Consider the following 70618-nt stretch of genomic DNA (forward strand, 5'->3'; position numbering starts at 1 on the left):
GCAATAATGAAAAAGATCCAATTTTGACTAAGTCAACATATTCTCTGAAGTAATATGCTAAACTGCACTTAAAAATACTTTTTAAGCTTAAAAACCAAATCAAAATAATGCAAAATAAAACTGGATTCAAGAGTCCACAAAAAGTGGGCAAACATCTAAGATCACTGTTCATTTTTAAGGACTGCATTCTCAAAATTTGGAATATGAGAGTACTCATTTAACGGTTGAAACGTTATTTGCATTGATACTAGCTCACAAGTTGTGCATCCCAGCATTTCAAAAGACTTTGGCAAAAATCGGTTTCCAGCAAAAAGATTTCCTGCTACTTTTCAGAGGGAGGGAGGTATTTCTTCATTATCGAATTTTAATAATCTCTTCATCAAAGAAAGCATATCAAATACAAATGAAGAAGTAAATAAAGAAAGAGTAACGCTGAACGTACTATTATTGCTATTGCTAAAATACAATATATTCCTGTATACAAAAATTAATTCCTTTTACACTGTGTCTATTTACAATTAATATTCGTGGCTATTTAAATGCCTTGCAATTGAATTCAAGTAACTAATGCTCCATGCCTTCTCTTTCTGCTAGTCGCTGAGCAACGAACGCAGCAATAACATCATCTTTATTATCGTCGTTCTTCTTTATCAAGGCGTGTTCCTGGGCGGCCAGAAAATATTGTTAATTATCTCAAAATGTCAGATGCTAGGTGAACTCAAATTCAAACCAAAGGCCCATTAGAAATAAAAACAGTAAAAAACTCATAGATGAATTCAGGAAATGTATTCAACGTTTTCAGTATCATCCTTCTCCATGTAGATTGATCATGTGATCATATTTGATTGAAAAAATCTTGGAAGAATGCCAATGAAACTTACCAGCAATTGCTCTGGATTGGGCCGATAATGAGGGGCTTTGCTGAGACTGATGATCAATAAGAGTTAACAGATTATAAACAAGCTTCTTTAAGAAATGTTTTAATATTTTTAAGCAATGTTTTGAAATGTTTAAAAATGTTTTGAAATGTTTAAAAATGTTTTGACATGTTTAGGAAGTGTTTTAAACATTCTTTCAAACAATGTTTTAACATGCTTTTACAAAATGTTTTAAACATGTTTTTACGAAATGTTTTTATACGCCTAAGAAATGCTTTACATGTTTAGGAATGTTTATATGTTTAGGAAGTGTTGTAAACATGCTTTCAAACAATGTTTTAACATGCTTTTACAAAATGTTTCAAGATTTTTTTACGAAATGTTTTTATACGTCTAAGAAATGCTTTACAATGTTTAAGAAAAGTTTCAATATATCCTATATTATATAGGATAATACCTTAATCTGAACCTGTAAGCGAAAGGATTAAGAGTTTCAAGAAGAAGAATTTTAGTGGCTTTAAACGTGTAGCGTAGATTTGTACAGATAAAAGCGATCTTACCATCGTGAAACAAAGTCCACAAAATCGTTTCCAAATTGCTCTTTTGAAAGTGGGATAGGCTCCTTAAAAACAAACGAAAACGTAAACTTGTTGACATGAAATAAACATGTTTTGATTAGGCACACGCTTAACCAAGCTGCGAACGAGGATTACTCAATGTTCTATTACAGAAAACTTTAAATAGCTAAATAAACAAACAATTAATGACCAATTTGCAAGAATAGCAATTTATTATGCGAGTCAGTTGTGTTGACATGTCTTGGTAATCAAAGAAACAGTTTGATTATTTCAAAAATAGAATTTGAAAATGCTTTCATAAGCAAGAAACCAAGCTGGTTTTCTGAGAACAGCATGAGAGTCTTGGCTGTATTTTCTTATAAAGACAAATACAGTACATACCTCATGCACAATGCATTGAAGCAAGTCGATAGGCTTGAAAAAGATAAACAGTCATTTTATCATCAAGATCATCAATAATTATTTCTGTTTTATGTAGATAAAAATTATACAAAAAACTCCACCAAAGTCTAAGACAAGACAAACTTCTTCAGTAGCATTCATAAAGCTCTGATTAAAACTTCTAGGAAAGAAATTTCCGGAATAATTAGCGCACCTCTTCTTTATAAAACAATTAGATGTCCCCCGTTTGTAATTTTTTGAAATTGTATGTCGCTGAACAAAAATAAACTCACAAGAACGCGCAAATCATCATCCTGTTTTCGTGTGTCCTATAAAAAAATATAAATTTTACATTCATAGTCTTTTCACCAGAATGCAGAAGGCAAAAAGTGGTTGGAACCCAAAAGAAATATAAAGTAGCTACAATGTGATCAATCAAATACGGTAAATATTCTCACCGATGCATACGGAAAGTGTCCAGTCGCCATCTAAAACGAAATTACGTACATCAGATACCAATTATTTTTAGAGATTTGACCGAGACATTACCATATGCTCTCGGAAAACATTGCAAGGTATGAGTAGCTTATGAATATGATTTGAATATAGCCGTACCAAATGCGTATGATGTTGCATGCACGGAAATTTCCTAAGGAGGAGCTTTTTTAAGACAGACCAACAAAATGAGGAAAAACAGCCCCCAAAAGTCACAAACAAAAGCAACTTTCGAGCCTACTTCATTAGGAGTTCACAAGAATAGTCAAGATGGTAGAAAATGCAAGAAACTAACCTCTGCAAACGAGATACCCAAACTCCAAATGTCAGAGTGAATTCCATACTCTTCTCCACTGATTCTCTCAGGCTGCAAAAATCGGGATTGGGAAGCAAAGTGAATTTTGGAGATCGATCATTTGTTAAAGGGATAAATGGTAGCCTTGACGAGAAAAAAGTCTATAAAAATTGGACTAATTGGATTATTGGACAAAGGTTTGGCAAAATGGGATGAAAAGATGGTTTAAGGGTGAATTAGAAAGATCCGAGGATGGAGAGAGCCAAAGGCTATTCGAGACTTGAGACAATCATCTAACTTAAAAGAGTAACCTCAGCTTTGAGGATCATAAAATCTTGAGAATGAGCTCAGTTTAAATGTAAGAATCGCATAAGAATTTAACAGCTGAAGACTGCCCAGTAAATAATCTGTAGATTCATCATAGATAAAGCGAAGTCAAATACAATGCTTGGTGCAATAACTTACCGCCATATAGGCATTGGTACCAACATAGGTTTTGGCAATTGAATTGACTAACTAAAAATAACGTAAAATTAAATTTAATACCATGTAGAATAAAAATTAAAGAGTTTAATTAAAAGAGTTTTATTTTTAAAAAAATTTTCCTGGTACAATTTACTTACATTGATCGTTATTAATGTTTTAACATGTTTTTACGAAATGTTTTTATACGTCTCAGATAATGCCATAATAAAAATTAAAGAGTTTAATTAAAGAGTTTAAATTATTAAGTATAGAATATAAAAGCTTTTGAGAAAAATTTAGTACAGTGAAAGATTAAAACAGGTCTTACTTGAATGCTAACACCAAAATCACAAAGTTTTACTTTTCCATCGGTATTCACAAGCATATTTGATGGTTTTACATCTAGTAAGGGTAAATAAAAAATGTTACTAAAATGTCATGAAAATCAATGTACTTTATATAAAGAGCATAAATAATTCAATGTAGGTCAATCAAACTGGTGAATATCTCGTGTTTAAAACTAAAACTAGTGTTTATTACAAAATGCGTAACTGATGCAGGAAACACATTGTCTACTTCGGTGATTAGGGTTTTGATTTTAGTTGGATATGATAAGCAGTAATACCGATCCGAAAAGGTTGTCGAACTTTCCACCACAATATAAAAAATCTATTTTACAATATAAGGCTATACTTTTCTTAGACCGTTTATATTGTCGTATAATTAAAGTTTACTTCTTTTATAATATACGAATAAAATTGAAATCAATTGAATATAATAGTAAAACTTAATGTCCTAGGAAATATCAATTTACAAATCACTGACTATAGCATCATTGTGCGACAGATAAAATAACATAAAACCGTTGTACGTACCCCTATGCATAACTTTTAGATTCCATAAATAGACTAAACCTTTGACAACCTGATAATGTGAAAAATACCGAAATAAAGGAATAACAATGTTTCTGTAAACATCTGGAGAAAGAGGTAAAGATCTGGACGGACATAAGTGACTATGCATGGAGCTTTCGTAAACAACAAAATCGGTTAAAAGAGACGGGTTTAGTGAATGGAAAAGACAAAGATAGCTGCATACCATAAGCCTGCAACAACACGACTACAGGTTTATAAGAAAGAAAAAGCTGACATGCTTTAGGTGGAATTTCATAACAACAATGAAACAAAAATGTTTATTGTTTGTGCCTCTGGTAAACATAAGATATACATAGAAATATTTTTATGATTAGTTGACCCAAACTTACTGATACAGATATTTTTGCTAAAACGGCTTCTGGTATAACACCATATGTGTCGAGGGATCCTCCTAAAAAGATGACAGCAATGAGCGATTTCAGTCATGGATGAGGATGGCAAACGGGTGAGTCTGATCCATACATGTTTGATAATTTATGGTGGAACAAAAATAGATCATTAGAAACTCTTGACAGAAGGTTCTTCATGACAATAATTAAAAAGAAGACAAAAACCAACGTACCGTTCATGTATTCTGTGCATATTGAGATCCTTTCAAGAAAAATTAAAAAATTACTAATATACAAAACGCTTTAAAACCGTATCTAGGTAAAGTTGGCATTCCTGGAAATGTATTTATTTAAACGATATTTCCAGTTACCATTCATTGGCTTGACATAAAATATCATACCATAACTAAAATGCTATTTCTCTTCGGCATACCTACAAAACTTGACAGGTATCATAAAATTGATCGAGAATAGTATCACAAAAATGCATAATTTCAAACTTAAAGGAGATCTAAGGGCCATTTACAAATATGTTACGAAAGCTCAAAATCAAACTTGAGCATTGTTTCCTAGAGTCTTTCCAAATTTAATACTTACTTGCTTTCAGTAAAGAATGCTCCATGAAAACCAATGACAAATGGTGAATTGCACTGAGGATTTAAATAAAAGTTTTCGTGGATTGACTGGGTATGTATTATAGCAAAATAACTGCATGGACCTGACTGAACGAATGGTTAAAGTAGAATGCAAGAAGTGCGGGGCTTTCTATGCAAATTTTGGCTGGAAAGGGGACTCAAAGGTTTCATTGAAATAGTTGATAGAGCAAAATATTAGCATATACGGAAAACCGGCATATATAAACCATGAATAAGAGCATAATTCTTCACTCTAGTTTTAATTCAGAAAAACTAATTGGAAACAGACTTCAGATGTAGCAAGAATTCACATTTTATCATCTCGTAAAATGTTCATTGTCAATGCTTAGTTATCTTATTGGTTTAATTTAAACTAATCTAGACTAGAGATGTCTCAAACTTAAGCATTGCCATAAAATTTTGTTTCGGAAAAAACAAATGGAGATCTTCTAACATACCCTTCTTAAAGCACAAAGACTGACCTTGAGAAACAATATACCTTAAAAATTCCCTAAACAGCTGAGCGCAAACATTATCCTAAACTGATAAATGTTAATAAAAACGTTAACAGAAGTTTAATTTTCTGTCTTTAGATAACCAATAAAGGGTTTCTTTAATCTACCCATGTAACATCAATTTGAAGATATTGATTTTCCATTTAAAACGAATGGCCTCCCCTAATCCTACATTGAAAATTAGATTTTGATAAGTAGTTTAAGTGTAACAAACCTGGAAAAGAATATCTAGCTCTGAGATGATCTGCCTTTGTACTTCAACAGATACATTAAGAGGGATGACCTGTGATAAAGTGTCTTTATTTTTCATTATAGCGTTTAGGATAATTTCAAGGTCTCTCATAAATACGACTTGAAATTTGATGGCAACATTTTCAATTCAATAGCAACTAGACATATTTTTCAGATCAAAGTGGAACACCTAAAAGTACACAGATCTCAAGAAACTCTAAAGAAATTAACCCAGAAGAGTAGTATAAAATTCCAATAAAAGGCAATGATTCTTTTGCTCTATACTCAATGAACTGCTATCTCATTGTTTAGAGAAATCTAGAAAAAAACTAAAAAACATTAGGCCTTAAATTTTGATTCTGCTATTATTAAATTTTCTTTTCAATTTTTAGATATAGCTCTACCTTGTAATGTTAAAAAAAAGATTGTCTAGTTTAGAATGTTATCCATCATTCTGAAAGTCTTACCACTAAAACAATATAAAGTGGCTACTACGGGTCGCCATGATTCATTTTCAATTAATGAAAGATAATTATTATGGAAGTTGCTGTGAAGTTCATCGTGGACGAAGGATGATTATAGCTATGAAAAGAGAGTTCTAAATTGTTACCTTAGTTGCTATTATTCGCTGTGTTGGGATATGAAGACATCTAAAAATACAGAAAAACAAGCATATAAACTTTAGCCTTAGTAAAAAAACAAGAATATCACTCTTACACTTTTCGCAGAAAACTTTCAAATCAATATACAGACTTTGTGCAAAGACCATGAGAGACAGAAGGTTGATATATTGGTCAGCAATTCAAGCCCATTAATCAACCATCAAGACAAACACAACTAGCCTCACTTGATTGGGATATACCCGTCCTTGTGAGACCTGCCAATGAGGGGGCATAGGGTGTTCCTAGCGCAAGAGTTCTGTTTGACCCAGTTACCTTTCAGTTTAATATTCTCTACAATCAATTTCTATACTCTAATTAATAAACTACAAACCTTATAAGAACATGATAAAGTGAACAAAAGAACTAAACATGATATGATGTTAAATTCTATGCCAAGTTTCGTTTAAAAGAGGATCTTTGTTTCTTAAGAAGTCTCATAGCAACACCATTGAATGAAGTTCAAAACATTGATTCTATGCATCACAATCCCCTCTGACCTGACTCAATCGGGAGCCATTTCTAGCTTGGTAAGCAATCAATGATTTTTTATCAAATTTAAAGGCAGCATTAACATCTCTAAGTATTTCATAGATATAACTACATTATTAAACTTCTACTGTATTAATTCTCTCACACAAAATTATATTTGTAACTAACTTGTAGACAGTGCCAGCATTTCCAAAGCCCATCAGTTCCAAATTGTGAATATCTTGTTGATACACCTACAATATTAAAGATAAAATTTCAAAGATAATAGGACAGTAGCAGACAGCATCCAGTCATACTACCTTACCAAATATTGACCATATTCTAGCGATTCTCAAAGAAAAAGCAAGCTATGTATGTTTTCTCTGAAAAACATTGATGTGGTCTTGAATATCAAGCCTGTCTTATTACTTGTAATTAGGTGGCCTAAGCAAAATTGAACTCTACCAAACATATAAATTCTATCTTGAATATGTTTAAAACAATGAACAAACTGGCTGTCTCTATTACACTGTGACGTGCAGTATTTGATGTCGCCTTTTACCTCAATTATGAGTTTTCTGTTCTGGTTTTTGATCAAGCACCAACAGGGACTTCTTACCAGGGCATGTTTGCTTAAAAGGACAGTGGAGCTTAATTTTTGAAGCCTTAAAGATGTTATCAGCAAAGCAACTGTTCATTACCTGGCCACTTGAAAGTATATTCTGAATATCTCCAGGTTGCTTTCTCCTAAAAAACATCTGAACACAGGTAATTGCTTAAATTTGTAGTAGAATGATATCATCTAAATCTCACATGTCAGAAGGTGACCACTTGAAGTGTGTCATACTAAAACTTAGAAAATACAATGAGGTCTGGACGGACATTGCTAAGGTTAGCAGCAAGAGCATAATTCATTTGGTCTTATAAAGAAGAAACAAGGATTTAGTTTTCTTTGATTTAAAATTTAAGAAATTTTTAAGATACAAATGGCCAGGACTATCTGCATATACTGATGATCTTTTATGACGTCAATGCATGCATTAATCGGGCATTCTTACATGAATAAATGCTTAAATATTTCAATATGCTTAAAAGGCAGTCATACCCACTAGAGCCACCACCACTTCCTTCCCTTTTTGCTTGAGGTGTAGGAGCAGCTTCTACATCAACCTGTCAAACAAGATGTGAAGTATATCACTTTTGAAAGTACCAATACTAGAAAGCAGGGTCCAGGGAAGGTAAAAATTATTTGAAATTTTCTCTAGGGCAGCTTGTGTCGAAATAAAACCAGCAAATACAAAAATGATCGAAATTATAAGAAAGGCAAACAACTAGCAAAGACCCGATCTAATGAAAAACCAAACCTCTGGCATTTGAGAGAGGTATTTTCACAAAGATATTGTTGATTTAATTATTAATTAACTTATTACATACAAACAACTAAATCATGGATTAAAAACCAAATAAATTCAACATTTAGATACATCTTGATTTATGAGAATCTAAAGAAGACAGAAAACCCAACAAATATTAAGCAACTCACTGTCAGCCCAAGCATGTTTCTTTTAACTGAAGATCGGCTAACTGAGAAAAGATCAATATACTGTAATCAAAAGATTAACATAAAGACTTCCAAGATATAAAAAAACAACACATTCTTCTGACAAGACATGTGTAAGAAAATCAGTTACAGTAAAATATATTTTAAATGGTAATAAATTGAGAAAAAGTTAGTTTTGTTTCAGAAAAGAAATTGTTACATGCTTTCATTCTCTTACTCGTTCAATGATTGTACAGCAAACAGTTAAATACGTCTTTTGTACATTGTATTGTGAGAATGAATGAAAATGGAAAAATAAATTTATTCTCTTGCACCATTATTCTTATTAGAGGCTACTAAACTCATTTTTCAGATACTGATGCAGATGAAACTTCTGGTTTTTAAAACTGGCTTCTAGCACTTTACTGTTGAAAAGGATCTGTCCTATGTCTCATAAAGAAAAATCATATTCATTTACAAAGCATATTTCGATTTTTGATAAGATATTCAGTAACTGATTTATTTTATCAAAACTGTTCTAGCTGTATATTACATCACTAGGTCACCAGATTAGTAAGTATCTTGGGGGAATTGTCACACATGATTTTAAGCATTGAATCTTGAGTCTAAGGGAGTTTGAGTTCATAGCTAATTAACCAAAAATGAAAACATTTGGAACAATAGCTTGAAATGCAGTTTCTGTGGGAATGTAAAGAGAGGTATGAAATCAAGACTCATTGTCTTATTTATTTTAATCTGTTTCACTTGTGTTGCTTTAAAAATGGGTTCTTTAACCATAATTTTATGTTAATATTAAGCAAAAGAGGCCAAATAAGAAATAAGGCATTTAGTAAAGAACAATCTAACCTCTAGGGTAGATCAACAATGGAAGCTTGGATACGCCATTGCAAACTCTTTGTGAATTCACCCAATGATGCTGTAAGACAGTAAAATACCTAGTTTAATACTTCAAGTATGACTATTGGTCTGTATTACTACAAAGAGCTTGAAACTGAATACTTTAAATGAGGGATTGAGGAAGGAAAAGTTAAAAACAAAGCATACTAAGCATAGAAAAAATAAAAGGGGAATAAATGTTTCAATTATTCATCTAAAGCATATAATACCATATTGGTTGAACAAAAGAACATATAAAAAATGTTCGAAAATAAATTTTTGAATTCTTTTTTTTTTTGCACATTTAAAAATAAAAGCTCTTAAGTTAAGGCATTAGAGCAACTAGCAACAATAGTTTTTTTAAGTTCATGTCATAAAATTCTCTGCTGCAATATAATGACTGGTTCAACTATAAACACTGTCAATCTACCAACAAGACCTGCAACAACAGCAGTCTTAATAGAGTTACCCAAGAATCTTGAAGCAATTAAGCACAAAAAAAGAACTGTAAGTTGTTAATAATTTTTTTCTGTGAAAACTCTGAGAAAACGGCATCCTTGTCAAATTTTGCTTAATCAAATTAGAAATTGAATAGTAGATACAGAGCAAAAGCGATAAAATAAAACATGAAACAAAAGAAATTGGTAAAAAACTGAGGGCTAGAAGGTTTTATTGTGTCCTTTGATATTTAATTCTGTGAACATGTCTTTTGTTTGATAAGCTCATTTGAATTATCAATATCATTGATGATATGGTTTACCACAAATGCAATATTGTTTTCTATATTTAGTTGTTAATGTGAACATTGTAGTGCATTTATAAAAATTTGCATTAATGCAACTGCCATTAGGCAAATGGGATGTTCCCATACCCAGATACCCAGAATATTACCACACAACAACTGCACCATAGATAATCATGCTAATGAGCAATTTAAAAAACCAGTCTTACCCACTGAATCATTGCTTGCAATTCATCATCACTTCGAACTGTTATTCTATCTCCTTCTTCATCTTCATCTTTATAGAATGAAGAAAAGTTGCCAATTAAAGAATTTCAATAACAAAAAAGAAAAAAACATTAATCATAATTGAAATAGATACAAATGTTTTATGTATGCATGTACTGATGATGCCATAAAAACTGTGATAGACACTCAGGGGGGGCAATGGGACCCCTAACATTTTAGAGGTCAATAGTCTTTTGTTCTGAAACAATGGGGGAACTGTGATGTCATCTTATCAAACAATAAGCTTGCCCCCCCTCACCTAAATTTGATACAAAAAACTCTTGAAACTTTCAAAGATAACTCATACATTTTGCAAATTTCTTCTATGATATTTAAAGAATGAGCATGACAATCTCTCTGCAAAAAAGATAACTATAAATGCACACAAATCAATGCTGGATCAGAATTTTTTTAAATGCACAAACAGTTTCCTACACACATTCTCAGAAGGAAGTTGGTAATTTTCAAGGACCAACAAAGCCTTCCAAAATAAGAGTCAAAATATTATTCCAAATCCTGGAAAAATAAACATTTTCAAATAATAGCGTCCCTTTGAATGGAAACAAGCTCATTTCGGCATTAACATGACATCATTTTAAAACAGTATTGGTTGGTACAATATTGGTTGGCACATAAAATTTTTTGAAAAAGTTAAAACTTTAAAAAAAGATATAAGAGCAAATATAATATGACATTACATTCAAAAGCAGTTGGTGAGACTGTTGGCATAACTCTATTGAGCACATCCTAAAGAAAAAAATATAAGATAATTACATTGTTAAATGTTGTTTGACCAATTGGCATTATTGTTAGATATATTTTCCTCTTAGGATTTAAATTTGTAAACAATGGTCATTTTTTGTCAATATATTGAAGGAGAGCCAAGAACTAATCACTTGGTTTAAGGAGTTAAATGGCAATGGGGAGGTCATGTTACACAGATGGATACACAAAAATGGACAGAGTTCAGGTAAGGCAAAAAAGCATACACTACAAAAGTAAGACCAGTTTTAGAGTATGCATCTACAGTATAGGATCCTCACGAAGCAAATCATATAAAGAAAATTGAGGCAATACAAAGGAGAGCTGCTAAACTTGCAAGGAGATATTATGATTGACACTCTAGTGTCTCTGATATGTTAAAAGAACTCAAACGGCCAACTCTTCAAGAAAGGTGCTATATTGCAAGGTTATGCCTCTTCCATAAGGCAGTAAATGATGTTATTGCTGTTAACATTCCATCCTACATAATAACACCAATACAGCTTCAAGGAAGAAGTCAGCAGCAGTTAATCAACATTGGCGCATATATCAAAACATATTTGTATTCATTTTTCTCAAGAACTATCAGATGTTGGAACATATTACAGATTAAATTCAGGCAACTCAAAGAAGAGACATTTAAGAGAAAACTTTAGAAAGAAATTGATCTGAAGACCCAGGGTGGAATCCACGTGAAGCTCACGCCGGACATACGCCAATAAACAATAGAAAGATCATAGGAAATTGTTAGTCTACGCCGGATATCTCCGGCGTAAGCTACATGGATTCCATACTGGGAAGAACATAAATGTTGTAAATCCAAGGACACATGGTGTTCACAGACAGATTAAAGGATTGCCTTTTACTGTATTTTAGGTTTTTTTCTTACTGAAAGATAAAACACAGTAAGCAATCAATTCTAACATGTAATTTTTATCATTAATTTGCACTTGCATCAATTCATAGATGCCACTGACCAATCCATTACCACAATGCCCCCTCAATTTTCCCTTTAACTTTCAGTCCCACTTTTTTTTGATTTGGTCTTGATGACAAACAAAATTACAGCTTCTCATTTGACATGTAAATTTTCAATCTAATCATTGATCAGTGGCATCTCCTAGCACTTTTTATCCATTAATCTGCAATTTCTTGCACTCTGAGCATTATACCAATACTTGATCCTGCTCAGTATCGTTGTAGAAGTAGAAGTAGAAATAGAAGAAGCACTTGCAAGCAAAATATGCAGTGGCAGTTTTAGAGGGGTCCAGGGGGCACAGCCAAAGGCCCTGTGCTGATGATAGCCAGAAAGGGGCCCTGCACCTAAGAAAAAATGGGAATTGTAAAGAACAAGAGCCCTGCAGATGTTTGCTGTCCTAGGCCCCTTGGTCCTTTAAACCAGCGGTGAGAAAATGAACAGAAGGATAATGGATAATGGCATGATAATCAGCACAATCCCAGGCAACACTCGAGGATGTTGTTTGCTGGTTGGAAGTAATGGAAAGGTTTGCAGAGGCCATTGGCCTGCAGTGCACAATATTCTGATTTTATGATCAATTTTTGGCTAGGATGACGAAAAAAGATTGACAACGCTAACTCAAATGTGCCAAATAATCAGTTTCAGTTTCAGTTTCATATAATTTTAAAATTCCACTACATACAAAAGACAAAATTTAAATACATTTAAATATAGCATGCATAACTAATTAATACAAGATAAATGCTACACAAGAAACCTAAAAGAAACAATATATAGTATTACATCAAGAAGACAAAGGAATTGTATGTAGGGGAATTTCTTAAGGAGGGGCTCTCTCAGTAGCTAGGCTAATCGAGGAGATAGCACACTCTATTTATAATTGAATTAATTGAAAATAATTAAATTGAAATTGAAACCATGTTTTGTTGTTAACTCACCAATACATCGTGAAAAGAGATATCTGACTCTATTCTCCAATCTGTTGCTTCACCTGTAGGTAGTATTATGCGTATAACAAAAATATTTCCTGGAAAGCCTTGCTGAAAGTTGAAAAAACCATTTGCCATCATGCATCATCCTCGATAATATAAAAATTTGTTTCTGATCCAAAACTCCTGATAGGGCCTCCTTTTCATAACGAGAATTGTTGAAAACATTGTTTCAAGTGATTTCGTTTCGGCTTGCTTTAGCGAACTGCGAAGAGAAAAAGGGCGAAGAAAATAGTAGCATTTCAAGCCTGCTCGATATGGTATGAGTATCGTGTATTGTCGTGCCAGTACTTTTGTACGTTTGGCATAAATTCATTCAGCCTCTGATTGACCTATGGTTTCAAAAAAAGATGCCAGAGGCTTTGGATTCTGCGAAAGAAAGTTCGAACAAATCAGTGGTAAGATTGCGATTGGTCTGCTTTCCTTAGATTTCAAAACTTTATCTAAAAATATTTGGCTGTCGTAAGTCTAAGAAGCTGACTTTGAAAGAAAGAATTGTTCTTGAAATTTTCAAAAAGGTGCTTTATAGTCTTGATTTATAATGATTTAGGCCTTCGACCTAGTGAAAAGGCCTGGTGTCATGATGACGTCATAAAAATATTTTTCAATTTTTGTTCTTCACCATAAAACCTTTATGAAATTGCTAGACAATTTAAAAACAGTTGCATAAACCACCAATTGTCTAAAGATTTACCAGGTTTATATTATGATCAAACATAGAGCCCAATGTTTTGCTTTCTGTGCTTGTAGATCCTGGGTGGATTCCATGTAAAGCTAATTCTTGATATTTTCCAATAAACGATATAAGTACAATTGAAATCGCTAGTCCATGTACAATATCTATGGCATATGCTATCTAAGACCTTTAAGACTTTTGCACTAAGACTTTAAAAGTTTTGAAATAGATAAAAGGCCAACTCATGAGTTTTGTAGGAAGGGATTATTAGAGATTATGATGCACAGAAGGCTTTTCCTCAGATGCATGAGTGAATTACCTTCATACATGCATTTACATTAATTACTCAAGCCTTGCTGCACAAGTAGCAAGCGGATAAATGCAAACCATTCCTGAAATTTTGTTATTTTAATATATTTTATTATTATTGCAGGATAAGCACACTGATGAGCATTCAACGGACAAAACCTTGGTTTCAAATGCACCAGGTTGTGAATTAAATCAGAAAAAGAATGATTGACAAAAATTATTGATTTTGCTTCAAGGCAGATGATGAAAGTTAGAAGAAAAAGTCATTTTTCATGAAAGTCTTCCAAGTTGATAAAATTCTGCCCTTGCACAATAAAGATTAAAGTTTTATGTTATTGTATTAATGTAAATACAATGTATTTTATTGAATGAATACCATACAATCTGTGTTTCTTCTAACAAGTTACCAAAAGACTTGTAAGAGTGGTTAAAATGTAAGAATTCCCACAGAGAAAGTGATTTAATATACAGTTAATAAGAATCCTTGAAAAAGAGCCAGACAAGATAAAAATTGTAAAAATTGCCAACTGAGTGTTTCTTATAAGACACCTACATACTAATAAGGTTTAAGGACTGCAAGACAAAATTTTATGGAAGAACAAAATTCACTTTTGCATTGATTGCATACAGTGTAACCGAGTGTAACCATGACCATGGTTCAGATCTCAGAAATACCACATGTACTTAAAAAAAATGCAAATACTACTGGGAGTAACTCCTTTAGTATAGCAGCTAAATCATTTATTTTTCAACAGTATTCATTTTGGCAGAATATTTAATGGATACGGGTTTTTGAACCATTTGTAGATTAACCTGCAAACAAGTTTTCTTGCATTGGTGGCTTAGTTCTTTTTTTCTTTAAATTTGTCATCTCAGTGGTCTTGGGAATTGCTTCGAAAATATATTTTGCAATTCCCAGAAACAAAACATGAGGGGACAATAAACTCGAATGATATAACGGCTGTTGAAGTGGGCCCTATATGAGCAGTAGCATTAAGCCCATCCTGGAAATAGGCCTGTTTAAAACAATTTTCTTGAAGCTGAACAGGCAAACAGCAGGCTGATTTATGCTTGGAGTTCCATGGTTTTGTGCTGCAGCATCATTCCCATTTTGCGCTAATGTGGGAATGTATGATATATGTAAAATACTTTATGCAAAGCCAAATACATTTAAGTATGAAGCTTTTGCTCTCTTTGCTTTGAATGCCCAACTATTGCCAGTGTTTTGTATCTAACTCTGGAAAGTGCATTGTTGTTCCGGTTAGGAGTAATTTCTTTTACAGGGCATTGATTGCAACAAGTTCTCAATCATATTTATATACTTGACAATTCATTTAGAAGACAAATTTACAAAAAAACTTTCAACAGAAGCAGAAAAAGCAACAAGGATTGGCACTCAAAGCTAGACAAATTGCTTATTAAATTCCAAGCAAATACAAAATCTTATTTTGAAAAGTGCATAAACCACTTGATAATCATCAACAAAAATAAAGTTGGTAAAACAACATAACATAAAACCTTTCTCAATTTGCATGAAAAAAACAAATTATGAACGTTCCAAAAAGTGGAAACAATGTTGTGTCATTTATTCCTGAATATCCATAAATGAAAAAATGACAGGACGTCATTGAACTAATTGGTAAAATATTTACCCAAGTTGTTTGGAGATACAAATTAAAAATCTAATTTTATTTGAAACAAGCATTATCCTAAAGATTAATCTAAAATTTAACTAGTATCAAAAATGGTTTTAGCACATGTATGCAGGCTTAAGCAAAACTATTGAAGGGGAAAACTGATTACAACCAAAGAAAAATCAGGCCCTTGACCTACATATCAGAACCATGTGACATTTGCCTTCTGGCATCACAACCTTTAAACAAAATGGGGCTAATTTAAAAAACAACATATATCATTAATGAATAGTACCAACTGTAATTAAATACATACAAAGTATGAGCTAGATTATATTAATTAAGTAATTTTTCACAAATTTTAGAACAGAATTTCACTAAAAAGAATTTTAAAATAAAATGAAAAATCAAAACAATCAGCATGATCAAAACAAAAATCAGATAAGCACATTGTACTTCAAATATCATTAACTAATCCCTATAATGCCTACACTTCCAGCTTTTTTCATTTGCAATGATTTTGCAGTGCTTGGTTTTATGTCTTTTCTTGGAAAATTTACACTGCATTGCTCTTTGGTTTCATTTTAATGACCACTAGCTGTGGGATCCATCTAGATGCTTCGCATAATTTTTAGTATCTATATGCATTACTTGCCACAAACACTTAAATAACTAATATAATTCACATAAATTTTAAATTAATCCATTTCAGTGTGAAACTTATCCAATCTCAATTTGCTAAAGCTGGTCCTAAAAGCCAAACAGTTCTACAGCTTATGAGGGTTTATGCATTCATCATCTTTTGACAAAATTTTTGGCGTCCTCTTACATTACAATTCAGCTCATTTCTAAGCTTAGTGAAGACTGAGAATAATCCCAGTTTTTCAAAATGAAAACACTTTCAAATATAGCAATGAGAAAGGTTAACAATTGAAACGTGAAAATATAATTATACTAATTATCAATTCTAAGGTCAGTCCCTGATACTGAACTCTAAAGCAATTTTCGTTTATCAAATTCCCACTAAAATTTTATAGGAATATAACCTTAGCTTACCATGAAGCATTTTACAATTAGGAGTTTCACCAAATTACATTGGAGAATTTGAGAAATGTACTACAAAAGCAAAGATATCAAGAGAAAAGTCCAGGGAGATTAGGTCAAGGTAACAAGGTTTTATTAAAAAAGTAAACTACTAGATATAGTGTTGCCCTGTGAATTATTACAGTGCCTTGGACTCCCTCTTCATTGCCATTTTAAAATATGAGAAATACTGTGTAGATATCTGTTAAAATGCTTTTTCCAGCATCCAATGACCACCAGCCCCAAGGATGACAGTGTACTCCAGGTTAATCATCCATTAATGAGGTGGTGTTGTGGGACCACCCACATGCGGCATCACTTTCTTGATCATATGAAACTGATTTTCATAATAACACATGCCAGCAATAATCAAAAATCCAATAATGACAAAAAGAACTTTTGAGCCTTTATTATGACTTTGCATAGTAAACTCTTCTGGTAGAATTTCAAAAAATGTGACATAAAAGAAAGACCCAGTTGCCAATCCCTGCAAAATGCCTGAACAGAACAGACTTGCAACTTTTGAAAAGGAGTTCAATACAGCAAGACCAACTCCTACACCTACAGGAGCCATAGCAGCAAAAAGAATTATCCCTTTAACAACAGTTACCACCTTTAAGCCACCATCAACCAATTTGACCCCAAGAGCAAAAGAAATTATACTTTTATGCAATAACAAGGCAATAAGAAGCTGTATTAATGTATCAACATCAGTTATCAAGCCAACACTGAGTCCTTCAAAAAGAGAGTGCAAAGACAGGGCCATTATTAAAATATACATCCTGAATGAGGAATGAGTAACAGTGTTTACAGAAGCAATGCTACGCATAGATCTTGACCTCCTCAAACGAGGTGTGAAATTCCCTTCAAAGACAACATTATCATCATCAATTCCTGGACTACAGGGTCTTGAATCTGGATCCCTTTCACTAGGATTTTCCATGCAATTCGCATTTACAATGTTGTCACTAGCAACAACCGAAAGACTTCTTGTTGTGTTGACAGTGTTACCTTTGCCAGAACCATAACCTTGGGGCGGTTCATCGTTTATAAGTGGTTGGACTTCGTCATTTTCAAGCAACTCCTCGTCATGATGATGATGGTGATCCATAAGCCAGCTACCCTTTCCCAATACATGAACGAGAATTTCCGACACCACCATCATAATAAACCCCACAGCAGCTATAGACTCACCAAGTGGAAACGTAGTCGATACATTGATTTCAAGCAATGCTCTCGTCATCTTGTTTCTAACAGAAGGAAGCAAGTCCAGTAAACATACACTGAAAAACACTCCTCCAGCAAAGCAATTACAACAGCCAATAATGAGTTTTTTACGTTGCCTTGCACTTCCAGATCTTCTCGGTGTACGAAATACGATCACCGGAATAATTCCACAAAGGATTGTCATTATAAACAAAATTAGTGTTCCTACACATTTGATAACAATGTGGGATACGTGCTCCATTTTAGAGGCTTTGTTTGATTTCCTCCTTCGTGATAAGGATTGCTGTAAGTTTGTGAACAGAAATTTATTGACTCAGAAGATAAAGAATGTCTTACAACAGGTCACAAAACAATGCCATGAATATCCGAGAAGGTCTGACATGGTCTTTCGTTGATAATTGCGTATGACTGTTTTTAGAAAGCCATCCCAACCTGCAAGAAAGCTTCTTTTACAAATAGACGCTCATAAAATATATAATCGAATGAAATTCCCTCACAAGTTCAATACTTTTGCTGCTCAAATGACCTCGTGATCGTCACAAATTTTTGCATCAGGTCAATATCGTCCCGAAAAGAGGTTGAAAAGTTCGCAGCGGGAGATGATATCTGAGATTCTTTGAAATTTCAGAACAGGCACCGCGGAAGCTGGGGTGCTATACCACCCCCAATTTTTGCCATAAATACAAAAAAATTACCAATGAATCACCAGTCAAGCCATTTGTTATTCGCTTTTAGCCCCTCCCACCCCCTTTTTTTAGACCCCCACTTTCTCAACGCTCCGCAGTGCCTGCAAAAAGGATATCGAAGAAGAGCATTCTTGATAGCTATGCTAATTAAGAGAAAAAACCACTAATCAAGGGATTTGAAATGATAAGTCGAAGAAATGATATTTTCTTTATCGAAGAAAAAGAAGCTGGAAGACAGGGCCCGCGCCACTGAGGGGGGGGGGCGGGGTGGCCATGGCCCCTCACTTATTTGCGAAGCAAGTAGTTTTAAAACGGTAAGAAGTGGTAAGAAGCCTTGGCCCCCTACATTTTTAGCCTTGCTCCCCCCACTTTAAAATTCGTGGCGCGGGCCCTGGAAGAGTGAATCGGCTGCAGGGGTTTCAAGAAGCAAGGAAGTGAGTGTATTAGATATATTGCCCAAAACCAATAAACATTCAAATGCATGAACGGCGGGTTTTCTTAATGTGCAGTTCTGCACAAAATGGGCAGCTCCAAAAGTCATTTGCGCAGTTCCTAAGAACAATATGTGGAGTTGTAAAATTTTATTTTAAAGAGTTGTTGCAGAGAAAACAAACAAAAGTTAATATGATGAAACTCACAAAAGCTGACAAAGATGGTTCTCAGATTAAATAAACACCTTTTTGGGGTATAGAAATTATAGATGTAGAAAGACATTATATGGTGAGGAAATTCAATGTTTACGAAACTTCATATTCGTTATTTCGCTTTGTGTCACACATAAACGAATAACACGAAATTGATAGCGTCAAAGCGGGATCCTGTTTAAACTCTTAAATCAAAGAGCATTAAAAATTCAGAACCAGTTTCGAATTTAAAAGAAACAATAGCTGAGAAAAATGTGCAGCTCTAAATTTTCCTTTCATAATTTTCGTGAAATAGTGTAAAAGGGCAGAATTTCGTTAAGGAAACTTTTGCTTGTTTGCTGTTTGAATTTCATTTGCGTGCTTGACTTTCGTTCGCACCTTGGCCAATTTCCATGTAACATCCTGTCTTGTGATCAGCTCCTTTGTTCTGTTTTGTATAACTGTCCTAATTATCTTAATTGCTGTTGAGTAAAGTATTTGTTGGCTTTTTTGAGTAATTCAGTCGTTGAATTTACTCGATAGAGTTTAGACGTGATTTCAGATGTTCGGATAGCCGTTGTTATTTCAAGAAGTTTGAAGCATACCAGTTTTGCCGAAGTGACCCGTTTAGTCGTTGTTGAATAAGATGAAACTATAGGAACCGTCGACTCAAGAAATCAGAACACGCTTATTGAATTTTGTATTTTCTTTTACTGCCGAATCTGCGAACACAAGCCTGTAAAACCCTCGTAAACTCTGTGGTTTTAAGCCCCGGCCAAACCACTCGACTTTTCACTCAATTTTTTACTCGACAAGAAATCGAGTGAAAAATAGAGTCGTTTGGCCACCTTGTCGAGCAAGTCGATTGGCGTCGAGTGATGTCGAGTGAAGTTTGATCTCTATCAAAAAAGTCGAGTGAAAAAGGTGTTGTCGAATGAAAATCGAATCGTTTGGCCACCTTGTCGAGTGAGTCGAGTGAGCGCGTGCGCAGTTATCATCTCTTATGCTGGGCAGGGAAGCATACTACCCTGGGGCCTCGAGGTCTAGGGGACCTATTTAAGTAATGAATTTCATTTTAAGAATGGAATTAATCAATATAAACAAAATTTTGCCTGAAAATAGTAATTTATTTAAACGAAATAAGTATTTAATGGCGGTTCCTGCATGAAACGGACGAACAGGGTCTTATGTCGCTCGAGTCCGTCAAGAGATTGTATAAAAGGATATTTGCACGCAAGATAAACACGGCAGCCGATTTGCGTTTCTGTGCCTTCATTTTGTTGGCATGAGTGAAAAGTCGAATGAAAAATCGAGCGAAAAATCGAATAAATTTACACTAAAATTTCATTGCATGAAACAACGTCTCTAAAGCTAACATACAATTAACTTAAAATGCATTACAGCAGGCAATAAAATATAAATAACACAAATAAAAAACAGGGTTACATATGATTTTATAAAGAGAAGATTTTTTAACGAAGGGGCATTCTCAATAGATAGACTAATCAAAGAGAGAGCACTCCCTTGAACTAAGAGTTTAATTGTCATTGATGTAAGGATCGATCCCGGAAAATTATCATAATACATGTATACAAGACGCGTATTTCGAGTAAGAAGCCTGCGTACAGATTTGTTAGGTATATTTTGAAAAAGAATGATTCAGTCTTAGTCCCCAAGCATGCAGTCAACTAAAATACATCTCACACACTTGGTTCTGCTTGAAGATTGTCCTAAAGCCTTGCATGGTCGTCTTATATATACCCAATAGTGCACTTACACAGATTTCATTTTCAGTTTGAGTTTCATATTTTAAAATTCCACTACATACACCTTCAATTAAAGCTAAATATACCTATACAAAAAGAAATTGCAGAGAAATTAAATACCAAATACAAGGGTAACTAAATGGAAAATAGAGTGCATGGAGGGGAATTTCTTAAGGAGGAGCTCTCTCGAGAGAGCCATACTTTGCAAAAAGCGAAAAAAATGATTGGATTCATTTTATAGTTACTGTCACTAGCAAAAATCAATTATTGTAACTTTCTTCAAATGAATATTTGAAAGTGGGGGGAAAGCTAACAAAAGTAGGGGGCCAATGCTTCTTTCCTCTTTCATTGCAGCTTTGCAATTACTTGCTTCGCAAAAATTGGGGGCAATGGTCAGCATGGCCAATGGCATGATCATGGTGTTTCTTGGACGATCCCTTGTTTCTTGGATGATCCCCTTTGCCACTGAATTTAATTTTTCGACCCCCTTTCTGACTGGTGTGATTTGACTGGTGTAATCGAGGCTATTGGAAATGTTTACTTCACACGTGCGACTAGAGGTGAAAGTTGTGGATGCGAAAGTCAGAGGGCCGAGTCAAAGATCTCCTAAGAACAGCTAAGAACAGAGGGGTAAGTCGTAATTGGTGTCTGTTGAATTCCCTTTCTTGCTTTTGTTCATACCTGCACAAATAAAGTTAAATCCTTTTAGATAATCGTGTTCGTAGCGGCGGGGAACTCCTCTCGAGGGTCTCAGATAGGCGAAGTGAACAAAATGAAGGTCACACAAATGCCCTTGAAGACTAGTAGAGGCGCAAATAAAACTTACAAGAAGTTATTAATACCAAACTAGATTTCATCCTTTTGTAAAGAGTGTTGCAGTTTTTCTTACCTTGGAAAGTATTGTCATTTAATGTTAACATAACTCGCATCACTGCTCGTCTCTAACGGATCAAAACAAATGAAAAAAAATGACGAACCACCTCAAGTAATTAGAATATCAGTAAACTGTTTTTTTAATACTTTTTTATGATAGTTTTCCAATAGTGTCGAAAAAGTTTTTAATATGCCAATATTGGTTTTCGGAAAATTTATCTTTGAAATAGTTAACATTAACCATAAGCAATAAACATTCCATTGATCGCAAAGAGAATTCGATTTGCTAATCACGTGACATCGACCACTTTGTTTTGTCATTCCCTTCCGTTTCATTAGCAGACAATAGCTTCCTTTGGGTTTTTTTGTTTTTTTCGCAATGCGTATAAACAATTCGGTAATTGTAGAGGAATTCACAAAGTGCTAACAAATTTTTTTGGGCGTGTGAACGCGCCTGTACTTTCAAACTTCATGGTTTCATGAAGGTTCTTGATGCAAGTAACAACAAATTTTAATTTCTTTTTCTAAAGTGGTTACCTCCTGATCACCCTTGGTCTAATGAGAAGCTAGTTCTTTTTAAATCATAAATGTTATATTCTGTTCAGAGAAGAGAGGAAGGCTCTGAAACAATATTTTTGCAGGAGTTAGCTAATTAGCATGGCTGGAAAGCAAGAGGGTTACAGCCCCCCCACAGCATGAAATTTGTTTGAAAATTTTTAAGTTTGTGGAAATTTTTTACAAACTTTTATCTTTCTCAGCAGTCTAACTTTTGTTGCAGGATTTTGTTAAGGATTAAAAAATATGCATTCAGCCTGCCTTTTCTCTTGCCTTCTTGATGATTTGCCCCTGTGACACCCCCACTTAGTCCAATGCTCTTTCACTTGCCAAAATCCAATCAGTGTTCAGCAAGATTATTGTTTAAATGTGCTGCAATCATGGGTGATGTTCTTCCATAGTAAAGGTACCTGGGGGGGGGGTGCCCAAAGCAAGGGTATACTGTTTTGGACTTCTAGTCTAGCCAAGGGTACATTTTCTTGCAATTTTGGTCCCGCCAAGGTCTATTAAAGAGTATCACATTTGACAAAATTGGTGCTTTGACAACGTTTGATACACAACAAAGCCTCTCCAAATAGGAATTTACAACCTTACAGCTCATTTTTGTTGATTATAAGCTTGTTAATGAAACAATTTTTGCAAGGTCCCTGAATTATCTAACATCTAGATTCATGTTAATCTTGTAGTCTTCAATCTTGTTCCTAGACCCCAAATTGATAGCCACAAACATTTTGGAACTATTAGTACATGTCAATGCAATAAACACAAACACATGTTTAGGGGGAGGGGTACATATATGAAGAATCCAAGATTGGCCAAATATGTTGTAAGCATAAAATTTTTAGCATTGTTATAATTTTTTATAGATGATGATGGTACAAACCTGACTTGTACCCTTGGGATCAGCTGTTGTGTATAACTGCAAAGTCCAAAATTGACCAGCATTTGAAACATATGTCAGAAGGTTTTTTGGGCACAACACCCTGAGGGCATGTGCTGCCAATATTTGGGAAAGTGGCCCTTTTCCCGAAGAACAATGCTAGTCTAATGCTAGTCTTCCGCTATTCCCATGTGCCTCCGACAATCTTTCTGCCCACCAATATTATCAAACTGTTGCAAGTTTCAAGCATTTTTTATATATATACGTTGATTTTTACGCTTATTTGCAATCAGCGTTAACTATATTATAGGTCTATGTTTTTCTCGCGGTGCCTTGCAGCTTTCCTCAAATTTTTTCAATTTCTACATCGTCTCAAGTATTTTTCGGACTTTGTCGAGTATTATACTTACCTTGTAGCAGTTTAATAGTCTAGTCTTTCTATTTATCGCACAGGCAAATTTCTTATCTTTAGTTTGACTTAAAGGAAAATCGATGCTTTATCATTTATGAAAATTGACTTGAAAAGTTTTGATTGCGCAGGATATTGCCTATTTTTGCTCTTAATGCATCCTTAATGACCTAGAGATCACCCAAATTCATATTTATTTGCGGAAACCCTAGTTTGTTATGTCCCTTTTACAGAGCTGATATGTTTCCGTTCTTGTTTTGTGTTAAAGCTTGATGAAATATATCTATGCGGCTAAAGTCACTTAACGAAAATATTTATTAATGTAGTGTTGATGAAACACAATTCAAAAATTTTTTTATGCTCAATCTGGCAGTGATATCCTCTTTAAGTTTCCAGTTTGTCTTTTATTTCAGTATTTATAGATTAATACGTTGTCTAGCCTGAATTTATTTTGCTTTTGCAGCAAAACAAACGATGTCATTTTTTAACTACTCGAGCCCATTCCAGGCGCCGATGGATTTGAATCAGCTTATGTACTGGGACAGAATCACAGGGCTAAACTACTTGGCCGATAGTTATTACTATGACTCTGACTCTGACACAGAGGGAGTGCCAGTTGCAGTCTCAGCTGAGATTGTCAAATCAAACAAAGCAAATGCAGACAGCAAGCTTTGCAAGTTCTATCAGCGTGGGCACTGCAAATTCGGCAGCCAGTGCCGATTCCTTCACGCTTACGGGAAAGACCGTCAACAGCCGATGGACACATGTGCCTTTTTTCTAAAAGGAAATTGCCGTTATGGTGCCAATTGTCACTTTATGCATCCAGGTTACAAAGAAATTCATCAGATACAGGTAGACAAGCGGACACCCAGCAAAAAGGTTAGCTCAGTATTCTCACCATCTGATGAAGATCTGAAGGCAGGTCGACTGACAAGAATAAAACTGTACTTCGACCATCCAGTGAAAGATTCTGTCAAGCTTGAAGGACATCAAATTGTTGGTTGCCAGTACTTTCTTGATGTTTTTGTAGACAAAAGGGGGGATGATGTTCAGTATCTTCATGATGTTGTAGAAAATAGAGCTCAACACCCTTTATATCGCAAAGGGATGTTTGGTTTATCAAAGGCTGGTACCAACCTTGATCTATCAGAGTTGTCTCAAAAACTGAGCGACACATCTGTTTTCATCTTTGGGAGTTCTGTTGATGTTCTTCTTACACAATCGTACAGCCTTGCTGCCACCGTAGTCGACAACAAAGAGCTGGTTGTTAAAAGACGATACCCTATGTCTGCCCTTGCCCGTGAGGTGAATGGCTCTTTTCAAGAGAAAGCTTTGCGTTCGTTACTGAAAGTTTACCCTAAACCAGACATAGGAAAGGGAGACTCAAACGCCAATCACATTTCGCCTTCAACTGCAGATGACAAAGAGCCTGCAAAATTGTACAAGATGACATCAGATGTTGGAAAACGTGTAAAGCAACACAGCGAATCTGAATGCTGTTGGTGTGTAAAAAAAGGGTGCGGCTGCCTGGTTCGGCTGAATGAAGACATAGAGAGTGATAATAGTGAATTGAGCTGTAATAGTAGAGATGCACGAAATCGCAGATCAATCGGTGGCAACTTCGAATGTGGTTTCTTCCCTGAGAGCCTTGAGCCTGAAGACGTGGCTGCAGGCATCCAATTTAAGCTAGGTGACATAGTCACGTTTGGTGAATACCCCTCAGTCACTCTGTACGTCGTTAGTGAAAATGGCTCGTTGAAGAAGTTAAAGAAGGATGGTTTCCTTTCCATTCCATTCCAGGTGTCTTCTTGCTTTCAAGATCCCGTGAAGAAATATGAAGGAATTTGCAAATATTACTCATCGGGCATTGGTGATTTGATGGGTATCTACATCAAGCCTGATGACGTTTGTTTTGTAAGAACCTTTGGTGACAAGCTGCCGCTGGATTGGAAATGCTGCTTTGTAGCGAAATGTGGCTCAAAAGACTTGGTTGACCATTTCAGGATCGAAGTTGACGAAAAGAATTTTTTCACTGCCCTGCCACCAGATGCTCAAGGTACTGAAGAAATTTCCCCTGTTAACTGCATTGAGGAAATTTATCAAAGGTACTAATTTATTTCTTCGTTTCTTCATGGAGATTTTGCGTGTAACCCTGGCCCTTTTTTAATTTACTATCGTGTATTGCATTGTGATTCGCAGTCAAAATTAACAGTGATATTTACTTACGCGTGGAAAACCCGCTTATCCAACTTGAAAAGTGACTTTACATACAAATAATAATAATTTAGTCATCTGCCACAGATTCACATGAATAGGTAATTTCAATCTATGGTGCAAACACTCTGTGGAAGCAATCATATTGAAAGCCAATATGCTTGCCAATAGAATAACTTGAAGTATAGAATCTATCATTGCATTGAGGAGTAAAAACCTGCGCCAATGAGCATGGCTATACACATGGTATCAGCAACAGCAGGGATGCATATATTGTAAGGTAACATCAGTGGCGGCTCTTGCAAATGGGCATCTGGGGCAATGCCTCCTCAAAAAGATTCAAAGGAAATCTATGATATTCATATTTAATTTTGAAGATAGTCTTACTGTGGTTAATTATATAAGTTTGTATCTCTTCTAGAAAAAGCTCCTTGCTATCCCGTCTCGTCCTTAGCCTCGCTTCTGGCCCGCTAGTGCCTTGAGCGATGATTTCATTTTACGGGCAAAGTTTTTTTTGCCCCTAGCCGACATGCGCACAAGCTAATTTTCGACCTCGAGCATTGCGAAACGCGACCTGTGATTGGCTTATTTGGAGGAATTCGGGGCAAGAAAAATTTTGCCCATAAAATGACATCATCGCTAAACAACAACCACATCTATATATGCTTTTTCTCCTGCGCTCCATGACGATCAACATCGAACCATGAATACAGTGAAAAATTTGCAAACTCGACCTTTCTATCGATAATCGCAGTATTGATGGTCTGCCCTGCCAACTGTGAAAGTCACGAGCCGCCACTGGGTAACATCACTATTAATTGGAGATAAAGCTACTCCAAGAGAAAGTTATGGCAAAATAAGCTCAACTGAATCATGTTCTACCAATCAAAGTTGTACAAATAGTCATGTTTTGTGTATTGCCTGTTGCTGCCAATACATTAACCAGGTACCTGTATTTTGCTTATCGTGAGTTATCTTTTGGGCGATCTTGCCATATTAGTGTTCCTTGCTGCTTTCCGCAATTTGATAACGTACCTCTATAGAAGCTTTTATTTGTTTTATATTGTCACTTTATTTGTTTTTTTTCTTTTTTACTCTTTATGGACTTTTTCTTCATTTCAGAGGCCAAAGCCTAAAGGAATCAGCTTCTTTTACTCGATTCGATGTCGAATTGTCTTTGAAGGAAAGTGAGCGAGCATTGTTATTAAAAAAGCATGGTGCAGTGTACCCCAAAATTCCTACATGGTCTGGTCGTCTGTCCCGTGTACAAGGAGGAAAGGGCCAATTGAACGTATCTGTAACGTGGCAAGGACCAGCCATGGACGAAAATGTTGCTAAGGCCATCATTGAAGAATTCTATGAAGGCTGTACTTGGAGGTATGGCAGAATTCGTGATGCCAGCTGTTGATAGATGCGAGACGCCTGTTTCCTTAAAAAGCAGCTAAATTTTGAGTTTATGCTTGTTTTGTTCGGTTTGTGTTTATCGCTTGGCTTAAAGATGCATTTAAACTACCTTCTTGAGTGTAGCCTCAGTAAAGGATTCCGCCATTTATTATATAACGTAGGGCTGATACCCAGTACACTTGGCAATCTAGGACACACACAAATTTTCTTTGCTGAACTTTTCAGAAACTGAAATTATAAAATGCCAGCACTTTAAAGGAAAAAATCACTTTTGTCGTCGATATATTTTCTCGTTAGAATTATTGAATATGTAAAATCCTGTATTCCTGTATTTACAAACCTTTGCGTTAAATGAAGCTATGAGTATAGATTCATACATAACTACGTTAGGTTGGAAGTCCCGATCTTAATTCTAATTTCCTACTCATGTGCCAAGTTATTGATTCGAATTAAATATAATTTTACATCATGTACATACAACGATATAGTAAGCATAGTCAGCTATAAATGACGGCAGTGCCTTGACCTTTGCAGTCAGAAAACGGGTAATTAAAGGTCAGAAATACATTGCTTTACCTCTTTTGGCTTGCTTTACTCTTACAAAACATTTTAATGTGGTTTTTTGATACTTTTCTTGTTCTGTTTACGAATATTTTTGACAATTTTTGGGTTTGTCATATCAATTTTAAAAGAGTTTATATTTAGGTAAAAACAAATGTTTATTGTTTATATTTTAATACAAAGAGATGTTAGGAGATAATAATGAGCATAAATGTTTATGTTGAATGTGAAAATATCACTTTTTTATTAATTTGTTTATCAAATCTTTAGCATTATGAAATACCCGCTTACATCTGCTTGACGTATTTTTCCTCACAAAACCAACTTCGCTAGGATATTTCCACAGCCATTAACAGCTGCCATAATCACCAATAATGTAAATGTTTATGCTCTTTGTATATTTGCTTCTGTAGTTCGTATTGTTTATTGTTAATGTTGGTTGTTAAAAACGTTGTGTTACTGTAAAATCTATTATTATATAGGTTTTCACTACTGCTATTTAATAAACATTTATACATTCAATATTACGCACAACGCGTTTTGTTCAAGTTTACGAGAAATTTAAGCAGTGTTATTTCTTTCCTGTACTTTCTTAAGAGAGCATCATTTTATTTTTGGTTTGCGCTCTGGAAGGGAAACTTGGGTTAGCAAATTTTTGCATGGATAATTTGCGTGGCTCCACTTTGGAGTTTCTTCGTGGTTGGCCCTTGAGCAATCTATTTTTTAGGGTCGTGAAGAGGAAATAATGATAGAAATCATAATAAACTTTGTCCTGTTAGTTTAACAATAGTGTGAACACTAATACACATGAATCAATTTTAGAGATTGCATTATAGAAGTTATTAATTACAGGCGCGTTGATTTTCGAAAAAATACCAATATTTTTTAAGAACTTTTGATGTGATTTGCATTTTTGGATGATTTTTTTTCATTTGGAAGAGAATTCCAAATAAAACTAATAGATTTTAAACCATAACTTGTATTCTTAACCTTGGGAACAGATAGAGTATCTATTATTCGAACATTATAGCAGTTGGGTTTAGCCAATGAAGGGGTAGAGCTGATAAAGGGGTCTGGGTGAAAAACCGGTGCAACACCGTAAGAGAAATTGCGCTCGTTATTGATAACCAAGTTTGACAAATTTTGAAACCCTCAATAGAAATGTTGAATTTCATTGGCAAAGGTTTACACACACAAAAGCTAATAGCATGAAAGTTGATTTCAAAGTAGTATTTTTTAGCTAGCAATGGTTTTAAACTTATTAACGAGGCTTCCTTTGTCTATTTTATCTGCCATATCTCGATCGGTGCTAATTTCAACAAGCTTTTTCAACCTTTCATCTGACATTGAGGCTAAAAGGTAATGCAGTTGTAACAGGTGGGCTGCAACTATACTATCCTTGTAGCTTAAAAAAGTTTGGTTGCACGTTATAAGTTAATTATTGCCAAAAACCTTTGACAAGGAAGGAAGGCCAAGACCACACTCTAAGAACCAACTGTTTAGCACGATAAAGCTGTGTTTTATAGATCATCTTTATTTTAGTTTCTCACTATTTACGAAACTGATGATCCAACACACCATACTCTATGTCAGCTAAGATCTGAAAAGAACCGTAACTGACCATCAAAATGCAAAAAAGTTCCGATCTCAGAGAAGAAAACTAACACCCCCCCCCCCCCCCCCCTTATGTTTTTAATCCAGTTTTGCAAAAATTAGAAAGTCAATCTTAAAAAATGTGGGTGTGGACATGTCTCCGTGGCGCCGCCCCTGAAGGTTGGATTCAAGTTGTGCAAATATTTATAAACCTCTAGTGCTCAGGGCCTCCGACGAAGAGAGGGCATGGGGGTCATGCCATCAACTGCCCGAACGTTTGCGACCACAATGCAAAGCAAGAAGCTTCGAATAATTAAAATTGCCTCAAAATCTCTTATTTCCGGCGGACCCAGTGGGAAGTGCGGCCATGCCTAGGCAACCCCTCTATCTAAATGAAAATATAATAAAATTTCTAAAGAAAATTATAAATTTTTCTTATCTCTTATTAAAGGCAATTTTATTCTTGAAAGGTACTGTTGGTTGTTACATTGGAATTAAATCTCTTTTGGGCTGGCCTCCTTTTCAAGTCTCGCCTTACATAACCAACCAATATAACGAAGTGTCTATCTTGACCTGGCTGCAAAATGCTTCAAAATCAGCTTAGAAGTCTTGCCAAAAATTTGTCAAAGAGCGTATGTATTCAATGTATTTCTAATTACATATTTACTGTGTTTCGCTTCGCCAATTTGAAATTAAGAGGCTTAATTAGAGCTTATATGTACAAGCGTAAAAACTTAGGCCCAAAAAATCACATTTCATAAGTTACATAGTATACACTGGTACAGGCCAAATTCAAATTGCATTCAAAACACAAATTATCTATCACGTAGAAGAAAATGTTCGCTGTGAAGGTAGATGAAAGTAGTGAAAGTAGGGATTACAAAGATGCAATAAAATAATTTTTATCCATGCCCTTGACCTTGAGTGAGAGAAAATACCACAACAATTTTCAACATTTATTTGTAAGTAATATGTCAAGCCTTGTATATTTCTAGACAAGCCAGGTGAGGTCTTTGCTGGTAAGCCGAAATGCATCTACATTGGTCATTGTAGAACATGATAATGAAAAAGTTATTCCAAGTACACTTCATGCTGTAACAGCAGCAAAACAACTTGGTGGAGACATAACCTGTCTTGTTGCAGGAACAGGCTGTGAATCAGTAAGTATGCACTACTGATAGATGTTTGATTTAAAGCTGACTGTCATATTTATGCTCCTCAAATTTTTCTGGGGTATGATTGCCTTGTTCGATTGAAAAAAGAGTTTTGTAATCCTCCTTTCTAGAGGGTTTTAGGATATTCGTGCAAAGGTATGAAAGTTTCAAAAAGTTGTGAATAGCTTAATTCCGAAAGAATTATAATGTAATGTAATGTGTAATGTAATTATAATGAAATATAATGTGTTGTAATCTCCTTCAACTTTCAAATGTTTCTGGTTTAGAGATTTTATGGCCAAACAAAACATCTTAATATCTTTATGCACACTGCTTACTGCTTGAATCTCTATTTTTCAATGTTTTTTCTAACTTGATAGTTATTGAGGCAAAGATGCAATAGATATAAATTTATATAGATTATCAGCAGGGGTGTAGAGAGAAAGTGGTAAAATGTTCCTGCAAACACTGTTCTAGGGTTTTCAAGACAACCACAACCATTAGGTGATGTTTTTATGTTATTCTAAATAGGTTGCTTTAGAAATTGGCAAAGTTGAAGGAGTAAGCAGGGTTCTTCTGGCAAAAAGTGATGGATACAAAGGATTTTTGCCAGGTACTTCAAAAGTAGAATTATACAATGATTTTCAACACATTTCTTTCCATGTCAAGCTCAGGGCAAGATTGAAATGCATTTGATAACTTTAGGGCATGCAAAGTTGTACCAAATAGTTTTTAATTATTATAAATCTACCAGGCTTGAAAGTTTTCTTCATTTATATATGGCTAGTAGCAGCTTAAGGTTTTCCGCCGATTTTTGGCAGGTCAAATTTTTGTAAGATTTGAAGAAAACTTGTTTTGGCTACACTTCCAAACATTATTACTTTTTAAAATTCAGGCAGGCTGATTAAAATTCTGCCCACAAGTGACCTTTTTCTGTTAATATACTGGTGTGCTACTAGCCACATTATTGTTGCAGAATATTGCAATAAAAATTATCAATATATCTGCCCCATTGCATCCTCTGATTGACAGCACCAAAATAGTAGGCCAAAGGAAATTGAAAATGAATGACCGCAAGGAGATAATTCATTTTTATAGCTATCCTTGATAAACAATTACTGATAGAATTAATTGTAAAATCATTTGTCATGATATGGATGCTCCTTTTTTAAACAAATTTCTGGTGGTACAAAAACTAGAAATGGCCTCAAAAGAAGCAAAAAATTGGAATCATACTGAAGCCTTTTGCATCTAACGCCCTTTAGAGTATAAAGTGTCACAACATGCATCAAAAACTCTAAGCCAAAAAATATGTATACCCAGCTGTGGATTGATATAGGCTATTCAAAAATGGGAGCACATGTGTGTAAAGGTCACCCAATCAGTGCAGCTTTCCTAAAGCATATATCACCAATTAAGTCCAAAGGCAAAAAAACCTCTTCCGTCATCACCATATTTTTATAATTTATTGTAAATAGATTTGAGAGCTGCTAGGTGGAATGACGATTAGGCTCTACCAACATCTAGATACATGTCACCATTATAGTTTTGGCACAATCTGGGTTTTCTTTTTAATGCTACTAAAATGACAGAATCGCCTGTTTTAGTAGTTGTTTTTTATCTGCAAGACAGAGGAGGCTGTCCTATTGAGGGGAGAGTTTGTTTTTAATGTTAGAAGGTACTTGCTATTTTCTATATCTCATTATTTGGGTTTGGCATCCTAAGTAGCCAGATATACTATTTTTTAGTCAGAGCGAATAGTCTGATTTTTTAGTTCAAAAACATATTAAGGAATTATATAATGTGGTATTTAAAGTTGTAGTGGCAATTTTGAACATTTAATTGGGTTGCTATTGAACATTTTCTGTTAATTTAGCTCATTTTTTCTATTTTTTATTATTAATTTATTCCAAACTTTAATTTACAGAGGCAGTTGCACCTGTCATTGTGAAAGCTCAAGAACAATTTAAATTCTCCCATATTCTTGGTTGTGCATCAGCACAGAGTAAAGTGAGTTTGCTTAATTTTCCTTTTGATATCTTTGATTTTGCTTTTAAAATCCAGCGGTTAGAGTGTTAAATTAATAGCTGTTTATTTTGTTATTATTTAAACAAATCTAACTAGAGTTGTTGTGAGAAAGCTATTATGAAAACCTGTATGAGCAGCAACTTTACTTTCCATTCACCTTTTATAGATCTGATACTAGTATTTTCAAAATTCATTTTATCGACATTTGTTTCAACATCACAATTTAGTATAGTCACTACATTTCAAACTGCTTTTTACATTTCTGAATTTCTGATCATCAGAACATCCTACCACGTGTTGCTGCCAAACTTGATGTGGCCCCATTATCAGATGTCATAGAAATTAAAAGTGAAGACACATTTGTTAGAACAATGTATGCAGGTAGGCTCCCTGTTCAGTTGCAACACCTTTAGACTATTGTTTGCTATTTGTATGTTTTCTAGAATATGACTTACGTGATAAACTTTGTTTATCAACAGTCATGAAAAATATTGATATGCAAAAAATCACAAGAGTGTGTATGAAATTTACACATCGACTAAGATTCTCTTGATTTATTATGAATTTTGTTAGTGGTCTGATGTTCATTTAATTTTTTAATTTTGGCTAGGAAAGTTAGAACTTGACCCAAAATTTCCATAAAAAGACTTGGTAGTATCTAGACAAGAACACCACTTTCATCACTTTTTTTAAAAGACGGACAAATTTTGTGTTTAATGTATGATTGAAAAGCGCTATAAATATGATATACTATGTATGATTTCAAGTTGGTAAGAATCTTGTTAATATTTTACCCCTTTCTTAAAGAAAGTGGTATTCATATCTATAATCTCTGAATTGAACAAACCCCAAAACGCAGGCTGGGTGACATGCATGAATAGTCCAGCATCTACTTCCTTCCTCTCATTCAAAGTTGGTACATACATGCTTTGATAGTAGAAATATTGATTTGAAGCGAGAGCATCTTTTAAAATATCCCCCATATTGTTTGTGTTGTTCTAATTTGTCTAATGTTTGTAGGCAATGCAATTACAACCATCAAATCAAATGATCCAGTAAAACTGCTGACTATCAGAGGGACATCTTTTGCTGCTGCTGCCACTGAAGGAGGAAATGGTGCCTCTGAAGACAGTATGTACTATTCTATTTTCTTTGTGTTTCATTTGGCTGTGGGTTGTTTAAAATGCATTTAAAACACGAGTCGCATTTTGCTTGTTTGATCTAAACGTTGTTTGACTTTGCTTGTTTGACTTTTGTCATTATTCAATATATCTGAATTGTATTTTGAATGTTTTTGACTATTTTTATTGGGGCTTTTTGTTCTTGAGCTGCCAAAATGATAGTTAAGTACATATGATATTTCATTTGCTATTGAGCTTTTATGTTATTGCTCATATATGATACGATATGATAACGTTTTTCTATTTATGCAAACAAGATTTCTAAAAAAATTTTATTTTTATGAAATATTTCGATGACAGTCAGCTGCCAATTTTTTATTTTCCATAACCATCACTTGGTTTGTAAGCACTATATTGAATTACTGTCATTCACTTTATTACCGTCACCCACTATATTATAATATTGCTTGTCATTCAATCAAATTGTGCTGACAGAAGTACTAAAGGAAAGGGGTGTAATTAATGTAAACAGTCTATGTTTATGACAAAGCAGACTTATATCTAACATATAACAAAAACTCTGACATGAAGTATTTCTCGTTATAGTCGATGCAGGCTCAATTCCAGCCGGTTTATCAGAATGGGAAAGCCAAGAGTTAAGTGTAAGCGACAGACCTGACCTTTCAAGTGCCAAAATTGTTATTTCAGGAGGTACGGTCTATGAATTCTATACTTAGATGTCCTTGGTAGCTGGGTAGAGACCTGACGTTTTTTACAGTGCTGGTGTTCACCTTAGGTTTTTTTATCTGTTGTTTATAGTTTGGTCATTTTCTGTCCTTGCGGTGATACTGTAGGAAAATTATCAGAAATTTTATGATCCGGGCTGGTCGTATTGCCTATTTCAGCAATGAAAAAAACTGTATGGGTTTTAGTACATATCATGGGCTAACATTTTCATGTTTGTGTTTATTTTTTTTCAAATTTTTCAAGCAGTATTCTTATGTTTCCGCTCATACCATTTGCACCAGTGCAGATAAAGAAATATTGCTGTTTTTTATCGATTGTTTAATTGGCAAAGAATATCTTTTAGAATAAATTTTTCTATTCATTTGCAGGTCGTGGAATGAAATCAGGGGATAATTTTGAAATGCTTTACACCTTGGCAAAGAAAATGAACGCAGCAGGTAATTTGAATGTTCTGGTATTCATTTTATGTAGACATATTTATTTGTTTACCTCCCCCTCCCCCCTTCCCCTTCAAAACTTGCTTTGAGATTTCTTTGCTTCAGTCATTTTAAATTCTAAAAAAATCATCCCAAAGAAGATCTTCGGATATATCTCTGGTCAAGTACAAGTTGTTTAAAAAAGTACTACCGAGTCATTAATTCTTTGTATAGATCGCTAACAATTAATGGCTTTTTTTATTTTATGCTTATACTTTCTAGTTCCAATCAAGGTTGATTTTCCCATCAAACTATTATAAATAACCAGCTCTTTGCTCCAATAAATTACATTAAACGCTTGACATACTTTGTCAAGAGACCAGATACAAAGGCGTTTAAAGCTGAATTTGTATTTGTTTTATTTAGTCGGTGCCTCTAGAGCTGCAGTGGATGCAGGCTTTGTACCTAACGATATGCAGGTTGGACAAACTGGTAAAATGGTCGCACCAGAGCTTTATATCGCTGTTGGTATCTCTGGAGCAATTCAACATTTGGCTGGCATGAAGGATAGCAAGGTAGTTTTGGGTCTTCTTTGTCTGAAAGACGTATTTATATTTTAATGTTCGCGTTATTGTTCTTGCGAACATTAAGAAATGAAAAAATGTGTTTTTTAAGTTTAGTTATTTCTTGCCTTACTCTCTCCGCATACGGCAAGCATTTTAACTGGTTTTGAAATATTGTCTTTTGATGTTATGATATGCTCAAGTTTCCATGAATCACATTGAAAACTTGGTTATAGCTGTGAGGAATGAAGAAAGAAGAGGTTCTTCAGTATGGTGCAAAAGAGTTTTTCTTTTGATACAGTTTTGACATTATTTTAGTAATGGGCAGTTTAGGAACTATTTTAGTTCATGCAAATCAGGCTCGTGTAGAAATGAGCTTTGGCTGATTAAAATCGTTTAAAACCTACTTTATCACAACCTCATCTGCTACCACTTCACACCATTTGCTGTGCTCAAAAAGCAAATTTTAGAAGCGCTGTGTTTTAAGGACTTTCTTTCGATTTTATTAGACCATCGTTGCCATCAACAAAGACGGCGAAGCACCAATATTTCAAGGTATGTTTCAAAACACTCTCGGTTTTTTTTAATTTTCCACACAAATCTTTCTCTGTAGTTAAAAACGTGAAGCTTGCTTTGGTTTATCAGTTTTTTAGACTCACTGATAAGAAAGATTTATTGCGCGTGGACCTTGATTAGCTTGTAGCTCATGAATTTCTAATATTACCGAAATAATTTTGACTGCACTGATAAGGTTTTTGCACAGTTTTTTATTTTTATTTACATTTTTACCCATATTTTGGCTCTTGCACAGCATCAGATAAATTTGACTGAAATAACCTGCAGCTTAATTTTCTTCTCCATCCAGTTTAAACAATATCTTAATTTCTAACAATCCTTTACCAACTCTTGTACTTTCACTAACTGAGTTATTTTTCCAAAACTTGTTATTTCTTTTCGCTTTAAATTTTAAATTTCCCCGTGGAAGAGGGGCAAAATTCCTTTAGAAATGTACCCTATTACCCCGCTTATAGGTGCACCTCATTTCAAGGCGCATGCGCTTATAGCTTATTTTTGCTAATTACGGTTTTTGCGAGAAAAATTAAAAACAAAAAAACGATATGGCTTTCTTTTTTTCTTTATCAACTTTTACATTCTTCCTCGATTACTTTTCTAGCTTAATAAGTTTCTCTAAATTTACCCCTGAGTATAAACTGACATTGTGACGAAGACAACCTTGATGAAGAATAGCTGAATAAGCAATTAATGATCACTGGAAATGACTCGGATCCTGGGGAAGTTGATGTCCAATAACTGTTAAAATAAACTTTTTCTATTGTTAAAACATTATGCAATTTTATTGTTAAAAGAGTTCTTTTGTTTAAAGGCGCATGCCTGAATCGTTTTCTCGTATCCTAAAAAAGGGAAAATCATTGTTTGCCGTTTATTAAGCGGGGTAATAGGGTATGCAGATTTTGATTATACTGTAAAAATGTCTGCTTATTCATATCAGCCATCTAACATCGGTAGAGGTAAAGTTGAAGAGAACAAGGTTACCTCCATGCTAGTAATGATATACTTTTCCTCGGCCTAAATGGAATCGCATGATACCAAAATGGCTTTAGTCTTCGCACTTATTGATTGGCCAAATTGAATGACCGGCATCTTAAGCCACGTTGGTATCTGTCGATTGCCTCTAACGCAAGAATATTTTTCTTCTAAAAACATAAACCAACAGTTTTTTGAAAATAATCTTTTTATTCTAGTGTCCGACTTCGGGCTTGTAGCTGATCTCTTCAAGGTATGTTTGATTATAGCCTTGTTTCTTTACCTCTGACATTCAGTTTGTGTTCAGTTTTTACAAGGTATTAAAGAATCAAGAAAGTTCAATTTAAAGAGTGGACTGTCCCTCACGTCTACTTCGAGCTGCCAGCCTTCGACATATTTCTTTTGAAAAGAACGCCACTAAATATATTTTATTTAAAATTATAGAAAGAAGCTGCAAAAAATTCAAAATAAAAATGAATTCAAATTTTGTTGACCAACAATAAAATATTTCTAGTTTTGTTGGAAGGATAATTTGCAATAAATTTGAGAACAAAACTGCCTGGTTCATAATTTAAACCTTCCCCTAAAATGTTCCGACACATTTTTGTGACTAAACAAACCGCTCTTCTTATCGCAAGTTGCATCTATTGAAAGAAACTTTATATGTGCTTTTGATAAAGTTACGAAATTACAGTGCTTTCCTGTTACTTCGAGACACATCTTTTCTATTCGGATCCAAAGATTTGGAATTTTCTTCCAATTGAAATAAAATCATCCAAAAATGCAAGTCAATTCAGAGTTTTTCTAAAAGATTGGTATTTCGAAAATCAATGCGCCTGTAACGCTTGCAGTCAATGACTTCCATAATGCAATCTCTTAAATTTCTTCATGTTAGTGTTTATTAGTGTTCACACTATTGTAAAACTAACAGTAAAAAAGGTATTATTGTTATTGTTAGTATGAATAATTATTGATTGCTGAACTCCAACGGTTTATTTTCCCACAATATTAGTTGGCTCCTCTTAGTGTTCAAGAAAGTAAAAATTAATTTTTTCCCATTATTGTAGAACATTTAATGCTTGTGAAACGTTTGCGAAAATACATCAAAACTTTTATGTTTCCTTTCATTATTTACAATAGGATTTTCAATAGTTTAACACTTTCGCAAACTACGACCTGCTTTTGATAAGTAGGACTACTTAAATTTTCTTTGCACTACATTTTTGACCTAGATTCGGATTTTTTCCTTCTACATGTCTACATGCATGTCTTCAAACTTTTGTCTACATGCAAGTTTTAATTATGCTAAATCTCATGGTGTTGAATCGCATAAAGAGGCCGTAAGCGGATATTTCGAATTTAAGACGTTGACTTTATCAGCAATTTATTCGCTAATCTTTTTAATATATGATAATTATGCAGGTTGATAAGGTAATAAAATCAGCTGACCGTGTGTTATCTTTGATTGCCCTCGTAGGCCATTCCTGAGATGATTGAAAAGATGCCTTAAATCTACGCAAGTTAACGTCAAAATCAATCTTATCAAGAGAGTGTCATGCTTCTATGGACTGTGCTACGTACTTTCAATGTTATCTAATTGCTAAGAAATGGATGGATATGTAAATAAAAGTTTTCACTTCCTAGAAGTTGTCTTTTCTACTTGTTATCATATTGACCTCATAGTATGAAAAAGAAAGCACAAATCTTTAGCTGCACGGTTTTTGGACATTCAAATTACGGTTCCTGGTACATATTTGTAATTTATTAACTGTTTTTCTCTGATAATCAAATCTTACATGGTTGTAAATTGTACTTATAGGTGCAAATAATTCTTGCTCCTTCCCTCGTCCAAAATATAATTTTGCAACAATGCTATTGCCGCGTCTGCCATTTCTTTTTTCTGTAGAAGCCCTCGTCCCATTTGTTGCATCTTGAGAATTGTTTTCATTGCTACCCCTCTGTCACGATTTAGCTTTATCCTTAACCTGCAAATGCTCTCCAACACTTTGTTTGTAGCATCGCGCCATTCTTCGATTTCCTTTAACAGCCTATAGGCGTTTTCCATGTTCCAATCTTCTGCGCAAACTTCTAGTATCAAATCGTTTATGTTCCTTGTGACGTCATTTTCAGAGTGTCCTACAGATTTGGGAATTGGCTGGTCAGTTAGCTCGTCCATGTTATTTCCAAGCAGTGGTATTTTGTACGCTCTTGTATCTTGTTGAGAAAGGCTTTGTGCCCTCACTCTTTTGATCTGTGATTGGTGCATCCCTCTATAACCATGTATATGTTTCCTGGAATCTCTACAAACATGGTTCCTATCTGTATCACCATTGCATTCTAACATCTCCAGTAGATTTGAAAGATGCTTTTTAACCAAGCGTATCTCTGTTGTCATGTCTTTGCTGCGGTATTTTTCTTTTTGATAATGTGAGTCTTCAATTAGATAATAGACCCCACCTCTCTTTGGAAAATTGTCAGAAGTGATCATGTTCGCTAGAAATAAAGCTGCAACATAAAGAGTTATCTCCAAGCCAGTAATGATGACAGTAGAACACACCCTTATGTAGTTAGCGTCTTAAGTCCCCTAGTGAGCACTTTATGAGGTTGCCATTGGATTTGCAATGAGATTGCCTTGAAATCACAAGCTGTTTTTGCACAGAAGACAATGAAAAATCAAGTGTTCACAGCTGTCTCGTTCATAAAACGTGTATTTCAAAACGCTGACTTCGTGATGTTTATGCTGTTAATGATTAATTAATAAGAAGTTTCTATTCGTTTGGGTAATTTTCTTTAAAACCCGAAAAATTAAACAACCGTGGCTTTGTGGCGTTTAAATTCAACGCCAGTAGATGGTTATTTCTTTACAATTTTGTGGTATATCATGGTATGTTCAAGTGTCTCTGACATGCCCATATCCTATCTTTCTCAACGTTTTATGTTATTGTTCTAAAGTAAGACTGAGATAAGATAATACCGTCTAAAATGGCCTGGGGCAAAGTACCCCATTCTAGAAATAGGCAAAGGGGACATTTTTCAGTTTGGGTCTATATCTTTTCTTTCTTGGTGCATCAAACTGCCCATCTCTACCAAGTTTCATGTAAGTACTGCTATTTAAAATGAAAGTATGACAAAAGCTTGTTTAGGGGCCTAGAGACTGGTTTTGTCAGGTTGGGTCCACATCCTGTCTTTCTCAGCGTATCAAACTGCCCATCTCCATCAATTTTTATGCTGGGATCACATTTTGCACAATTCATATAATAACACATTTTCCCTCAAACATCTTCTGACCCTTTCCTCTTTTCACGGATCTGCAAACTTTCAAAACCTCAGTATGTTTGTAGGATTTTTTTATTAGACTTTAGAACTCATTTTACTTTGGTCTTGTTGCCTATGAGCTGAAGTTTCACATCTTTTAATTCAAGTTGACTATTTATGTCTAGCAGGTGGGGTATGGTAGCTGCAGTAGAAAGATCGAAGGGAAATCATTTGGAAATGTAGGCCCTTCCCATAAAGTCTATTTTTTCAGCAGCACTTCCTTTAATATGTAAGGACTACAAGATGACTTTATATTTGAAGTCATTTCAAAATCTTATACGAAGTGGATTTTTGGCAGTCTTTCTAACTTGGAAACATTGTAGTCTATCAACACAGCCCTGAAAAATTAACGTGATTAATTGCATTTTATTTCTCCGAAGTTTTTATCCAGCAGTCAACTTGAATCCACAATCAAAGTGCATCTCATTATTGCGTTATTTCTATCTGGATTACGTCGCATTTTTCTCATTCTTATGTATCTCGATCAATTTTGTTTATATCATTAAACCAACTATTGATTCAAAAAGTAATCCAGATAGAAATGAAGTGACCAAAAATATTGCAAAATTTTAACTATAGAAATAACCTGGGTACCAGAGCCTCAATAATACCGAGGATAAAGTATTGAAGACCGCTGGGGAGGCAAAGAATGAGGCTCAAATAAATATTTCTGTGACCAGTGTCGAATTTTATTTCTAAAATATGGGGACTCTCACACCTAGGGGGCTACATCAAACAGGTCTCACACCTAGGGAACATTACCTTGTAGTTTTTGGAATGTATTCACTCAGTAAGCATTAGTTATGAATGATTTAAGAGATTGAATCAGTACGAATGCATTTGAGGTCAATGATTCTCAACGCATTGGCCTCCAATATCTGGCTTAAACTCACTTACACCATCACAATATTTTTGTTACCCTCGCAAGTTTCAGTTTGTCAGTGAAAATCTCAAAATGGTTGTGAGAAATGGGTGATTGTGTTAACGATCAGAATGTTTCAGTTAAGAATCACGCCTGAAGCATGGGCTCCGACAAAGGTTGAAAAATGGGGGGGGGGGGGCTAAGGGAAAATTGAACACCCATAACAAAATATTTTGAAAAAACTCTATTGTTTTTGCAAAAAAATGGGAGGGGGGGGCCAAGGCCTTCGTTGGAGGCCCTGTGAAGTATACATAAAGAATAATCGAAAATTTAGATAGAATCCCGACCTCGCCCACAAGGCAAACTTTGATAGACAGGCTTCTGGATGACGTTGTCTGTGGATAGAGCAGCGTCCCGTCAGTGTTAACTTAGGATGTGTTTTGCTTTAAAATGAAAGGTAAAGTTATTAAGTTTATACTTTTCATTCTTCAGGCAGATGGAGTTTAACAACCTTTATTTCCAATGGTAGTTCTGAATATTTTCATGCGGCCAAACACCGTGATCCCAAATTTTCTTCTTTTTGCTGACTTAAGCAGGGATCGTGAATAAGACAATGAACCCTTTTTCACTCATATGTCTTTGCTGAGCTTTCGTTACTCTGTATTATTGTGTTCAATTTTTCTATCTAATATTTACTTGCTTAGCACTTTGGTATTTGAGAAAATTTTAAGAAAAGCATAGTACTAAAATCAGCAAAAGAATTAAGAAAATCAATAGTTCTCTCAAGCTTCGCATCTTATGCAAAAACTTCTTCCGATCCCTTAACTTCCATTGATAATTACTGGTCCCTTATCATTTCGAATTTTTACGCTGTAAGTATGACATTTTCTTACTCCACTCCGGGTCTTGCTTTTGGCCAGGGGCGGATCCAGAGCAAATTTAAAGGATGGGCAGTTGGTAGTGGGGGCGCTGAAAAATTTTCAAAATTTGGCGACGAGAGAACGCTGTATACAACAATTTCAGATCCATTTTCGGAATAAACAACATAACTTTGAAGTAATCCTTGAAGCAAATTAACCTATTGGTCTCAGAAACTTTTTCAACTGATTCTCATTCTTCAAAAGGGGTGCACATTTTCCAAAAAGGGGCGCCATACTTGCTTCAACTCGTCAAGGGAGGGGCCCCTAGTTGCCCCCCCCCCCTTAAATCCGCCACTGCTCTTGGCATTTCTTTACTACCGGTGGTTTTTTGTTCAAACTCAAACCCGATAGTTATATTTTTATGGAACATTAATCTATAGAAACGCTATTATGTGGCAAGAATTGCCTTGGTTCCTATCTTGTCTGCTGTAACTTCCACCGTTGATGCTACTTCGAATCTTATTTAACGTGCAGAGAACACGGAGCCAGTGAGAGAGACAGTGTGTTGCCTGTGTAACTCTGATGTTAACTGAACTGAACTGACTTATGTACATACAAATTAACATACTTATATACAAAACAAATGTGCTGAGTAATGATGTGTTGTGATGATGTAATGACGATGCAATGGAGAAGGAAAGATCTAGACGTGGGAAGAAATCAGCATGACATAGATGTGTGAACGTGTGTACAATGGTAAAGGGAATGTCCTGTCCTAGGTGATGTTGTGAATGGCGTATGTGGATGTCATGGTGATGGCATGATGTAGGAATATGGCCTAATTTACAATATTAAAATCACTACAAATCCATATCACGTTAAGAAATTAGCCCTAACGCCATGTTTTAATTAAAGCCCCACTAGCTCTATGGTTTTAATACAATGGTAGTGTAAGTTGTTCATACGAATGGCGGAAATTATGCTAGTTTGGGGATGCCCCACAATTTAATATGAATCGAAAATATAACCTTGAGAATCGAATGCTTATGGTATATGAAATAGAAGAGATAAGACAGCTTAATCATCTACGCGTCAGGAAGCTCGATCATCGACTAATGAAAAGTGAAGCAATAAATTGGTCAGGTTTGGAAATTTCTCAGAAATGGATGACGTAGCCACTTTTTTCCTCTGACCGGAATTCTGTTCTTTAAGCACTTTTTTCTCTATTTATATCAATATTTCAAACCATTTTTGAGGTTTTGAAGACGAAGCAAAATGAAATCGTAGGCATAATGAAATCACTTCTACCGTAAAGGAGCCGAGCAGATTCCCATGGACGTGGAAGGGGCACAGGGAGTTTGGACATATCAAATGGCTTATGACGCATTCAAAGGAATAGAAATCGCATTCACACCACAGAACTCCTATTAGGAAGCCTATATTTGTTGAGTCCCTCCTGGTGGAATTTGCTCACAAGAAAGAAGTTTTACTACCAAGCAATGGGGTTGCTATGCTGCTAAGGTGGCTGGATTAAGCAAAGTCGATGAAAAGAAAATGTTATCAAATACCTAAATGGATAGCTGTAAATATTAGCTGTAAATACGGCTAATCATTGACAACTTGACAAAACCAGAAGTGACAAGTCTATACAGCCACCCGTTAACAAGACCTTTGTTTCCGCCACAAGGGTACCAATATCTTCGTCTGTTGTCAAGGTGACGGTCAAGAGCTATGGAAGTCGGTGTGATTCCTTGGCAATGAAGAAAACAAAAGTCAAATTGACGTAGGGACTCACATACTGGTCGTAGAAATTACTAGGCAAGTGTTTTTAATTTCAGGCTTTTGTAAGTTTTAGAAAACCCAAACGACTTACGCGTTGGCGTTGTAAAGTGTAAACTTTGATGCCAACTTTGGCCTAGTCGAAACCGAGGAAAACAACACTTCTTACTTCGTGTTTGAGTTGGTGTGTAAGATTGAGAATGCCTATGAGAGAACCGACCTACGTGATTTGTTATTTGTGTGGAAGAAAATATGGCACGAAATCTGTTGCAATACATGAACCACAGTGTTTGAAAAAATGGCACTTGGAGAATAACAAATTGCCAAAGAATTTACGACGGAAACCTCCTGTGAAACCAGCAGCATATGATGCCATTGGCACTGTCGGTGCATATGGGAGGGTAAATCTTGATCAAGTCAATGAGGCCGCTTTTCGATCTGCCCAAGAGCAGCTTATTCCATGCTCAAACTGTGGTCGTACCTTTTTGCCAGAAAGATTACAGGTGCATCAGAGATCGTGTACGAGTGCCAACCCTGCACGACGGCCTGCACAGAACCGATCAAATCCGATTGCAGACAGGGAGAAAACATTTTCTCATGAAGATCAGTCTTCTGTAGGTGGGGCGAGCATTGAGGCTCCTCGTTCCTCAAAACCTAACGTTTCACGTCATGGTCGTAGAGCACAGCAAACAGGAAAAGATACAACAAAAGTTCCCCAAAGAAGAGGTAATTTTGATTTTGAAGATCCGACACTCTCTAGAGACATTTATAATGAAAATACTGGTTATGATGATTACCACATGGGACAAAACAATAATACAAAAAGCATGGGAAGGAGAGCAGCCAGTAGAAGTAAAAAGGCCTTTGGAACAGATGATTTTTTGGAAAGTGAATCACAACAAAGCTCAGATACTGTGCCATGTCCAAATTGTGGAAGAGCATTTGCATCAAACAGAATCCAAAAACATCATACAATATGTGTGAAGGGCCAACAAAAAAAGAGGAAAGTATTTGACTCATCAAAAAAGAGACTGCAGGGTACAGAGGCTGTACAACATTTCAGATCAGAGAAAAAACAAGCCCCTAAGCCAAAGACAAATTGGAGACAACAACATGAAGAATTTATCAATGCTATTAGAGCAGCAAAAAAAGTTAAATTTCATCTAGACAGTGGTGGCAAAGTTTCAGATCTCCCTCCTCCGCCTCCCAGCTTAAACCCAGATTATGTTCTCTGCCAGTATTGTTCCCGTCGTTTTAGCCAAACAGTGGCTGAAAGACATATTCCAAAGTGTAAAGATACTGTTAACAGACCAGCCCCTCCTAAGCAAAGAGCTCTAGATGTTTACAAAGCAACTGGCCCGTCAAAAAGCCAGACATCGAAAAGGGAACTGAGTCATTCAAATAACAATATGTATACTGCAAAAGAACCAGCAAGGGCATCCGGTATGTCTGCCACTGATAGAAAATCTCGCTACAGTTACCAAAATAAAGATTCTAGGCTGTACAAAACACAACCAGTAGCAGGGCAGAGAAATCCACCTGCTTATTCTGGTTTGCCCAATTTCGGCTCAATGGATGGTCCTAGCTCAAATAAAGGTACTGTCTCTCAGTATGGTATGAGAAACAGTGGAGCAAAAAGTTACAGAAGCCATACACCTGGAGGTGTTTCACAGAAGAACACAAGGAACAATTCAAGAGCAGGCTTTTCGAAGTATTATTAATAACAATCATGTTGCATGTTATGATATTTTTTCTGTCTAGGGAAGAAGTATATATAGTTTTTGATACAAGCTATATGCTTTGTTTTATTTGTTTATCGAAGCATTATAATTTGCATAGAAACTATTCAATGGGACAAGAAAAAGAAGCTTCTCAACTGTTCCTAGATTTCATGATTTGCTAATATTTCACAGGCAGAAAGCCATGTATATATCTATAAGGAGACAAACTCCAAAATTTTGTGGGTGTGTGATTTTCCTGTTAGAATTTGAGCTCAGTTTGTTGAGAAAATATCAGAGTTTTAAAAAGGGTTATATTTTAAAAAGTCTTCTTGATACATTCCTTATCAAAGATTGATTCTAGCTTTGCTTCTGTTTGTCCCCATTATGAATCCAGCAAAGCCTTTTCTATAGAGATCCACACCCTTTTTACAGGGAACTAAATAAGGAGTTTGTCATCAACAGATGCTCAAAGACCTAATTAATGAAGCCTCGTACTTTAAACTTTCAGCAAACTGGTAACTCCTCAGTTAACAAAGCAACAGGCTCTCAGATTTTAATCAGTTTCTGATATACTTTGTTAATGGTACTGTTTGTATTTGCCCCCAAATTGGCCATTAATGTATGATGAGCTGTACATAGGGCTATGCACGTGTTCAAGTTTTTGAAATTAGCAGCACAAATTGCCTTTGGAAGTCAGCTAATTGTTAAGGTTTAATGGCTTATCCACTGTTTTATAAGAAAATTACAATAATTTATTTTACTTCAGCAGTCATGGTGCAAACTTTTCTAAAATAAGATGCCTTGTAAATTTTTAAAATCAAATGACTCAATGTCTTATCACATATATTTGCAAAATTGTTCTATTCCACGAAAAAACTGCAGTTTTCTTTACTTTGTGTCTCTATTACGAACACTGAGGGCTTGAAGATTTTTTTTGGGGGGGGGGGGGAGAGAAGCAAGTCTTCATCTGCTGTAATCAATTTGAACAGAAGTTACCCAGGAGTATTAATTAGCTTTTATACAAAGTTTGTTGTGTTTGGGCCAGGAACAAAAGGCAAACCCAAATGTTGAACATCAAAATAAAAAGCTAAAAGAAAGAAACAGTTTTTTAAGTTCGAGTTTATCTCTTTTATACAGGGATGTAGTCCTATCAAAATAACAAGGGATCTTGCACAAATTGTTGCAGAAAACAATAACGAAAGAAGAAATTGGCTACTTCTCGGTATTACAAGGGGAGCGTAGTCCCGCTGTTGCTGGGTTTATTTTAAGTAGCTTTTGTCACTGCACATGTTCACAATTTTTGGGTGTCGCCTTTTGAAAAGTTCATGACCACACCCATGAAACCAGGTAACTATAATGTACGACGCATTTATATGTAAAATTGTCGAATTACACCACCACTTGAACAAGCTTTTAAAAATCAAACAAGCTTTTAAAAAGGATTGGAAAAAGTGGTTTAGGGTCAAACATGTTTTCGAGAATAAATATAAAGGACAAAACAAACTAGATAGCTTTTCTTTCTAGGTGCTGAACAAATTTGAGAGAGATTATACTCATTATTACTGCATGCCCGTCGGAATCGTGGGGCTGGAGCAGTGGTTGTTTTAGGAAGTGGGCGGCCCGGGGCCAAAAACATCTGCGGGGCCCTTGTTCTTTACAATTTCCATCTTTTTTTCTTAGGTGTAGGCCCCCTTTTTTGTTGTCATAAGCGCGGGGCCTGGGGCCATGGCCCCCTGGACCCCCCTTAAATACGCCACTGGGCTGGAGCTCCTCAATAATTGTTAAACTGTAGTATATTTCCTTTATAACAGTGTAGTCAATGAGAAGGAATACAATAGGCAGAAAACTCCCCCCCCCCCTCAATATGAAATTCGTTCTGACGGCACTGTCCTGTTCTGTTCTCGTTTTCAATATTGTAATGCCGCTATATAGGATTTTCATGTCTAAAAGGTGCTTGCTGCAATCTTTATTTTCCAGGACCAAATCTCTCAATTGTAGTTCTGTCAATGCACAAACTTTAAGGCTATGCACGTTGAAATCAACTCTTCCCTGTGTCCACCCTTACACTACACCGCCTTCTATCCATTCTCATTTTGCGATCATGAAGTGTAAGCCTTACTGTAAGCACAGGCACCGCGGAGCGTTGAGAAAAGTGAGGGGCCTAAAAAAAGTGGAGGGAGGGCTAAAACCTTATAAAAAGAGACTTTACTAGTAGTTTATTACTTAGTGTTTGAATTTTTTGGCGAAAAGTGGGGGGGGATGGCTAAAGCCCCCAAGCCCCCTTGCTCCGCGGTGCCTAAAGCAAAGCGAATTTTTCAAAAAAAAACTTTTTGGTTACATTAGATACAATAGGGCCCAATAGGACGGAGCTAGGAGTTGGGTAATTGCTTAACCAGAAGGGTGCCTAATTTTCCCTTTATTATACTTTATTACAGTGAAGCAGGGCTTTTCATAACATGCCAACTAGGAGGGGGGGCAATTGTCCTTCCAGCCCCAACGACTTTCTATTTTGCTATAAACAAAAGCTTGCCCTGGCAGCTAATTTGTCTCCGTATGATATCCTTTTATTTTGTTGCACTAGCTTCTCCTAAATTTTCTTTATAATCCAGCACTATCCGGATTTTTTTCAATATAACAAAATATCATTTGCCGAAAATGCGGAAGATTTTCTTTTTTACTTCCATATAACCCACAGGAAGTTGTTAGGTGTACTTCCGTAAATCACAGTATTTTAGTCAGGACTTAGAAGAAGAGCGATTCAGAATCGAGTGGTAAACATGGATGCGTGGAAGCTTATTGCACGTGTTTCCATTTTGCTCCTTCTACCAGCATTGGCAGAGTCCGGCAAAAGGTTTGTATGTCATTTGCTTAATCTGTTATACAATCAAGAGAATTTTAGATCAATTTAGCCCTTCTTTTAATTTCCTAAACCATCTTCGCGCTCGCTAGCCAGATTAAATGTTTATAGTCAGTGGCGGCCTGACAGGGGACATCTGACTTTTTCATAGTATAGGGCTCCGAAAACTCGAAAAAAGTTTGATACGACCTTTTTGGCTCTGCTGCCCTTCAGAGACCTAACTAACAGACAATTTGGTTGTTTAACTGTTTCATCCTAGATCAATCCGTCTACTATCTCAAGTAACTTTCACGAGCGTACAGTTTCAGGTACACAAGATAAGAAGAAATAGCGTTTAAAAGTGCATTCAAAGTTAAAACATAAGATAACCAACTCTTATTGTGTTTCTCCAAAAAGAATAAATTAAACAAATTACTTTTAACTCTAAAAATTGGCTTAATGTTTCTCAGGGACGCCGGGGAAGTGGGCACAGAGGGCCAACTGTTGCCTTTTGATAGGATGGGCAAGGGGGGCCAGAGTGTCCTTTACATCTAAGTGACCTTGAAACCAGCCATTTCTAATAATCAGATGGATTTATACTAAATTCTGGTTTTAGTGCCTAATTCATGACGACGCTTCTCAAAGCTTGTAAATAAATTCCTTATGCCAAAAGATACCCAATGTTCAAGGTACGTACAGAAGATCGAAATAAAATCGGTATCAACAGCATTAACAACTGTAAAAAGCGTTCGTATTTAGAACAGCAAAACACTAAACTATTCCAAGGGGAGTTTTTTGTTTTGCAAAAAAGCGTGATCTAAAAAGAATTCACGGGCCTTGCTCGCCCCTTATCCCGCAAGAATTCCCATTGGACAGTGTCTTTTATTACACAGCTTCATACAACAATTTCATGGATTTGTCCTTTTCATAGCTGAAATGTAAGAAAGGGTCTTTCGCCTGAGCCCCCCTCCCCCCAGGGCTGGAACTAGAAAAGGTCTTGGGTGGCGTCCCGGCGTCCCGGCGTCCCTGTTCCATCATGATTCCTGAAGGAATTTACCAGTTTCCCCCTTCCATCATGATATTTGGACGAATTGACAATTTGCTCGCGATATCTCCTAATATGACAAGTTGCAAAAGGTTAAATGAACCAAATTTTAGGTCTAAGTTTTGGCTAAGCAGGTAAGGTTTTTAAAAGATCTAAAACATGTACAACTCACTTGTCTCATTGCCCTAAATGATCAGAACCATTTTTGTCATGCGCTATCTTTCCCAATCATGCAGAGTAGCAGCGAAAATATTACAAGAGGTTTCTCAAGGCTTTTCAGCGAAACAGATAACCAATTACACCTTTCTTTAGAGTTTAGATCTCGCTACAAAATATCGGGTTACATCTATCAGTGAATTTCTCAGTGCATTGCACTGTGTACTCCAACTGGATAACAAGTCGAACTGATATTGCATATCTCGAACCATTTCATTGGTCCCTCGGACTTTCGAGTTATCGGGTTATGTTAAAATTATGTGAGTCGTGGACAATGATAGATTTTAGGTCTGCTAATGAATAACCTCTATTTTGGCTTAATTCATTAAGTTAGCACCCAAGTTAAATTACAGTGATTTTGACGGGGGAAGGGAAGGGCCTTTGCTTGTCTCATATCTCAGCCAATTTGTAACACATTTGGCTGATTTTGCTTATCAAGAGGTATTCCATGACACTCTTTGGTGTAACCTATTCCGAATTTAAAGTTCTAAAATATGTTTTGTGACACCCTCGCTAAAGAACTGTACTGCCCTTGGCTAAAGGGGCCCATAAATAATAGTCTGATTTGAAAAATTTCTGCGCAATAATCCAGCCTCTCCATTACCTCAAACTGTCATTAATAGAGACAATAATGACAAAAGTCTATGAATGAAGTAAGGTAGAAGCAGTTTGAGTCTTTGACTGCCTGAGTGTTAAATATATTTTTGTTAATGATTTCTCATCTCTGTGGGCTTGGGCTAAAGAAGTTGAAAAGCTTCTGAATGTTACCGAAAAATGCGATTGCAACAGGCAACATACAACAACGCGTATTGTACAGATTTTCACTATGGCATGCACATCTGTTTGCAACAGTGTGTCGGTTGTGATAAAAGTTGCTTAACGAATTGAACGTTTTCCATTTTCTAAGACTTTTAAAACTTTTAAGAAATTTTCATTTTTATGCATTATAGTGTTAAGATAAGAGTTATGCTCAAATTGTATCAAACAGCAAACAGAAGTAATAGCCACCAGACAATGGCCTAGATAGGAAAATTCATAGGAGGGGTGAGAAACTTAGATTTTTGTCGGAAAATCTAACAGGCAATGATTTTTTTCATGGATTTAACATAACATAACGACATCGGAACAGAAATAAATGAAGTTTTTGATATATTCAGATATTCTTATGTTTATTTAGCTTCAAATTCTTTTCTATCAAAACATAGCAATTAGATAAACATAGACAATCGAGTTAAATTCCCGACAAAGACCAGAGGTTTTCCCACAAAATAGCAGTTTAGCTCTACAGGGGTTTTTTTGCCCCCTCTGACCCCCTTCTATCTACGCCACTGCCACCAGAGCAGTTTAGCCAGCATAGAAATTTTAGCAACCAAAATAGCCACCAGGGAAATTTAAGCAAATATCATTTTCGAAAATTCCAGGGGGAGCATTGCCCCCTAGAATCATCTGCCTTAAGGCTGAAATACACGGTCCTTTTTTACGTCCATTTTCACCTAAAGGCTGAAAAGAGGGATGACGGTAAGCTGTTTAGACGTATCCTTTAAAAAGGATCCCTTTTTCTTTTCATTCTTTTCGACATGGATAGGCCAACGAAAAAAGTTGCTTCTGACAAAAAAGAAAGGTGAAATCAAAGCAGTTTAGGTGAAACCGTGGTTCCAGAGAGTGGAAACAGATAGTTCTGGGTTTTGCAACTTTGCTGAATGAGTTTCACTTGAAAGAACATGACAAATATGAAAGGTTTTATGAATGAGCACTGAAACTTTTAAACGAACTTCTCAACCAAGCACCGTGGCTAGATATTATAAAGTCTATACCACCACCACAGAATAGAAATGACGTTTTTCAAGACGTCATTTCTATTCTGTGCCGCAACCCTGGATCAGTAGGGTCAGTGGTCAGTGGGGTGGTAGAATCTACTGTCTGCATGCACAGGAAATACGTTGACAAGAAACAAACGATTACGCATTTAGAGGTGTTTAAAAATGTGGAGAAAGGAATGCTGGGTGTGTCTTGTTATCCTAGGATAATACTTCCGAAGTGAGCCCCAAAATACTACTACTAGAGATACAAATAATAACGTGTGGCCAACTGAAGAACAGTGAATGCAGCAATCTCTAGAAGATATAGAAATTATTTCAGGTCACGTGATAGTAGCATTGCATTTCTGTCCTAGTGTTAACCAATACTTTTTAATTTTTTCTCAGTCGGTGCATTTCGTATTTCTTGAAAAATCCCGGTTATAAATACATTATAAAAATATGATATGCTAAAGAAACGTCCTATTTTCAAGAGAAAACGGGAAAAGAAGGCATTTTCGAAGAGCAGGACTATGTAGATTTCCTAAGTACCTTTTCACGAGGGCCCAGAAACATGGTGGCTACACTTTGATGGCCATGTGAGACAAGGCTTTCTTAAAAAAGGAATAGTCCCATGCCAAATCAGAGTTTAAGGGCTTTTTTACCGAAAAAGGGATTAAAATTGTTCGACCGATTCGCATCGCATTTTGCGTTCCTCTTCACCACCACCCCCCCCCCCCACCCTCTTTGTATTGCACCCGCTCTCTATTAATATCTGATAGGTAAAGAAAGGTTGATGAAATCCCTTAAAGGTAATGGAAATACATATATCCTTTACTTGAAATAGGATGAGTGGATGACATTTTTCGTATCATTTTTGCGATTCGAAAATGTCAATTATCGATTGCACATTTTTATCATTTATATTTTTCCCTTCAAGGTACCTCATCGTCTCACCAGCTGTATATAGAACTGGAAACAATGTGGTCCTGTCTGCTACGTTGTTCGGTTTGGAGCAAAGAGCAATCTTGGTTACAAATATAAAGTTAAACGATGAATTAAAGTTGTCGAAAATTACAATTTTCCAGCCCGAAGATTCAGGTAATGTCCTGTTATTGTCATTAGTACTGACTCCTTTGGACAATTAACCATTTTCTAGGAAACATATGACTTCAAAGGGAAACGCTTCCCTGATGATGGAAATGATAACCCAACATTCCTTTTTTAACAACAAAATCTTCCTTTATTCTATACATTCTTCACAAAATCGTTTTTTTGTAACATTATGGACAATGTAAAAACAAACCATCTGACATTCTCCTGAGAATTTTGTAAGATTTCATTTAATGAAATGAATTGCTAAAAAAATTATATTGGCACAAACCTCTAGCCTTGACAGCGATAGATGTGCGTTTGCCCTGCGTTTCATTGGTACTAGCATCTCGGATTGTAATACCTATGCCTCGCTTACTTGATCGCACATGGCTGTATCCATGTAGTTTTCTTCCTAAACATGGGCGTAGCAGATGCGTCTAGAGGGCCTAAGTTTGGATCTTGTCCGAATATCATTGCTTTGTCGATAATAGAACTGCCCAAGCCTTAAATAAGATAATTTTTGCCTGATTCAGAAGACTGCAGCCCTCCTTGCCCTTTTGTCTTCTACGCCTATGTCCCTAAAAGAAGAACTTCTTTCCAGTGAAATCAGTTTTAATTCAAATCCAACTTGGCTATAAATATATTTCTTTAGTTAGTATATAGGACTACTTAATGAAATCTTGTTTCTTTTCAAGGCAAACCAAAGGACATAATTTTAAAGGTTAGTTTTTCTTTTCACAGTGTTTGTCTTTATTCATTCAATTCTAACCCCTGCTTGGAAGAAAATGGTTTCCTTTTCCAATTTCAATCAGCCATGCCGCTGACAATAGCCTTTAAAGTTAAATCTACTGGAATAATTTAAGTTATATGGCTGTATACAGTTATCATCAGGGAATTATCAGGACAGGAAAAGCATATTTGAAGGAGGGGCCAAAAAATCAAATCCTTGAAAGGGCCTAGGCCTGCTTGGCAGCAAGAAACTTTTAGAGTTATGGTATCTTAGGGATGATCTGAGACTGTATCTAAAATGGATCAACAAAAGAACTACCAACTAAAAATAAACGATTAATTAATTTTGTACAGTATGGATATCATTCCGTAACGTGAAATTTAATTTCCTCTTTCTTAGTAGGAATGGATTACCGATACAATCAAACTTTGAAGTTTTCTTGATGATACTTTTAAAGAACAAATCTGCCCTTACTTTATTTCTCACACCTTCAAAAATTTTCTATCCAGCTGTTTCTTTCCTTCAACAGCCGATTTTATCTCTTTTTGTAATGTTTCTGAGAAATGTTTCGTTAAAAATAGACCTTGCGGGCCAAATTTAGGTCACATAAAAAAAGGAAATTTCTTCAATCAAATTCCCATATTCAATTTTATATAGGACCTCTTTGGTAGAGACGTAGCAACCAAGCTAGAGCAAGCAAAGGGCATATTTAAGGGAATACTAGGCACAGTTACTTACAGAATGATTTACTACATTTCTTTCCACTTTGGCCTAAAAATCTTATTTTGCCTGGGGAGCACAGCATCTTAACAACATTTTATTGAACAAACATCTTATTGTCAAAAATCTTCATCGAACTACCTGAAAGCCTAGCATTGTAGGTTTCCAAATGCTTTTACAGATAATTAAACAAGGAAAGTCTTCATTGTTGTTATAGATTGTATTAATAAAACCGTACGATTGCAAAATGATACCAAGATTAAACGCACAGCCTTAGACACAACTATGAAGCATAAAACGTAACTGACATAAGCAGTGAATTTGATATTGATAAGCTTATTGTATTCTGCTATAGTTGCCTTCTGACGTAAAAGCTGGACAGTACAAACTGGTAGTGACAGGCTCTGGTGATGTGAATTTTAAGAAGAGTAGGGATATAACGATTGAACGGAGTAGTGAGTCGTTGTTCATCCAAACTGATAAACCGGCCTACAAACCTGGTGATAAAGGTATCCAACATCCTATAAGCATCTACGTTTTTCAATAGTGAATAGCGTATCTAATGTCATATTGACATAAATACTCACTTTCTTATTGAACCTTACGTAACCTTGCCTTCTGTCTACCCGGATTTGTTGAGTTATTTCCAAGACGTCTTTGATTTCTGTTCTGCCCATTTGATTCGCTAGTATTAAACGTCTTTTATCATTTGACTGTAGATTTCTGTCTACATCCCTGCTGTTTTTTCCATAGTTCGGTTTCGTGTTATCGTTGTGACGCCGCAATTGAAACCAGCTGCTGGAAAGGCAAGTATATTAATGTTTAAAGAAGACAAAAGATTCAAAGAATGAATGAACCGGGATTGAGCTCTCAAGCTGAATATCCCAGATGCCCTTGTAGCAAAATGAACTGACGTATTGATGATTGAGAAGTATATCACAATTTTTCGATGACAGAGCTCTTTAGTTCTTAGAAAAATACAAAGCATGTACTAACCTACCCTGGATACCAGAATCACTCTATATTTTGTTCAAATATACTTTGAAAATATCATTGATCTTTTATTCCAACAATACTAGTTTCCGAGCTAAAGTATGTCATTTTTGTTGTTTTCCCCCAATGATAACGGTATTTTCATTCCATCATTCATAAAGTCCATACTTTTGCATACTTTTCAATAGAGTTCACATTCTTTCCTGGCTGGTAAATTAATTGTTGCCAAATTTTGAAGTTTACTCATAATTTTGTTTTGATTTTTTTTAGGTTGACGAGATTGCTATCTTGGTAAGTTATGTGCTGTTCGTGTCATACCAAACATTTTGCCCACATCTAAAGAAGACCTTTACCTGATGCCTCTGCTTTTTGAATGCAAAATGTTTTCTCGATTTCAAGATAAATCATTCTTTATCATCAAAGGCTTTGTTTCAAAATATTTTTCTTAGAGGTTCACTATGTTTCTTGAAAGAAAATTAGCTCCACAAATTAGTGATATTTTCCCATAAACACTTTTTCATACAGAATCCCAGTGGAAGCAGAATTTTGCAATGGAAAGAGAAAGATTTAGATGAAGGTGAGTGTTTAGTATATGTTAATAAGGAGCAAAGTAAGTGAATGTTAAAGTAGAGCAGAGCTCAACATCAAGAGGATTTTCCTTTATACTTTTCTCTTTGCCTTGACATAAATTGTTTTATGTTCTAGGCTTTGTTAGCCTCGATTTCAGCATTTCAAAGAAACCTGTACTTGGGAATTGGAAAATAACAGCAAAGTATCAGGTACTCTTTGAACAGCATTTTTCAAATCGATTGACTTTGCAAACAGCCATTGTACATTATGTTATGATTATGTCAAAGAAGTAGTCTTGTGTATTTATGAAACTTGGATGAATTTTCTTTTATGAAACAATAAGTTTCGATATTCAGAAGCTCATTTCAATATGAAATTAAAAAAAACTTACCCCAGGGGCCTTATTCAGAATTTGATTCTATAGAATAGGGTTTATTCAAGAGGGAGCTCATTCAAGAAGAGGCTTATTCGAGAGGGGGCTTATTCAAAACTTTAAAAGCGTTAAAGGGGAGTTTTTTTGACACACCGATTATATCTTATGACAAAAAGATTTGTATCCAAAAATAGCTAGAAAAAAAATGAACTAGATAGATGCCTGTATCTGGCAGATTGGATAAAAAATAAATTGAAGTTCTCATTTGGAGCAAAAAATAGTTGGAATTACTTTTTTAAAGAACTGCTTTAAAAATCAGTTAAAAATATATAATATATTCAACCTATTTTACGAAAGAATAATGAGTATTTCTAATGTCAATTCAAGACTTTTGTTAAAATCTAGCATAGGTATAAAAATGCTTATAAAAAATACTCGTATCTATTGGTACTTGATACGATTTCTTACCGATAGGACTAAGCAATGTGAGCATTCTGAACAAGGGTCGAGATTCTATGGATGCTCATATCAGTTTTATAAGCCTTGAAACAAAAATGCATTTGGTGCGAGCAAAGTGTAAAAGTTGGGTTTTTCTTTTATAAAGGGAAACAAGAAAGAGGTCATCATCAAAGTGGATAAATACGGTAAGTCCATGTGCTGTTTTTAGATTTATTGCAAATGACATGGATGATATTCTATCATAGTTACACAGAAACTCCTTGAGTAAGCCCATAAAAATAGCTCGTTTTCAAAGCTTTTTCGTTTCGTTTCACTTTGAAAAGCAAAACATTTTGTAGGTCCCCGACCTCTTTCAAGCAGTTATGAGCTCTGTTTGTTGGGTTGAGTGATTTTTTTCAAATACATAATCGTGCAGTTTAAAGTAAAGTCATATGAATGAATGTTGCATGTGAAAAGCATGTAAGCAGCGAACCATATTTCAGTTCCATCCCCTAGTTGTAGGCGTGGCTGTTGTTGCATTAAACTCCATGACAAGCTCTCAAAATGTATTGTTCTTACACTAAAGTTTGTGCAGAGATCTTTCAGAAGCATTTTATCTACATCAAACGTTTAAGTCTTATTAAATCAGGAATAAGCAAACAAAGCAGTTAACAGTTATGTACTACTTCTACTAACTACTACTAAGACGTCACACACAGTTAATACTGCACGACGCGTCTCACAATGCCACGCCAGCTCTTTCTGTCCTGTGTCAGTTATGTACTTTTGAATTTTTAATAATAATAATAATAATAATAATAATAATAATAATAATAATAATAATAATAATAATAATAATAATAATAATAATAATAATAATAATAATAATGGATCATGACCAGTATCTCCACAGGGTGGCTCTTCATCTGGTCGTTAAATACTACACGATTCAAAAGTTGCTATATGAAAGTAAAGATTAAAATAGTTTAAATTCGATAAAATGTAAATTGGAATTAAAATTTAGGTTCTTCTCTTTATGGATCAAATTAAAAGTCTCTTTTTTGCTTCAGTAAGAAAATATTCTTTAGAATTTTTGCTTTTCCTTTCTTTGCAAACTAGAGTAGAATCAAATATCTGTATTTAGTTTATAATTTCAGTTTTGCCAAAGTTCGAGGTTACGGTAGAAGAGCCCACCTACCTTCATCGTAGTATCTCCAAATTTTCAGCAAGAATCTGTGCAAAGTAAGTACCAAGTGCAAAACAATCAGCAGAAAGCTTATTTTCAACCTATTTGCTCCTTTACCATATTTGCACCAGCTGCACATAGAAAATTCCATGCCTGTAGAAATGTATGAAAGTTCTAATTATGTCCTCTGCAGTCAAATTATAAGAATAAAGTTAAATAATTTTAATCACTGGTGTAGTGATATTTGACAGACGTTTAGATGTGTAGGTGATTCTTTGAACAATGATGGGACAACTGGGTTTATTTTTTTCTACCTTGTTATTATTCTGACGTTTCATACTATGTAATGTGTCAAACGAAAAACTCAAGTTTGTCTTAAAAAGATCACTTTTCACAGCCATATATGTTTTACTTCATTCTGGGCTTAGAAAAATGCTATCTTATGATTATACAAACTTTAACGCCGAGAATTTCTAACTGCGATCATTGAATCTCGTGTTTGATTGTAAATGATCTCATAGATATAATTATTTTGCTCAATCTCTTGATACAAACGTATTTATCCTAGGTATACTTACGGCAAGAAAGTAGAAGGCAAGGTCACTACTAGATTTTGCTACAAGTATGGCTGGCGAAACAGTAGGCAAAAGCAGCAATGTGTTGTCATAAGTAAAAAGGTATCGTTCATACCCCAGTTACAGCTCATGACATATTTTAGTTATCAATTCCACTGTTTTAGGTTCCTAGCTTTCTTCGAATCCTGTTAAATTTTCTTGAAAAGAAATTTGTTTAATGATTCTTTTCTTTATTGGAGCAAAATCTGAATTTTTTAATACACAAAACCTTAACTCTTGAAAATCACACATCCATGAACAAACAAGGACGTCTATGTCATACATTTTTGTCATGGGCTTGTGAACGTGCAATAAAATGTGTTTTGCACATTTATCAAGACTATCGTCTGAGTTTACTTGGTTACATTTATTGATTGGCCATTTGTTGGTTGGAAGATGGCCTAAATCACCCTAGTATCGGTCGATTGCTTTTAAAATCAGACGAAATATCGCATCAGACCTGTTTTCTTGGTTCCTCTGTAAAATCAGATTAACAGTTCCAAAGACCTATGCGTCCTAAGGTTTTGTTGAATAGAAGCAATCATATCTGCATGTAGTCAGTCCCCATCGAACTAAAGGCCGCGGAGCATATTACAGATTGAGGGAGCTAGAACGTTTTTGGGGGGGCTAAACATGCTAAAAAGCCAAGAGCAGGACCTTTTTGTATGGTTTTAAGTATATTTTGGAAATTTTTGGGAAGCTAAGGCCCCCATAACCCCCCCTGCTTTCGCTGAAACAGGGATTAAACTTCCTAGAAATCCTTTTTCACTTTGAGTAGTTAACGAATTGGTTTGAGAGTGAATACAGAAAGGGAGCGACTCGTGTTAAGGTTATATACACTAAGCGTTATATGCAAACGAAAACGAGGTTAGCATAATTAATAATTAATGACATATAATCCTACTACACCGCAGTCCCTGATTGACATTCCAATTTATGTAAAATAATCTTAACCGTGCTGAGAAATCCTAACAAAGGCATATCACTCCATGAAAATCTTGCACGCCTTTGAAAAAATATTTTTTTTACTAGAATTATCCTAAGAAATCCTATTGTTCCAAAAAATTGTTTGGAAAATTTACGCTGTTTGGAAACTCGTACGCAATAGTTAAACTTCCCTCTCTTCTTAATTCAATGGCTCTTACTGTGTATTAGCAGCGTGTCACATTTGTTGTATGTCAATTTAACGAGGCATAGTTTTTGTTTAATCTTTCATTTTCAGATCAGTGGCTGTGTGGATTTTGACGTATCGATGATCCAGACACAAAAATGGAAGACAGCTTTGCTTGTAAATGCCTCAGTAACTGAAAGCTCAACGGGCACAACCTTGAATGCCACAAAAGAGTTACAGCTCACGTACAGTGAATTTTCTTTGAAATTTTCTGGTGTTAGTGAGTTTAAGCCAGGTTTCCCATTTAAAGGAAAGGTGAGAAATAGATAGAAGCGTCACGTGTTTAATCTTCACACAGTCCAGAGACGTACTTAATTGCAATAAATTGGCATAAAAAAATCAGGTATAATGGTTGCCAACAAAATGTACAAAGTGACTTCAGGTTTCTGCCATCCTGTTATCCTGTGAACTTGCTAAATAACTCTACAATAATGCATTTGAAAAATTTTTTGGTTAAACTAGGAAACCTAGATGAAATGAAGGACGTGACAGTTTCGTCATATTGCTAATCAAATCATTCAAAACATTTTAGTTAGGAACCAGCTTATTGTCAAAATTTCTTTACAACAATTTAAGGCCCTCGAATCTTGCTGGTAAAAATCAGAAAGAACTTTATTTGAGCTGTGAAAGTTTGAAGTAATGAACAGTGGGTGTGCAGACAGCTAGCTTTGTGTTTGAAATTGGTATTAAATGGCGTCAGTTTGGTTCGAATTACAATTTGAACTTAAATAATGATAGACATAATCATAATGATATGTTTTCAGATGGTTTTGCATTTGTGAAGTAATAAATTATTCTCTTTTGATTTGCAGGTCTTGATTACATATCCCGATGGTAGACCAGCTCTCAACAAAGAAATAAATCTTAAAGCAACATGCTGTCGCACAAAAACCCTAATAAACACGAGACAGACAGCCGTAAATGGTGTTATAGATTTCGTTTTAATTCCACCCTTGGATGCAGAAAATATACGCCTAGAGGTAGTTGCAAAGTCAGTTTCTAAGAAAAACAGTTGTAAGACATGAATATTGCAGTATTTGTATTTGCGTTGCATAAATTGTATTGGCGTTAGCGATAATAGAGGTTTTCATGTATTCATTTATAAGGAATGGTGCCTTGCATGTAGATTCTTCTGCCATCTTAGAATAATAAGTCTCATGTGCTGGATCTGATATGAATCTCTATATCCATTCTCTCATTGAAAGTTTTCTAACAACGTCAGTTTTACCATTTCACCAAGTTCACGTTAACTTTTTAGCTCATTTTCGTCCCAGTGTCACCCTATTTTAACCATTCCTCTTTTTAGCGCTTCACGAGACTCTTTAAACCACTTTCCCCCTGAAGTAAACTACATCTACTTTTTCCTCCTGAACATAAAAACTTAAGATTTAGTATTATAAGCACACTTCCAAACGTATCTGGTTACAATTTTGCTAGCTAAGATACAGCCACCCACTACACCTCGCTAGATTTTTTCATGTTGAACAATCTGGTCTCTTTTTCAGGCTAGTCACGTGTCAGAGACAAAACTTCTTTCGAGCTGGGAGAGAATAACATCCGTATATCACAATGCGAAGTCGTGGTATTCTCCGAGTAAAACATACCTTGTTATTGAGAAGCCAAAAGAGTCTCTTCGCGTAAGCTCTTTGCCGTCTCTTAAGCCGTCATATGATGTAATTTTTCACGAAGCATGGTAATTCATAATTGTGAAATCTGTAACACATTTAGGCAATTTATAAGGACATTTCTACAATCTGTCTCTGAAGTTCTTTAATGCTCTCTTAGATTTAACAAAAATATATTGAGGTTTGTTTATCAAGCATGGGAGCTGGGCTTCTGTTGTAGATGTCCGATTGTAATCGAAAATGAGGTTGTTGAGATGTTTTATTGTAGTAAAATGGATTTATATTTTCTTTGTTGCTTATCCATCTTACGACACATTTAATCTATTGAGAGAAAATTGAGGTATACAAGTGCATTCCTTCAGGTTGGAGAACCAAGCATGATCAACGTGAAGTTTAATCCAAAAAGTATGTCTGACAACATGTTGTACTTCAAGGTAGGTTAAAGAATTATCCTTAATATCCCTCGTATATTCCGGATGTCCTTGTATTGCGTTTGTGTGTACTTCGCCATCCAAAGAGAAAATCTTAACTGAAAAAGTCATGCACTATGGAATATTTTTAATTGTAGTGTTATGTAGTGCGTATACTTAAAAGCATGTAGTAGGTTAATATTTGAAATTCATCATAAATAACAGGAATTTGAATCAATTTTTTGGTTCTCCGTAACTTCATATACAATTTGGAGTACTGCAATCCAAAAAACCATATGGAAATGATCAAGTCATTTAACGTTTTTTCGACTTGTTCTGAATGAGGATTTTATCAAACAAATTTCTGCTGTCCTCAACCTTAAAGTTGTTTGTTCGGAAATTAATGCTAAGTTGAAAGAAATGTCTCTTTGTTTCAATTACTTAGTGCGATCATTTTGTTGCTGGAAGCGCTGAATATTACTTTACTTTACTTTTAAAACTCGTGCTCAATTTAAAAAATGTTTACAGAGTAGCCAACTATTACCATCAAGCGGTGTCCGCTCTAGGGAGTTGTTCTTTTTTGGAAGTCACGGCTACAAGACTTGAATGGAAGTAAAAACATTTGTGACAAAGCCATTTGTGGCAAAGAATTTGCCCGTTTATTGGATGTGATCGTTGTTGGCATATTTTAGAAGATGTCCGTCAATGGAGAATATACAAGTATTTCCATGGAGATAGCCATGGAAAATAAGAGTTCACAGCTAGCTCTGGCAGTCAATTTTTTATCCACTAGACTTCTTTGTAAACCACAATATTTGATCATTAACTGCTTTTTGCAAAAGGGTTTTGATAAAGCATTTATTTCATCTGTAGCTCGCGTGTCGTGGTAACATCGAGCACAGTGGTTCAGTGGTGCATCAAAATACAGACATGGAAATCGCGAGTGCGCAGATACCTTTGTTTGTGACGCAAACAATGGTGCCAAAATGTCGCATGCTTGTCTTCTTTGTGAGGAGTGACGGAGAATTTGTGTCTGACAGTATCGTGTTGCCTGTTGAAGCCAAATTCGAAAACGAGGTTTGTTTTGACACGTTAGGCCACGGCGTATTGTCCTGGTCCTTTACTTTTCTTTGTATTCTAAATGCCACTAATAGTTCATAAAAGAGGGACTCGCATTACAAGAATACGTATGTTGCATTTTTATGGTGCCAATGACCTGAAGGGTAGCTTAGAAAGGTCGTTTACGATTCACAAAAATTCCTTGTTTCATTCAATGTTTGACAGAAAAGCTATTTCCGAAGGCATTGACATTAGAAAAAATTTCCATTCATTTTTGCTCTGCGTACTATACAAGAAGAGAACATTGTTTAAGCGATTATCGTTAAATTTGAGATAAAAGCTGCTTTGGCTGAATTTTCGCAAAGTTTCACAAAGCAGAAGTAAGACCAAAAAGTTCTTAGTCTGAAAATTCTATAAAAGCAAGAAGCTGTTTTCATTTCTTGTTTAACTCTTAATATTTTTCTTTGAAGGTTATGCTGAGCTTTTCAGAAAGTGAAGTAAAGCCAGCGAGTAATGTCAGCATAACACTGCAGGCAGCCCCTGGCTCCAGGTTTGCGCTATCTGCGGTCGACAAAAGTGTGCATCTCCTCGGGCAAAGCAATGATCTTAGGCCTAACAGTGTAAGTTGATGCTCACGTGCATGGTCACGGGCGATCTCATCTCAGTTCTAGCTGGATCTGAAAACCTATTCCTTTAATAGCTGTAATTTTTATCATTTTCTATTTATAAACGTATTAAATCAAGAGCAGATTTAAAGAGGTTACCCTTGGACACCGTATAATTTAGACTTTTATCCTGTCGGTCGTCACAAGGTATATTGAAGCGACAATATCGCACAAGGCGTGCGCGAGGAGTATTTTCCAACTAAAATACACAGTTGAAATCTTAGGAAATGCTTAATTTTGTTGTATAATGCTGGTCACAGCTCATGTAATAATAATCATCATAGTCATAATCGTCATTTTTATTCAAAATCTAACAGGTTATGAACGTGGTTGAAAAGCTTGATGTAACTGACATTCGGAGCCTATCAACATGTGTTGGAACACACCCGTGGTATTCGTTTAGGTTCCGCCCTCGCGGCGGCTCAAAATATGTCGACGGAACGAAGGCGTTCTCTGTAATTATCCTCAATTTATTATTCAGTACCTGATTTGAAATTAGAAAGATCTGCTTGGAATATGGAACTTCAGCATTTTGCGCCAAGTGCTCGGCGTGGTGTGTCAGCAAAATTCAAAACATGCTGAGATCATTAACATAACACTCCCTTTCTACTGGCTCAGTTTAATATCTGGCTCAGTTTAATACCCAGTTTGTCACCTTTTTGATGTTATCTGACATTTCATATTGACATTCAAGACCGCCAAGGGGTTTTGCAGGCCCTAGGGCGAAATTGAAAGACCAGGATAATATTGGGCCTAACAGAACACCCCATCGGGCCTAACAGAACACCCCATTGGGCCTAACAGAACACCCCATTGGGCCTAACAGAACACCCCATTGGGCCTAACAGAACACCCCATCGGGCCCAACAGAACTGGAAAGGCATTTCGAATGGTTCTGTTATGAAAGAATTCACAGTAATGACGCTTCTCATGATTTGCTTTTATCAAAACAGGATGCTGGTTTAATATACCTATCAAACCTCAATATTGACACGAAACCATGCCGCAGGTATGGGATTTACGCTTGTGAGTATCTTAAGTTCAGTTTTATACAATTACTGCTACTAAACATACAAAACTTAAAAAACAGTCGCAGTTTGCACAGGTCTCACAGCACATCTTATAATACGAGGGCTAACACCTTCATGCTGTATGTCTGCTGTTCATGCAAATTCTTGCTCTCTGCTCTCATCTTTTCTCACTTTTTACCTGAAATCTTGTTTGCTATTATTTTGAATTTGATATTATTTGTGAATCTGATATCATATAGGTACATTGAAATGTTGTTGCATTGAACTCTTTTTATCGAGCCCAGAAGGGATTTCTAGACATAAGTCAATGCTCACACCACCCAAATGTTTTATTATTTTCCCATCAATAATACATTTATTTGTTTGTTTCTACCTTCTTTCAGGGGGATCTGACGTATTTACGTGCCCCGTATTAATAGTTTTACTCTGGTTAAAATCATTTATGCTATAGTTCAACAGAAAGATGAAAAAGTTCTTACAAATGAAATAATCTGAGACTTATTTGCATTGTCTGCAATGTATCCAATTTCCCAAGTTCATAAGTAGCTTAACAGTTTTTGTGATTTTAATGAAATGATCTGTTAAAAGTAAAACCAAAAGAGACTAATTGTATTTTCTACCAGTATCTAGAAGGCATGTGGGATACTAAATGAACGATTTTTCTTTCTGTTATATAGTTTCTCCGGGGCGACGAAGACGACGAAGATTCATAAGACCACAAGCACGAGACAGGCTATTTGCCTCCCGTGGAAGGCATCTTGCTCTTGAAAAGTCTGGGCAGGAAGTACAGGAAATGATGCCAGATAAGGAAATAAAGAGAAAAAAGACTAAACCAGTAGTAAAAGAAGAAAAGAAAGATGTTATTGTGAGGACTGATTTTCCAGAAACATGGATATGGGAAGAAACAAAAGTAGAGTAAGTGTAGAGCAACAATCCTTTCTGAAGATGATGAAACGCATCAAATGATCTACTGTGAATGGTGGTTCATCGGTTTACATTTCTTCCAAATTTCCTTGTGCTTCTGTACTTCAATCCTCAATCCTTCGTAGGAAGCCAGATTCTTTTCGAAATTGCTCGCGTCTTTAAGCACTTTAATGTCAGTAACTACATTTTTTTAATAAGCATCATTGAATGACCGGCTGAAAAACTTGCTTGCGGTTTTTTTGCTTAGCTCGGTTACTGGAAAGAAGACATTAGAGGTGAAAGTGCCAGACACTCTGACAACTTGGTACGCAAATGCATTCGCGATGTCGTCACAACGTGGCGTCGGGGTGTCCACCACAGCGTCTTTGCTTGTTTTTCAACCGTTTTTCGTATCGCTAACGTTGCCGTATTCTTTGGTGCGGGGAGAAAGTGTCAAAGTCCCTGTCACAGTTTTCAATTATCTTGACAAGTGCCTGACGGTAGGTCTCGATTTTTCAAAATCTTGCTTTATTTCCTCCTTTTTTAAAGCCAATACATTCCTGTATAGTTTTTTTAATTTTTTTTCTAAGGGGGAAATTTCTAAGGGGGAAAGTTAGTAATTTTTTGTCTAGTAACTATTTTAGAAATTGATGTTGAATATGGTAGCTCTTTCTGTTCCCAGATGAAAAATCTATTATAATTAATACTTATTCTTTACTTTTCGACATAACTTGTTCAAATTTCTACTCTTTGCGTCATAACCTGACTTGAAACATTTTACCTTTTTAGATAAGGTTGTCTATCGAGGCATCAAACGATTTTGTGACAGATATTTCATCATCAAAACTGTGTGTTTGTGGCAGTCAGTCGAACTCATTACGATTCAAAATAACTCCAAAAAAGATTGGCAGGATTCCAATTACTGTTAAAGCCATATCCACAAATCAGAATGTTTGTTCCAAAGAAAGAAAAATGGCGGATTCTGTCAATGCAGCGGATGCTGTCAGAAGAATGCTGCTTGTCGAGGTGTTTATTTTATTCTTTTTTGCAAATTATCAAAGCTGCACAAAAACGTAACATTATTATTGCAAAATGTAATACATCTGTGTTATATTTAATGACAATAATAAATAACAATTTAACTAATTATGTCCAATAATATGGTTTTTCGTGGAAAAATTCCTTAGAATTTCATCATTTAAGTCCTATCTCCTCAAAAGTGCTTCCACGTCACTTTAAGAATGCTCGCTTCGTGCTGAACTGAATTCTTCAGTTACTTTTCGCTGTTATATCTCTTAGACATCCGCAACTGCTCTAAATTGCCATTTCAGTTTGTTTAACAGCTGTGAAAGACGTTCTTTTAAATTACTGTTTGATTTTAAGGCCATTTTGTTCATGGAAAAAGCAGTTGTTTGTATTTTGTCATCCAAATTATTTGAGAGGTAGAGAGCAGAATCTTTTTGTTTTCATCACTGTTTGTAAGAAAATCGCATTCAACAGAGATAGCGAGAAAGCTTGGCACTGGCAGTATAACGAACAAATTTTGAGAAGTGAGGAAAACTATAAGTCATTGTTTTTTAAAAAATTTCCCGTAACAAATGAAATGCTTGATTTAAAGAAAGATATCCTTGTCAAACTAACTCCAGAACTGAATAATTAGAAGGTGCTTTTGTTAAGCAATATTTAATTTTCTACTAGAATACAAAAATTTCATGACCATTGTAAAGAAGCTAGGTGAAGGATCAGAGTGAATAGTTGCCTTACGTTAACTTGGCTGAAAAATACTTCATGGTAGTCGATATTGCATTGTAACTTTACATACACCTATAAGTAGAATATGATAGATAATGCAGTCTTTATTAGTCTCTAAGCCCACCAAAAATTGCATTGAAGAAAGGCTTTTCGTGAGCTGTGATTTACAAGACTGATTAATGAGATGCGATTTTAAGAGGGGCAAACGATTGACTACGATCAAATGGTTACTATTATGGTCAAAAGCCAAAGATAAGCTTCGGCAATAGAAATATGATGGCGAGGAATACATAATTTGATTCCAAACATTGCATCGGTATAGCTTCATCTCTTTAATTAATACACAAATCATAATATGTATAAAGGAATCGTAGCTTGACCATTCATATCTTCAGACAGTCCTTTGAAAATCATGTATTCAAATCCTGTCTGCCAATCAGCAAACCAGGTCTCATTTCATTTAGAACCAAATCTGCTCCTCTTCAGAATATTGTAACCTGCCTCTTCTGAAAACTTCCCCTTGAGCAAGCCAATCACCAGTAGCTTTTCCTCTAGCACTCTCTATAAAAAACGGATACTTCACGTTTGCCTTTCCTCGATTTTTATTCTTTGTTGTTTTTATGCCGCATCTCTTTTATTATATTTTTTCCGCAGCCGGAAGGAGTCAAGAAAGAATATAATCATAATTCATTGATATGCCTTGCAGAAGGTAAGCGTTGGATAACCAATTACAGATACTAACAAACTTCTCAATACGTACTTGTACAAATTTGATGAAAATTTATATCAATTTTATCTATAGACAGATGAAAGGAAGAACAGTTTTATTTAGGCAATTTAATTATGAAAACGTAGAAAATTTAATCTAACGTAGCAAATATAGAATAGAATTATTCCAGAACTTAATGAACTTGAAGCTCATGTATTGCGCTAGTACTTTTCATTCTCTGAATCAAGGCACATGTTTAACTTAACTTAACTTAACTTAACTTACTTAACTTAACTTAACTTAACTTACTTAACTTAACTTGACTTGACTTGACTTGACTTGACTTGACTTGACTTGACTTGACTTGACTTAACTTGACTTGACTTGACTTGACTTAACTTAACTTAACTTAACTTAACTCAACTCAACTTAACTTAACTTAACTTAACTTAACTTAAATAATTATAACCTGGCTTATATGATTTTGGCTCCATAATATATGTAATTATTAATCTATCATCTCTTTGTACCTTGCCCACAATGTTTTTGTTTGGTATTTTCGTAGGTGACAACGGCAAATACAAGGAGTATTTCCAGCTGACTCTTCCCGCACAAGTTGTTCCAGGATCTGTTTTTGCCAAACTCTCTTTGTATGGTATGCATATCTTTTTTAACTATCTCAAGACTACAGACCCAGGAGTATGATTTGATTTACAGTCTTGTGTAATTTTAAACAAATTTGCAATAACTTTTTTATGAAAAAGTATTATTGCTTTTAATGTACTTTAAGTATACGAGTTAGAGTTCTGGTTCCGTATGAACGGCAAGTGTTGCATAGAAAAAAGGTAAGCTCGCATTCGGATTTTCAAATCCTGCCATCAATGCTAAAGAGCTTGAGGAAGATGAGTGAGAGACACTACACGAAAAAGACAATGGCTTTGCTGCTTTTCTTATAAAATTGCAGTTAATTTGTGATTTTTTTTTACCTTATGACAGATACGTTGATAAAAGATCATCCTACTTTTTGCAGGTGACTTAATGGGGCCTTCGCTGACAGATCTGGATAAACTACTGGCTATGCCTTATGGGTGTGGCGAGCAAAACATGCTCAAGTTTGCACCTAATATCTATATACTGCAGTACTTAACCAAAACGAAGCAGTCAAGTAAAGAAATTGAAGAGCGTGCAAAAACATTTATGGTTGCAGGTAACGTTTCCAAAACAATTCATCCTTGAAATATTATTATACAGATCTCTTGAGAAGGTCGGGTGAGCTAACAATCCACTGCAAAAATTTGCAAAAAGTAATATAAACGTACCAAAATGCCGCCTGCTCCTCCCATGTCCTAGTTCTTTGAACTAAATCATGTTCAATATGACCCACGAACAGATAACCTCCTACAGCTCCCAATACGTTTGTTTATGGGAACAAATACTGGAGACCAACTACGCCCAGACTTACTTTTCAAAACTAAGAAAAATTGTATGTACGTCTTAGAGCTAACCATGGGATTTTAAACAAATCTGAACTGCAATGCTAAAAGAAAGTCAGAGCAAAATGCCACCGTCATATCTGACTTGAAACGTCAAATTAGTTTCGTTTGTCAATCTTTCCATCAGTTCAGTTGGTATCTTTGGCAACTCCTGCAGCTCTTTCGTCCACATATACGATTCTTTGACTCTTTGATCATCAGCAGAAACTCTATCTCATCTCCAAACTTTCAGCATCTCCATTCGTACCACATGCTATGTATTCAGCCGTAGGAACAAAACTTGGACTGACTCAGAGCTACTCCCCGTTTAACGTTTTTTTTTTCATTACAACGATTCTAATAGTTTATTCTGTAAAAACAGGCTAGCCAATTACAAATTACCTGTGTGATAGTGAGATTTGTAATCGTAGTTTTAACTGAAATACAAAGTGAAAAGTTTCCATTTTAATAAATTCATATCAATGTTTTGGAAAAATGATTTAATTTTACAGGTTTACGGGCCTCCATAGCTAAAGTTTCAATACTTTTTTCATCAAGAAGTATTTACATGACAAGGCCACTTCTATATACGTTTCTTACATAAAAATAGTTTGATTGCTTATGACCCATTGGCTTGTCCACCAAAATAACCCAATTTCCTTTTTTTTAAAGAAGAGCTTCTTCCGAGTTCTTAATTCTGAATTTTGTACATTCGGTTATTATATGAAAAAACTGATTTATTTATGACATAATTGCATATATGCTTTAATAGCTTGCTTAGGCACAGGGTGTTTCTCTTTTGAAAGCTGTTTAAGCTTCTTAATGTTATCAATAGTTCCAGGGAACAAACTATAGTGGTTGTTTGTCCCTCAGTGTGATATAACCAATAACTGTGTAGCCTTGTTTCAGCTTAATTCTTTCTAGCTATTGTTTCTAGTTGCGTATGATTCTTGCAATCAAAACGTGGACAGTCTTAAATCTCTCTACATAATGTGCAAATTACTCTAAATAATCCACTTTCTTTATAGTAAAAAGTGTCTCTGGTTTCCTGAAAATAAGTAACTTCATAGTTTTGAATGCCAAATGCACTAGCATCACTTCAAGCCAATGATATTTCCTTATTCCAGGATACCAACGTGAACTGACCTACAAGCGATCGGATGGTTCTTATTCAGCCTTTGGTAGCCGGGACCGTGAGGGCAGTACATGGTGAGAAAATCTCTACTCAAAGATAGATTTAATATTTTAGTCTACAGAGAGAACGCTGCAGCTTTTCTCAGTTAAATCATTGATAGCTTTTTCTTCGTCCATTGATTGCTGTAGTTGCTACATATAGCCACACTTTGTATTGCCAACTATTGTTCATTGTTTCTGAAATGTTTTCTCCTTTTTTGTCTGTGTTGAAATGAGAGCTTCTCGGTTATAATATTATTCAAAAATATAATACTAAACATCTGTTACTCTGCTCGCGATAAGAAAATTACGTCAAACGCGATAAAATTAGCTTTTTACAGGAGACATTTATCAAGCTTAATGGTTTATTTATTCGTAGGCTAACAGCC

General features: G+C 35.4%; 6 protein-coding genes across 7 annotated transcripts in view; 4 read left to right on the forward strand and 2 right to left on the reverse strand.

Moving 5' to 3' along the window:
• Positions 1–433: 433 nt before the first annotated feature.
• Positions 434–13178, reverse strand: LOC135687283 (dual specificity mitogen-activated protein kinase kinase 5). The gene is made up of 23 exons (XM_065203807.2): positions 12993–13178; positions 11012–11060; positions 10256–10323; positions 9275–9344; positions 8411–8451; positions 7973–8037; positions 7569–7614; positions 7057–7121; positions 6348–6387; positions 5721–5789; positions 4954–5006; positions 4590–4618; positions 4357–4418; positions 3968–4016; positions 3421–3494; positions 3093–3143; positions 2628–2699; positions 2296–2325; positions 2131–2166; positions 1838–1870; positions 1439–1500; positions 882–927; positions 434–663 (listed from the first exon to the last, which is right to left on the reverse strand). Exons 1-23 carry the CDS (start codon positions 13122–13124, stop codon positions 565–567), a joined length of 1341 nt encoding a protein of 446 aa, XP_065059879.2. The 5' UTR covers positions 13125–13178; the 3' UTR covers positions 434–564.
• A 99-nt stretch (positions 13179–13277) lies between these two features.
• LOC135687284 (zinc transporter ZIP1) lies at positions 13278–18526 on the reverse strand. The gene has a single exon (XM_065203809.2). It carries the CDS (start codon positions 18211–18213, stop codon positions 17023–17025), a length of 1191 nt encoding a protein of 396 aa, XP_065059881.2. The 5' UTR covers positions 18214–18526; the 3' UTR covers positions 13278–17022.
• A 2732-nt stretch (positions 18527–21258) lies between these two features.
• On the forward strand, positions 21259–29330 carry LOC135687440 (uncharacterized). Of its 2 annotated transcripts, XM_065203997.2 has the most exons (4): positions 21259–21677; positions 23181–23301; positions 24228–25869; positions 27101–29330. In XM_065203997.2, exons 3-4 carry the CDS (start codon positions 24239–24241, stop codon positions 27384–27386), a joined length of 1917 nt encoding a protein of 638 aa, XP_065060069.2. In that variant the 5' UTR covers positions 21259–21677; positions 23181–23301; positions 24228–24238; the 3' UTR covers positions 27387–29330. The 2 variants fall into 2 exon arrangements, with proteins under 2 accessions (XP_065060069.2, XP_065060067.2); XM_065203995.2 differs by lacking the exon at positions 23181–23301 and having other exon boundaries at positions 21384–21677.
• A 689-nt stretch (positions 29331–30019) lies between these two features.
• LOC135687282 (electron transfer flavoprotein subunit alpha, mitochondrial) lies at positions 30020–38756 on the forward strand. Its single transcript, XM_065203806.2, has 12 exons — positions 30020–30168; positions 30532–30696; positions 31222–31303; positions 32618–32700; positions 33000–33099; positions 33739–33849; positions 34446–34550; positions 34955–35023; positions 35429–35577; positions 36075–36120; positions 37329–37363; positions 38588–38756. The coding sequence occupies exons 1-12, from the start codon at positions 30121–30123 to the stop codon at positions 38618–38620; spliced, it is 1026 nt and encodes a 341-aa protein (XP_065059878.2). The 5' UTR covers positions 30020–30120; the 3' UTR covers positions 38621–38756.
• A 4921-nt stretch (positions 38757–43677) lies between these two features.
• On the forward strand, positions 43678–46559 carry LOC135687281 (uncharacterized). Its single transcript, XM_065203805.2, has one exon. It carries the CDS (start codon positions 44127–44129, stop codon positions 45645–45647), a length of 1521 nt encoding a protein of 506 aa, XP_065059877.2. The 5' UTR covers positions 43678–44126; the 3' UTR covers positions 45648–46559.
• Positions 46560–48340: 1781 nt separating this feature from the next.
• Positions 48341–70618, forward strand: part of LOC135687749 (alpha-1-macroglobulin) — a 32653-nt gene continuing 10375 nt past the window's right edge. Inside the window, exons 1-27 of the mRNA XM_065204388.2 lie at positions 48341–48498; positions 52481–52641; positions 53331–53356; positions 54441–54594; positions 54839–54891; positions 55349–55369; positions 55604–55655; positions 55784–55857; positions 56626–56665; positions 57617–57701; positions 58214–58322; positions 59482–59685; positions 60243–60410; positions 60936–61067; positions 61418–61489; positions 62339–62542; positions 62995–63144; positions 63507–63644; positions 64143–64215; positions 64898–65135; positions 65392–65623; positions 65913–66149; positions 67530–67584; positions 68150–68239; positions 68615–68791; positions 70184–70265; positions 70609–70618. The exon at positions 70609–70618 is cut by the window's right edge and continues 147 nt beyond it. Of these exons, the coding sequence (XP_065060460.2) occupies positions 48425–48498; positions 52481–52641; positions 53331–53356; positions 54441–54594; positions 54839–54891; positions 55349–55369; positions 55604–55655; positions 55784–55857; positions 56626–56665; positions 57617–57701; positions 58214–58322; positions 59482–59685; positions 60243–60410; positions 60936–61067; positions 61418–61489; positions 62339–62542; positions 62995–63144; positions 63507–63644; positions 64143–64215; positions 64898–65135; positions 65392–65623; positions 65913–66149; positions 67530–67584; positions 68150–68239; positions 68615–68791; positions 70184–70265; positions 70609–70618 (3111 nt within the window). The 5' untranslated portion in view covers positions 48341–48424. The remainder of the gene's footprint in view (positions 48499–52480; positions 52642–53330; positions 53357–54440; positions 54595–54838; positions 54892–55348; positions 55370–55603; positions 55656–55783; positions 55858–56625; positions 56666–57616; positions 57702–58213; positions 58323–59481; positions 59686–60242; positions 60411–60935; positions 61068–61417; positions 61490–62338; positions 62543–62994; positions 63145–63506; positions 63645–64142; positions 64216–64897; positions 65136–65391; positions 65624–65912; positions 66150–67529; positions 67585–68149; positions 68240–68614; positions 68792–70183; positions 70266–70608) is intronic.

Source organism: Rhopilema esculentum, chromosome 20 (assembly GCF_057945365.1).
Source record: "Rhopilema esculentum isolate cy_ngs chromosome 20, ASM5794536v1, whole genome shotgun sequence".
NCBI classification, from domain to species: Eukaryota; Metazoa; Cnidaria; class Scyphozoa; order Rhizostomeae; family Rhizostomatidae; genus Rhopilema; species Rhopilema esculentum.

Coding starts and splice junctions, on each gene's coding strand:
- LOC135687283 (XM_065203807.2), bottom strand. CDS start 13,124: ATGATGGCAAATGGTTTTTTCAACTTTCAGCAAGGCTTTCCAGGAAAT. Junction 6,388..7,056: donor AATGCTGGCACTGTCTACAA/GTTAGTTACAAA, acceptor CTGTATTTTTAG/ATGTCTTCATATCCCAACAC. Junction 3,144..3,420: donor ATTTTGGTGTTAGCATTCAA/GTAAGACCTGTT, acceptor CGTTATTTTTAG/TTAGTCAATTCAATTGCCAA.
- LOC135687282 (XM_065203806.2), top strand. CDS start 30,121: ATGCTTCAAAATCAGCTTAGAAGTCTTGCCAAAAATTTGTCAAAGAGC. Junction 32,701..32,999: donor GTGCATCAGCACAGAGTAAA/GTGAGTTTGCTT, acceptor TCTGATCATCAG/AACATCCTACCACGTGTTGC. Junction 35,578..36,074: donor CTGGCATGAAGGATAGCAAG/GTAGTTTTGGGT, acceptor CGATTTTATTAG/ACCATCGTTGCCATCAACAA.
- LOC135687284 (XM_065203809.2), bottom strand. CDS start 18,213: ATGGAGCACGTATCCCACATTGTTATCAAATGTGTAGGAACACTAATT.
- LOC135687281 (XM_065203805.2), top strand. CDS start 44,127: ATGCCTATGAGAGAACCGACCTACGTGATTTGTTATTTGTGTGGAAGA.
- LOC135687440 (XM_065203997.2), top strand. CDS start 24,239: ATGTCATTTTTTAACTACTCGAGCCCATTCCAGGCGCCGATGGATTTG. Junction 25,870..27,100: donor ATTGAGGAAATTTATCAAAG/GTACTAATTTAT, acceptor TCTTCATTTCAG/AGGCCAAAGCCTAAAGGAAT.